Source organism: Pelophylax lessonae, assembly GCF_965119305.1.
Source record: "Pelophylax lessonae genome assembly, chromosome: 3".
NCBI classification, from domain to species: domain Eukaryota; kingdom Metazoa; phylum Chordata; class Amphibia; order Anura; family Ranidae; genus Pelophylax; species Pelophylax lessonae.
The window spans coordinates 382,260,699-382,332,787 of NC_138770.1; the positions used below are offsets into that span (position 1 = coordinate 382,260,699).

The 72,089-nt window shown below is 44.1% G+C and overlaps 1 protein-coding gene across 1 annotated transcript; it reads right to left on the minus strand.

Moving 5' to 3' along the window:
- Positions 1 to 5,893: 5,893 nt before the first annotated feature.
- On the minus strand, positions 5,894 to 31,715 carry LOC309551199 (troponin C, slow skeletal and cardiac muscles-like). The gene is made up of 6 exons (XM_082251698.1): positions 31,565 to 31,715; positions 23,505 to 23,531; positions 22,793 to 22,939; positions 20,543 to 20,657; positions 8,297 to 8,433; positions 5,894 to 6,007 (listed from the first exon to the last, which is right to left on the minus strand). The coding sequence occupies exons 1-6, from the start codon at positions 31,590 to 31,592 to the stop codon at positions 5,976 to 5,978; spliced, it is 486 nt and encodes a 161-aa protein (XP_082107824.1). The 5' UTR covers positions 31,593 to 31,715; the 3' UTR covers positions 5,894 to 5,975.
- Between the last annotated feature and the right edge of the window lie 40,374 nt (positions 31,716 to 72,089).

Consider the following 72,089-nt stretch of genomic DNA (forward strand, 5'->3'; position numbering starts at 1 on the left):
ACTGATCTCTTTTCTCTGGGGTGGGAAGCCGGCGCGGATCTCGTTCAGCACGCTAAAACTCCCCGCTCACGCTGGGGGTCTGGCGGCTCCTGATCTGCAGGCTTACTACTTGGCTGCTCAATTGACACATGTCCATGCGTGGTTCTTCCCGGACCTGCCGAACGCAGCGGTCACCACGTCGGCAGCGGTGATGGGCTCCTATGAGGCACTCCTTAATTCACTATATAGGAATGGTCCTTACCCGAGGGAGGGTGCCGCTATCCTTAGATTATCCTACAAAATTGTGCATATTTGTAATGTTAGAATGGGGGGTTCTTCCTTCAACAGATCCCCTAATGCTCCTATCTGGTTTAACCCGGGACTGCCAGATTTGCATAAGTTGGATTCCTCTAGGAGGTGGGCGGGATTTGACTTAAAATATGCCCACCAACTGTTTGTGAATCAGACCTTTAAGTCCTTTGCTGAGCTGAGGATGGAGCTGGGGATTCCCTTGACGTGCTGGTTTCTGTATCAGCAACTTCGACACGCAGTGGCGGCCCAATTTGGTCTTCGGGGGGTCCACCTGGCTCCGACTCGGTTGGAAAAGGAATTGATGAATCCCGACCACACTAAACTCATCTCTCGACTGTATGGGTTGACTCTTGACCAGGGTGAGGGGAGGATGGGGTCCCTTCGGGCAAAATGGCAGGCCGATATACCTCAATTGGAACTGGCGGACTGGGATGATTTGCTCAGTGCCCAGTTCCATGGATTGATAGCTGCGGGGGACAGGGTTATTCAACTGAATTATTTACATAGAATTTACTATACTCCCTGCCGTCTCTTTGCGATGGGAAGGCTTGCCTCCCCATTGTGTTTCCGCTGCCAGGAAGTTAGGGGGGACTTCTTTCACATGGTCTGGTTATGTCCGCTGATTCAGTCCTTCTGGAAGGGGGTATGTACCTTTATTGCGGAAAAATTGGCACTGCCGAATATTCTCGCGCCGGACAGATGCCTACTTGGCAATCTGGGGGAGGAGGGTATTCGGCAGTCCCAGAGGACTCTGTTGTGTATACTTTTTTTCTATGCCAAGAAATTGATTGCCCTGAGATGGAAACAGGACGCTCCGCCTACGGTGGCAGCCTGGGTGGAACTGGTCAACAATGCTCTTCCTATGTATAAATTAACATATCTGGCTAGGGGTTCCAAGAAAAAATTTGCTAAGGTATGGTCCTCCTGGATGGACTCGGTTCTAGGGTCCAGAGAGGTCTAAACTTCTGAGACGCTATGTGACTGTCTGTCAAACTTATTGCTCCGCCTTGGGGACGTTTTGTTTTTCTTTTTTCACCTATTGGGTGCCCGGGGCTGGGAGGGGGGTGGTGCTTCTTCCATATGGTGGGTTGCATATTTGCTGATGTGATAGGAGTGCATTCTGTGAAGGGTTTTGTTTGTTTAAAAAAAAAAAAAAAAAAAAAAAAAAAAAAAAAAAACTTTTTGAATATCATCCTACGAAGTTTCTGGTTGGTGCGGGAGAGGCGGGGTGGGGGCAGTCAATTGAGGTTGCTATATGTGCGCTACTGTGGTTGATGTTACTTGCCTTACTACCCTGTACTTCTGTCTGTATGATTTTTGGATGTGCATTATTTCTTTCTTGGTTGTACTTTCTGGTTTATATCGGACTGTTGTCTGTGTTTTATGTTTATTAATAAAAATACCTTTAAAAAAAAAAAAAGGGATGGGCCTTGGTGGATGAGAAAAAGGCCTTTTTCTCATCCACCAAGGCCCATCCCTTTGGTCTCACGTCCTGGATTCCACAGAGGTCTTACATATCTGTCTGAGCTCTGGTGTTCTCTGGACTATCGAGAAAGGCAATTGGACCGAAACGCGTCTAGTCCGATCCAGACACCTCAGACCCTCTTGGTTCCAAGACGTATCTATGACCTTGTTTTTATTATATATTTTATGTGTGATTATGTATGTTTCATCTTTGTAATACGTGTAATAAAATTTATATATTTTCATACTCAAGTCCTGGTTCTTGCCGTTGAAAGTCCCAATCCTCAGGGGTTATTTTTTGTTCCATATTCATTAGGGATGTTGGCAAGATTCCAGGTTTAAAACACAGAATCCGAATTTATCTTTTCTGATGTCAGGAATTATGTACCAAAAGCGGTACAATTTTTTTCATGGAAATTTGGCGTTATGTATTATAGGCCTACAATTCTTAGTAATTACTGACTTAAACCTGACCAAAACAAGACTCTAGTAGACATCCCAGATGTGATAAATTTGAAACACAAATGCATGAATTATAATCTAATCAATAATATAATTTTATTATATAATATATAATATATATAATAAAATTATATTATTGATTAGATTATAATTCATGAGTTATATATTATATATATATATATGCGTGTGTGTGTGTGTATATATATATATATATATATATATATATATACATATATATAAATATATATATATATATATATATATATATATATATATACATATATACACATATATACATATATATATATATATATATATATATATATATATATATATATACATATATATATATATATATATGCATATATATATATATATATATATATAAAATATAAAATGTGTTTGTGTTTGTGTTTTGTGCAACGTTTTGAATTTCCCTCCCTAGTTCCGCTCCCATGCAGCATTGCTGCTGCAGGTAACGGAACTAGGAAGTCATCACACCGACGGACGAGCGGCGGGGATCTCGGCTGGCGGTCACAGCAATGAGAGATCATCGCTGGATCGCCAGGAGAAGGTAAGAGACACCGCTGCGCTCTCTGCACATCCACCCCGAGCGTGACTCGGGGATACCGATCCTGGACTAAAAAATCCACCCCGAGTCACGCTCGCGATTACCGCCAGGGAGGCTAACCTCTTTATGCAACATCAGCTTCCATAGGGTCTCTGATGTAGTAATCTGAAAGCGACGTCACTTCTGGTTTACTTGGCAGCCAACGGCGCCAATTTTGAAAAAGGTATTTAAAAATGCTGATTTTGGTGTTTTGAATACTTTGACATGCTGGGAAGGGTTTGGGGTCCTATAGATCCCCGATCCGTTCATAAAGAGTACCTGTCACTACCTATTACTGTCACAAGGGATGTTTACATTTCTTGTAAGAGCAATAAAAGTGATCAGATTAACAGAGTAAAAATAGAAAAAAATGAAATAAGAAAAAAAAAAGTTTTTAAAGCGCCCCTTTACTCGCGTGCTCGCGCATCAAACAAAACGCATACGTAAGTAGCGCCCGCCAATGTAAACAGTGTTTAAATCACACATGTGAGGTATCGCCACGATTGTTAGAGCAAGAGAAATAATTCTAGCAAAAGACCTCCTCTGTAACTTGAAACAGGTAACCGTTAAAAATGTTTAAAACGTTGCCCATGGAGATTTTGAAGTACTGTAGTTTGTCACCATTCCACGAGTGCGTGCAATTTTAAAGCATAACAGGTTAGGTATCTATTTTAGGTATCTATTTCCTCAGCGTAACATCATCTTTAATAATATACAAAAATTGGGCTAACTTTCCTGTTTATTTTTTATTTTTTTTTTAATTCAGTGAAGTGTATCTGTTTACAAAAAAATTGTGTCTAAAAGACCGATGCGCAAATACTGTGTGACATAAAATATTGCAATGCCCACCATTTTATTCTCTAGGGTCTTTGCTAAAAAAATTATATATAATGTTTCAGGGTTCTAAGTAATTTTCTAGTAAAAAATACCCATTTTAACTTGTAAAGAAAAAGTGTCAGAAATAGGCTTGGTCTTGAAGTGGTTAAAGTATAACTTAACCACTTGCCGACTGCTCACAGTATATTTACTGCGGCAGTCAGCCCCTCACAGGCAGAGCGACGTAGGTCTACGTCGCTAGCCTGTGAGGCTCTGGGGAGCGAGCGAGCGCGCGCTGCCAGAGGAGCGCTCCCGCGCGGTTACGGACCCCCCCGCGCGTGTGACCGGCGGACCCGATGTCCGACGGTCACTCGGCGATCGTCGGGGGAGAGGGAGAAAGGCAGGCGGCTAGTGTAAACAAGCCGCCTGTCATTCTCCCCTGTGTAGAAACAATGATCATACGGTTCTACTATGTAGGACCGTTGATCATTGTTCCTACACCTCAAGCCACAGCCAATCACAGTTAGAATCACACCCCTAGGGACACACACCACCCCTCCCTCTCAAATAAGGTTAACCCCTTCACTGCCAGTGTAATTTTACAGTAACAGTGCATATGTATAGCACTGATTACTGTAGAAATGTCACTGGTAACCCCAAAAGTGTCAAAATGTCAGTCAAGGGCCCGATCTGTCCGCCGCAATGTCGAAGTACCGCAAAAAAAACGCAGATCGCCACCATTACGCGTTAAAAAAAAAACAACAAAAATGACAAAAATCTTTCCCTTTGTTAGTAAATGCGATAACTTTTGCGCAAACCAATACGCTTTTTGCGATTTTTTTTACCAAACATAGGTAGCATAAAACAAATTGGCCGAAAATGTTAAAAAATTTTGATTTTTACATTTTTTTGGGGGGGATTTCATATAAAAAATGTGAAAATATTGTTATTTTTGCAAAATTGACGCTCTTTTTTGTTTATAGCGCATGATCAAAAAATCGCGCAGGTGATCAAATACCACCAAAAGAAAGCTCTGTTTGTGGGAAAAAAGGACGTCAAATTTGTTTAGGTACAGTTTCGCACGACCGCGCAATTGTCCGTTAAAGTCACGCAGTGCCGAATCGCAAAATACCCCCTGGTCAGGAAGGGGGTAAAATCTTCCGTGGCTAAGTGGTTAAGGCAAACCTTTTTTTTATGTTTTGGATGGAGGGGAGAGTAATTAGAACACCTGTCAGTTTTTTTTGCTGCCTGTATCCCTGCCATAGAGATTCAACCTCTCTCTTTGTCCTGTATAACATTATCATTGAAAGCAAAAGAAAATCACACATTTTGGGTTGGGGAGGGGAGATCTTCAAAAGGGTACACTAGTTCCAGTGACCTGGGGTCCCCAACAAATTCCCTTAATTTGCAGGGATTTCCTCTCACTTCCTGTTCTGACTATGGGACATGAACTGAAGGTAAATCTCCCCTTTGGGACAAAGAGGGCAAAAATAAACCTTAGAGGGGGTTATAACCCTCTCTTACTCTATCCAAAATGAATAAAGTTTTGCCTTTAGTTTTACTTTAAATGTGCTCAATGTATGATTTCACTTTGGTTATTGACTTAGGCCCCTTTCACATGGGCTTTCCGATCCGGTCCGCCTGTCAGTTTTTCAGGCGGACCTGATTGGATGCTCCATGCACCTCTATGGAGCAGCGGATGTCAGCGGTGACATGTCCGCTGACACCCGCTGCTATCTGTTGCGATCCCGTCCATGAAATCCAGATGGATTAAAACCCTATTTTCCATCCGTCTGGAGGATTGGATAGGATTGGATGAAAATGGACAGGCGGTCAGTTTTCATCTGATCTCCCTTAGAGGAGAGTGGGAATCGGACAGGTCTGTCTCTGCAAAGTAAACAGAGACGGAGCTGTCATCCGCCTGCACATTGGGGATCGGCGGATCGATCCCCGCTGAGCAAAACGGACTCCGCTGGGTGAAAAGCCTGTATGAATAATAACAACAAACTGTACGTTAAAGTAATGTACTTTATTTATGGCACACAGACATCACATTAGTGCTCTGAACAGCATCAAGTCAAAATTACTGTCATGGCGTCCTTTTTGTTCATAATCTCTCATTTTTAAGATATTAGATACTCTGAAAATATTTACAGTGCCAAAAAATGTTGTCCTTGCTTTAAAATGTATATATATCATTTGAAAATATAATATATATTAATTGAAGGTTTATTTGTATTATGTTTGCTATTAGTATGTCTTGCGGTACAGCACAAAATTTAGAAAAACACTGTAGAGGTGGAATTGCGTGGAACTCGTTCTGCCCTTCCATTTATTCAACTCCTTTCATAAACTCCAGGAATTCTGTAAAACATACAAATGCATTAACATTATTAAAAGGTTTAAAAGCATAAATAAAGCACTTAACGTTTAACAACCTTCGGGGGACAGCTTTACATTAAATCCGTAGGTCATAGGAGAGAGGGCGGGAGGGTGGGGGATGTTGCCCTTTTGAGTGATGCAGGTTTTCAGAGAGCAGAGACCTTACACAGGCTGACATTGGGAATAATGAGATATTTTAATGAAATGTGTTTACTTGGTAAAATATATATTTTAGTGAGGAAGGAAGGATATTTCCTAGTTAAAAACCATTTTTGTTGTGCCGCATTCTTTTATTGTAGCATCACAGAGGAAAAACCTTCACTGCATTTATTATGTATGTGTCAAACAAATCATTTTAGTTTATTCTGTCATTTGAACATTTTCTTGATTGTTGACATTCAACATCAATTGTGCCACAACAAAACAGATTGCTCCATCAAGCAAAAAAAACAAAAAACAAACAAAAAAAATAACTAAGAATGTTTCAAGAATTTAAAGGATGGTAATAAATGATATAAGATTTACAATCTGTTACTTCTGTTTGTACATATGTAATTTTCCAGTGGCAAGCTTAGCAAAATGACAAACATTTTAAAGAGTTCTGTAGATTTTTCTTTTGGTATGCAGAACATAAAAAAAAACAACAACATATCATGTATTTGGCCACAGCATCGACAGTTGCTAAGCAACTAAGACCTCCCCTCGTGATTTGGGGAAATTATATATAATTATGATTACATAAAGCGAATATGCAAAAGATGAACGTGTTTGGCTTTTGTACAATTTTATATACTTTTGGGTTACAATTTAAAAAGAAAAAGAAAGTTTCATAGCATTTCCATCATAAGTTTGTATTACTGAAAGTGGTGGTAAAGTCAGAAGGTTTTTTTGATCTTAATGCATTATATGCATTAAGATAAAATCTCTTCTGCGTGCAGCAGCTCCCCCTCAGACCCCCAAATACTTACCTGAGCCCATCTTGATCCAGCGATGTTGCAGGGGTGTCTTGCCTGCCCGGGACTCTCACTGCTCATTGGTTGAGACAGCAGTGTGATGCCATTGTCTCCCGCTGCTGTCAATCAAAGTCAGTGAGCCAATGAGGAGAGAGAGGGGGTGGGGGCGAACCACAGACCTGTGTCTGAATGGACACACGGAGCTGCGGCTCACCTCGGGTGCCCCATAGCATAGTGAACCATAGTGAATAGAGTGAGTTAAAGTGCATTTATTCCTTGTATATGTAAAGCCAAAACCTTATTTGAATTTGGACTGAGTAGTGAAGGTAGTAAATGTCAGATTTCTCTTAATTTCCTCCAAGGTGGAGGGAGTCCTACTATATGCTAACGAAGCCCCCAATCTGCAATAATTTCAGCACACTATAAGACTCCACTTATACTTACATTAGAGTCCTACCTTTCCTTTTTACACTTATAAGCCCTGATGAAGGAGTGTTAAAGCCCACAAAAAAGTATTGCATGTATAATTCTACCATTACCCCAATATGAAGTATTTTTAAATCTTCTTGGACTCTATGATTTGACACTTTTATTACATTTTCTAAATCTGGACACTTTGGGGTTGATATACTAAAACTGGAGAGTGCAAAATCTGGTGCAGCTGCATTTAAATGAATCAGCTTCTAACTCTGGTTGTTCACTTAAGCTTTGACAAAAAAACAAAAAAATCTGGAAGCTGATTCTATGCAGTGCTGCACTAGATTTTGGACTCTCCAGTTTTAGTAAAAAAAAAAAAACCCTATGTGAAGTGGCCTTTTGGGTCCCTTGGGTTGTAAAAGCTACCTAAAGCTGAATACACACTATCCAACTTTTGTGGTTAGATTTCCTTCAGATTTACCTTTTCTATGTAGTGCAAGGGCCTGCCAGATTGCATACAAATTGAAAGTGTTTAGGTTTGACATCATATTATATGGTTTTGGTAAGTCTGAAGGAAAAAGTCTTCAGAAAATCTTATAGTGTGTATGGCCCATAACCAGAGCCATTAAGTTCAGTTTTGAATTTGGTTATATTAGATACCAATAATGGAAGACCCACCACCCCATACCTATACCTCAGCAATAAAAACCTGACAAAGAGTTTTACCCCTTTCATATTTTTTCCCAGACTAAAAGTTTTGGCATTGCATACAATACATACACATTACATTGCATAACCTATTTTCATCTGGACAGTATTGTCTCACAAATGATGCTCCTGGCACAAAAACAAATGAAAATAATAACACTATGCCCATGTTCCAACCTGAAAAACGACTCACCATCGTAGTCAATTCTGTCATCATTATTTTTATCTCCATCTATCATCAGTTCCTCAATGTCATCATCTGTGATGGTCTCTCCGGTTGCTTCCAACATACCCTTCAACTCTTCCAGGTCTATGTAACCATCAGCATTCCTATAAAAGTTGAGGTTTCCATGTTAAAAAGTGTGCATCTAATTTTTTTGATAGATGAATGTTTAATTGACATAAAATATACGGTGAAACATAATTAGTTTTATGGACAAGTAACCTACCTTATATTGATTTGCACAGCCATACAAAAAAAGTTCCTTAGAAGTAACAAGGTTTAGATGTACCATTTCTATGAGCACAAAAAGGGTCTTTCATTTTTGTGCGGGTCAAATGGGAATCGAGAATGTCAGTCCCCCAGGAGCCATCCATTCACACTGCAACCTTCTTTATGTATAATGCTGACTGCTACCCCTAACCAAGTCATTTTCAGTTTGTTACTTTTAATCTATGAAGATGTCACCTGTAAACATTTATAATTTATAGGTAATAAAAACTGTATAATTGCTACAGAAGTTATTTTAATTATAATAAAAATGATGCTTTTCTGTCCATATGAAGCAAGAAGTGATTTGTTAACACATAAACCATTTATGTTTTTACATTTCTTTTTCATAAAGACATTGCATCTATCTTTCTGTTAAAACAGTCTCATCGCATTTCCCAGCTTGCACAGAATTTGAATTCACATTATAGCCATTCCCTGCAATGTACTACAGTCAGTTTTCTTCTCTTTGAGAGATTTATTAGACAAGTCTGCACATGTAAAGGGGTACTGGGGGCTTGTGTATCCTTTTTATTACAAATTAGGCAGTACAATATAGGGCTTGTTCACACCAAAACATTGTGGTGTGGTGCAGTAAATTTAGTGAAGTACCACAACGTATAGTAACTCTAGTATGTATGCATTGATGTGGTGCAGTGCCATTAAAGCTGAAATTTAGTGATTTTGTTACGGGGGGGATACAGCACCATATGCATTAGGTGTATGTAATGCTGCGTATCCTATTACCTGCCGATGGCTGCTTTTGTGTCGCCGGCCAGATTATGCCCTGAGCATCTATCTTTTGGCACTTGGAATGTTAACATTAGTGGTTCCTAATCAGAAAAGTCGCAATGCTTGTCGACCCCTCTTGCCTCCTCCACCAATCGTAGAACTTGTCTTACTACACTCGCATGATGCATCAAGTTCTGTGTGGGGGAGTAGTTAAATGACATTATCTCCTCCACCCATTCATAGAATACTTTGAGAGTGTAATAAGATAGGCTTAATTAATGGCAGAGGAGGCAGGAGGGGGTGGATAAGCAGTGCAGCTTTCCTGATTAGGAGCCACGGCTTTTAACCTTCAAAGCTCCAGAGGACAGCTGCTTAGTGCAGTATCCATTGGCTGTAAAGGGAGCAAATTATGAGGAATTTTTGAGCAGAAGCAGCATCCTACAGGTAATGGGATACACACCACTACACATGCCTAATGTTTACTGCAGCATCCAAAAAGTACGTTTTTACTAAACTTCGGCTTTAATGTATCAATATACCTTTGCACCAAAACACATGTTTAACTTAAAGTGATACAAAAGTATAATTTTTTTTTTGTTATTCATAATCCTCAAATCCCACTCCATTCACAAAAGTTGATTAAAAATAGGCAGATGTGTCCTATAAAAGGTGACATCTCTATTTAGGACTGTATATAAATTGCTGTTAGGAACACAAGGGCACTTTAAATCCTTTGTCAGGTAATAATACATTTAGACTGTTGAACAAGTCCCAATTTCCAGTTATTTCCAAGTGGAATCACATTTCACGTTTATGTGTAGAAAGTGGCTAAAAATTAAATCTTGCTGTTCGACATCATCCTGTTTATATGAAAAGACAGTGAAATGAATATCCAATACTCCATGTGGTTGGTGTACTTCCATATCTCTAACAATAAAGAGATGTTGCAAGGATGACATTCAGTAAGTCCATAAAATATTTTTAGTGTCCCATGTGAGCTCATATGGGACATTGAAAAGAATTTATGGAGACCTGCGCAAAATTGCTTTAGTATTTAAGCATTGTACATGCGAATAAGCCACTGTGGATGGAAGTGTACACTTTACGTAATAAGTGCTTCTTTGGAATCATTTATTAACATCAGGGACATGCCAGCAATGAGTTTATAATATGCATTGTTCAATAACCTATATATATAAAACAACCTGATGAAGGGTTTAAAGGGGTTGATTTACTAAAGGCAAGTAGGCTGTACACTTTACAAGGATCAGTTTGTAAGGGGATTTCTCTTAGTTTAGTAAATGTAGTAGGAATTCAGTTCAAGAACTGTATACCTAATCATGTTTAAGGAAAATTAAGAAAAGTGTTCGGCCGCAGGCCAGTGTTTGTGGGAGGAGCTAGCGGGCTTTATAGCACCGCCCCTCCCCTACACCGGCCTGCTGCTGGGCGCTCGAGTCAGGTGTTCTGTTGTGTCACCTGATCGCCGCCGGAACTTCCGCCTTTGAGGTCCGGACTTCCGGGTAGGATCGTGGACGCTGCAAGCCATCTCCGCCGCCGCCGCCGGATCCTCCACCGCTGCCTACCGTCTCCTCTGCTCCCAGCGCCTCCTCCGCTGCCAGCCGGCCTGCGCCTCTTCCACTGCACCTGCCGCCACCAGCACCTCCACTACCGCCAGCTGCCCGCTGCATCTCCCCGCTGCTCAGCCGGGACCAGGTAAGCTTTGGGGTTGGGGGGGGGCGGCTGCCTACCTGCACACATTGCCTGCCTCTCAGTCAAGGCCACGGCATTCTCACTAGCACCACATTGCCTGCCTCCAGTTAGGTCTCGGCATCTCCTCCACAGGGGGGGGGGGCTTCTGGGCTTCTGGGCTTCCAGGCTCCTGTCCTGCTCATAGGACACTGTGTGATCCAGGGGGGGAAAGGGAAAAAAAAAAAAAAAAAAAAACATGAGGGAGGGCATTTGTTCTTTGCCATGCTTCACCCTCGCTGGGCATGTTATGCTAAGGGGGGGGGGGTTGGTCGGTCAGGCTCACCTGCCCGCCGGCCGTCCTCTCAATCAAGCAACCCCCCCCCCTTAGGGGCCTAGGCACCCCCAGGCACGGCCTGCGGGGGGGGCTCTTGGATTTAGGTCTAGGGTAGGTGGAGGGGCACTACACGCTCATGCACGCTCACATACCTACCCCTTTGGGTCATGAGGGAGGTTGATGGCAGGGTTGGGGGGGGGGGTCTCACATTCCACTAGGTTACATGTTCCCGTGCTGGCTCCCATTACATGCTATCTACACTGGGGGGGGTCGTGTGTCACTACATCTGGTTGACCGATTGCCTTATTCCTCCAGGTTCTCACCATGTCCTTCAACGCCGGCATCAGGTACTACTGCCGGGCTGCAGGTTTCTTCCTATGTGTTTTTCTCACAGCTCCGTATGCTGGTAGTCTTCTCTACGCACTCCAGCGTTGCCCATAGGCACTGCCAGGCCAGTCTCCCATCTCATTGGGCCTCCACACACATCTTAGTCACCGTCGGTATGCTCATACCGTTAGCCTAGGCCGGCCGGGTTCGCTTCGGGCACTCACCACACCTTCGGTATGTACCAGCAGGTGCCACCTGGTTCCTGTTGTTCCATTGCCACCTTCACCACCTCCGTGCCACACCCATGTCATTGTCCTTCGTGGGCACTGCTTCGCTGTCTACACCTCACTGTGTTGTACTTCATCATGTGTTGTCTCCCCTGTCAGCCCCCCCCCTCCCCGTAGGGTGAGCGAACTGGCTGTTAGGGTTCAGGTGATGGCCCTTACTCCCCCTTCATAGCCGGTCCCGCGAGGCCAACTTCCCAATCTCAACACGGAGATTCTTCGCCCCTCGGGCCAATCCATAGTTAGCGCCTCGCTTCACCCACCTCATGGGTTTATAGTTAGGGCCTCACCTGTCACGGCCACACGTTTGATTCTTTACTGTCACCGAGAGACCAACCTTCCCGCCACCACGCTAGTGGCTCATGCCCCACGTCCAAATCATAGGTAGAGTCTCTCACCTGCCGCTTGGCATCTAGCAGGGCCTCACCTGTCACGGGGTAGTTAAGTTTTTCGCCTCAAGGCACTAGCTAGCCAGCCAGTTTTTCTTGGGGCTCTTACGGTTGTTAATTGGACTTTGGTGTTCTATTTTTCTTTCGACAGCGTGCCTCTAGGAGCCATCTTGGATGAAGGATCATCCTCCCCCTCCACGCCGGCCAGACCCGGCACCCCAGTCAGATCTGGTACCCCCAGGGGTCATCGGAATCCGTCCCCGCTGGGCTCTTATGGATCCTGGACCATCCCGAAGATCTCGGCGGTCCTTCGCCAGAGGGGCATTCCGTTCCCAGCCACGGCTAGGAAGGCTGAACTGTTTAGGATCTTGACTGAGCACCCGGAAGATCCTGGACTGGGCACCAGCTCTCAGGGCTGTGGATCGGCCATGCAAGGAACTCTGGACTCCATCCTGTCTTCCCTGCAGTCAATCGGGGACAGACTGACGAAACTAGAGGACGCCAGTCCAGCTCACGGGGTTCCTCCTCCGCCCTTACCGGTGCAGGCTCCTGCCCCCGTTAGCGAACAGGGTAGGCCCCCAGTCCCCCTCTTACCCTCTGCTGCGGTATCTCCCATCATCACCCCGGCACACATGGTCCCCCCAGCCCTCCGTAAGGATATCCTGGAGGGAAAGGATGTTAACCTGGTAGCTCTCCTTATTGCCTCCCAAGATGTGGTAGAGAATAAGGTCTACAACTATGGGGATTTGTCCGTAGTGATGAAGGCCAGAGACCCCAGGCTAAATAAGAAGCTGACCATCCCTGAATTTGTCCTGGCTTTCGGGATTTACAGGGATGTGTTATGCTCTGTCTACCCACATCGTCGGGAGGAACTGGATCTTTATCTCCACAAGGTTGTGGATTTGGGCCATAAGTATGGGGGCTTTACCTTTTTACGACTTTCACAAGTCAGTTTCGGCCAAAGCAGCGGCTACCTTGGCACAATTCAATGTGCGGTTTGATTGGAGCCTTTTGGACACCGAACTTTTCTGCAGGCACTTTGCAGGTTTGGTGCCTCCCTCTTGCGCCACATGCTCATCCACCTCGCACTCTGCCAACCTTTGCCCCATGGAGACTGAGCCCTCCACGTCCGGGGTCCTGGGGGGGGCTGGCAGATCAGAGCAGCGTGGCTTAAGAGACAAACTGGGTCGCCCGATCATTTACTTAGGCAAAGCCCAGGTCTGTAATAATTTCAACGGTGGGGCGTGTAGTTTCAGTGCCTGCAGGCTGTTTCACGTTTGTTCTATCTGCTTCAGGGCTCACACCAAGTCCATGTGTCCATCAAGGCTCAATCCTAAACAATGACTGACCGAGGTCAAGATTGAGGTACTGGCTTTTTTCCTTCAGTCTCACCCATCTCCGCACCTGGTCGAGTATTTGGTGCAGGGGTTGACAGGGGGGTTCCACACGGGGTTGGTGTCTCTTCCCCCAGGGTCACTTGAATGCCCCAATCTACTATCTGCTAGGGAGGACCCGCTGTCAGTGGACCTTCTGATCAGAAAGGAAGTTCAGGCAGGGTTCATGCTAGGCCCCTTTCCCGTCCCCCCCTTCACCTCCTGGCGTACTAAACCCGTTGGCATCTCCACAAGCAAATACTCTAATAAAAAACGGTTAATCATTGACATGTCGGCTCCTCATTCCTCCAATAACCCTAGCCTGAATTCTCTTATCCCTTCTGCTGAGTTCTCTCTCTGCTATACCACCGTGGACAACGCCATCCAAGCCATTTTGGGGGCAGGCAGGGTCTGCATGGCTCAGCAAGACAGATATAGCCAACGCCTTCAAGCTGTTGCCCATTCACCCCTCTTTATGGCATGTTCACGGTGTTAAGTGGAGGGAGGAATATTATTTCGCCATCAGGCTCACATTCGGATCCAAAAGCAGTCCCAGGATTTTTGACACCTTTGCCGAGACGCTCTGCTGGCTTCTTCTGAATATCACCAGGTGCCCTACGGTTTTGCACTACCTGGACGACTTCTTGTTGATCGAACAGGGCAACTGCACGCCTGTCAGCTTGAGGAGCACTGTGGCCTTGTTTTCAACCTTAGGGGTCCCTCTGTCTCCAGGCAAGACGATTGGACCTGTCACCAGGTTAGATTTCTTGGGGATCACCCTGGATTCCAGCTCTATGCAGTCCAGCCTCCCTGGGGATAAGCTGAGGCGCATTCGGGAGGTGGTAGGCAGGTTCCTGGAAGTAGGGTCTTTTACGAGGAAAGATCTGCAGTCGTTGATTGGGTCATTGAATTTTGCCATGCGCATCATTCCCCAAGGCAGGTCATTCATCTCCCGTTTACTGTGTCTATTGCCAGGTCTTCCGGAGGGTGTTGTCACCCACTTGGATCCCCCAGCCAGGGCGGACCTGGCCATGTGGGTGGAGTTCCTGGAAAGGTGGAACGGCATTTCCATGTTTATCCCGCCTATCTCACCCCAGTCCCCTGTGTTTTGGACGGATGCAGCTGCTCACACGGGGTTCGCTGCCATCTTTGGGGATTCGTGGTTCAGGGATCATTGGCCGGCAGAGTCACTTGCCTTACCCGCTTTCCGGGAGACCTCGGCGTTGTTCGAGATATACCCTATAGTGGCAGCTGCTTTCACTTGGGGTAGGTGCTGGTCAGGGATGGCAGTTAAGTGTTTTAGCGACAATAAGGCAGCCTGTGACATCATTAACAAGGGCCGGTCTGCATCCCTGACCATCATGAGGTTGGTTCGCAGGCTGACTTTGTTAGCAGCCACCCACCAGTTTTTCCTCTATTGTGAACATATCCCGGGCCACTCCAACGCAGCTGCTGACGCCCTTTCCCGGTCTAAATTACAGGTGTTCTTCAACCTTCACCCAACGGCCGACAGATGCCCCACTCGGACCCCGAAGTTCGAAGATTTAATCCTGGACTAGCCCGGATTGTGGAGCATGGTCGGGAATTGGCCCGGATGGCGCTGTCATCTAATACCAGGAAGGCTTATGATCGAGCCATGTCCATCTTCCGGAGGTTTTCAGCGGAATTTGGGTTGCACGACCACTCAGTCCAGACGATGGTCGCCTTTGCAGCTTTTTGCCACCTCCAGCTGAAACTTTCTGCCAGCACCATCAAGCTGTACTTGTCGGGGGTTCAACATCACGTCCTGACGTACCAGCCGAATTCGTCTCCCTTTCTCAGGGCATATCCAGTAAAAAACCTTTTGAAGGGCATTGGCAAGGTGGATCGCCATACCCCGGTCAGGCGGTTGCCGATTGACGGGGAGAAATTCCGGGCTCTTTCTGATTTGCTGGACTCGGCCCCTTTTGAGCCCTTCACAAACTTAGTTGTAAAGACCGCCATGTACCTGGCCTTTTACGGCTTTCTCAGGCCCGGGGAGTTCACGGTGGCTTCCCAGTCTGAGGATCGCACCTGCCTCCTCAAACGGGACTTGGTCAAACGGGGAGATCACTACATCTTGACACTTCGGTGTTCTAAGACCAGGCAGGTAGGACACCCTTTGTCCATCCCTTTGTATCCATCGGGGAATGACTGGTGCCCTGTCAAGGTCCTGGACAATTACGCAGCTCGGACTCCGAGCTCGCCCAGCTACTCACCACTTTTCACGTTGCTGGGCATTCCCCTCACCACGTCTAAGTTCATATTTTACATCCGCACCTTATGTATCAGGCTGGGTTGGGACCCTGCAGCACATTCTGGCCACTCCTTTAGGATTGGAGCTGCGTCAGCTGCCTCCGGCAATAACACGCCAGGTCATATCATCAAAAGACTTGGTCGATGGGAATCTGATGCCTTTCAGATATATATTCCTCACCCCGAGAAGGAGTTGAGGTTAGCTTTTAGTAGGCTTTCAACATGAATTTGGGTTGTCAATAAAGTGTGTCATTTGCTTCCTTTTTTGCCCTCTTTATTTACAGGCCTACCCCCTTACGTCGGTTCTGGCACACCACACCGACTTTTCATATCAAGGGTATCCATCTTTTATTTACCGACCACAAGTGTTCGGCCGCAGGCCGGTGTTTGTGGGAGGAGCTAGCGGGCTTTATAGCACCGCCCCTCCCCTACACCGGCCTGCTGCTGGGCGCTCGAGTCACCCCACCCACCTTCACCCTTTTTTCCTGACCTCTAATCTTCGGGGGGCCCTCTTTATTTACAGGCCTACCCCCTTACGTCGGTTCTGGCACACCACACCGACTTTTCATATCAAGGGTATCCATCTTTTATTTACCGACCACAACACAGTATTTTTGCTTGTACATGATTGGATTGTGGAAGTTAACAGAGCTTACCTCTCTCGCTAAGTTCTGGGGAAAATTCTCTTGCAAATTAAACAGGTTTTTTTCCTTTAGTAAATCAACCCTAAAATGCCCTCACATTCCTAGAAGCAATTTCTACACATACATAATTAAAGGGGGGTACCTCTTAAATACAGATCTGTCTATTTTTTATCATTTTTTTTGTGAAAAAGGAAAAGGCTTATGTTTGCATTATTATGTACAGCATTGGCTGTTGAGTATTGGGTTGGGTATTGATAATAATGCTAATAAAAATATTAATTTTACCGATCTTATTATGAATGTTTTTTTTCCAGCACAAAAGTTCCTGCGTAAATACTTGCGTAAAATTGTCCTCTTTTTTGATTTTTTTTGCAAATATCTGCGTCATATATGTATGTCCCCATATGCAGATTTTTGGATTTTGTGTTGTGTATCTGAACTCAGTGCATGTTTATGCCCCTGTGTGAATATCGCCATTGAAAAACAATGTAGCTGTGTTCAGATACATGAATAAAAAACGCTTGTAAGTGTGTTTTCTTTTTATTATGGCAGTGTGAATGAGGCCTAATAAGTATCTGCCTAATGAATGCGGCCTAATGAGTGAATGCAGATAAATGTTTACCTAATTGCTCATTATAATTGTTCTTTAATTCAAATGAGCTTGGATTTGCGGAATTCTAATATTACCTTGTCAAATATGACTCCTACTTTAGAGTGATAAAAAGCACAGAATATTTTAAATACCATTTTCTACAAACAGGGAAGACAAATTTAACAAATTACATTTCATTTTTCAACCAAGTATAATTATCACACTTAATTTCACTTCTGGAAATTGTATCTAAGTTTGACATTTATGAAATTAGACTGATCTATTCAAAAGTAGTTTTTATTAAGGTAGAGTATTTCACTGTGTGCTTTGCACACTTATGATTTGGGATTGTTCAATCTATCTATTTGTAAGAAAAAAAAATGAATACTGTGATTCAACCCTAGATATTCTTTACATGTAAAAGGAAGAATGTCCACCGTTATTAAATTCCACATAAATATGAAAATTTCCTCAGTGCACTGTTGAGTTCTTTCTATTCCCCTGAAGCCAGTTTTCAGAGAGCAACTCTCTGACTTACTGGGCGTTTACTTCCTGAAACCCGTACTGTGCTTCCTGTTTCACTATTCACATCCAGGCTTCAAAGGCAGTTTTGAATCTGATTGGTGATGGTGGAGTAGAGTTACTAAAACTGGACAGTGTAAAATCTGGAGCTGCAGCTGTGCATGGTATCCATTAAGCTTCTAACTTCAGCTTACTCATTTAAGCTTTGACAAAAAAAATAATAAATCTTGAAGGTGATTGGTTTCTTTGCACAGCTGCATCAGATTTTGCACTCTCCAGTTTTAGTAAAATCAACCCCTGTGGGATACGTCCTAATACTGGCATCAGCCCTCCAGCCCTCCAGCAAGGGTTCTCATGCAACCTGATCACCAGTAAAAGGGTGCAACAAACCCTGAATAAAAAACTTAAAGTGAAACCAATATCCTTATTATCCAAAGAAAAGCCATACACATCCACTACTTAATGGCCGAGTAACCTTTTTTGTTTTTCACGAAACTGTTTCTTTCTGTGTTTTCTGTCTCCTTGTTACTTCTTCTTCCCCCACCCTTGCCATTGTGTGAAACAAGCAGTGTGCATTAGCTCCGGTCATGTGCACTATTCTATGCACACTACAAATCACATAGTCCATTGTCTGTAGTCCCTAGTCTATCTCAGGAGGGAGCAAGAGAAGGTGGCTGTGTTTATACATACAGTAGTAAACTAAAATAGTTATCATCTAACAGGAAGTCAAATCAAAAAAGGAATTTGGAGATCTGGAGGCAGCTGAGAGCAAAATAAGGTACCTTTTTTGAACAAGGAATATACAGTATACGTTAATAGAATTTTAAACCAGAGTTTATTGTCACTTTAACCACTTGCCGACCGCCGCACGACTATTCACTGCGGCAGCCAGCCTCTTACAGGCAAAGTGACGTAGGGGTACTTCGCTCGCCCACGAGTCTGTAGGGGGTGAGCGCGCGCCACCGCCGGCATGCTCCCGCCCCTGCTCGTTCCCTGGGGAGCCAGCACATGTGACCGGTGGCTCTGATGGCTGCCGACCACTCGTGATCTCCTGCAGGAGAGGGAGAAGGACAGACGGCTGATGTAAACGCAGCTGTCTGTCATTCTCACTAAAGTAATCACAGAGGCTATGCGATCCTGCTATGTAGCATCGTATGTCTCTGTGATTACATCACAAGCCACGCCCCCACCATTAGAATCACGCCCCTAGGGACATACTTATCCCCTTGATCACCAGTAAAATTAACCCCTTCCCTGCCAGTGTCATTTTTACAGTAACAGTGCATATTTATAGCACTGATTACTGTAGTAATGTCACTGGTACCCCCAAAAGTGTCAAAAATGTCACTCAGGGGTCCGATCTGTCCGCCAAAAAGGCGCAGTCCGGAAAAAAAAATCACAGATCGCCGCCATTACTATGTAAAAAAAAACAAACAATAAAAATGACATAAATCTTTCCCATAGTTAGTAAACGCAATAACTTTTGCACAAACCAATCAAAATACTCTTATTGCATTTTTTTTTACCAAAAATATGTAGCAGAAAACAAATTGGCCTAAAATGTAAAAACATTTTGATTTTGACATTTTTTTAAAAAAAATTTCATATAATAAAATGTGAAAAATATTGTTATTTTTTCAAAATTGTCGCTCTTTTTTTGTTTATAGTGCAAAAAATAAAAATCGCACAGGTGATCAAATACCACCAAAAGAAAGCTCTATTTGTGGGGAAAAAAAGGACGTCAATTTCATTTGGGTACAGCATCGCACGACCGCGCAATAGTCCGATAAAATCACGCAGTGCCGAATCGCAAAATAGGGCCTGGTCTTTGAGCAGCCAAATCCTCCGGGGATTGAAATGAATAGGATTTGTCTTGTTGGGCGTTTTGAGAGCTGATCCTAGAGCAGAAAAACGCCCCCAAAATGTGAACGGAGCCTAAAGTGGTAGTATACTCAAAAAACAAAAAAACCCTGCAAGACAAAGGCATAATGAGCTAGTATGCATCGCATACTAGCTCATTAGGAAATACTTACCTTAAAACAAAGCCCCAACACGGACCCCCAAACACCGCTGTGGGAGCGGACATGATCCCTCGGCATCTCTTCCAGGTTCGGCGGCTCTGGCGCTGTGAGTGGCCGAAGCCATGATGACGTCACTCCCGCGCATGCGTGCGGGGGATTAACTTTCCGGCAACTTCCCGGCAAGGAACACTGCGCCGCTAGCGTCAGCGGCTGCATGCAGTGCAAATATCTCCTAAACAGTGCAGGTTTAGGAGATATTAATTTTTGTAAGTCACAAAAATCGGTATACTACCGCTTTAAGTGGTTAAATACTAAGCAAGCAGGCAGGCTATGTTCTCTGTATGCATATTAAAATTACATTTTTATTTTGACTGGAGTGTAGTTTTTGTAATAACTGAAATTGAAAGATATAATTTGAGTAAGAAATGTCTTACAATCTACTGTAGGTTCAAAGATTTTAACTGGTAACACATATACTCATATGGGCTTTGTTAAAACCACAAAAAAATTAAGAAGACACATTATTGGCTCAAAGCCCCTGTTTGTTTTGTGATCAGTAAGCAATATGCTTCTGAACAATGGTATTTATGAGGTGTGAAACTCGAAGGGAAACACTACAAAGACAAGTTCTGAGACTATATACTGTGGGCCATTTGGAAGACAGTTACTTTTTCTTTCCTAAGCCACTACAGTACTACTTTGGTTGAGCCTGAGATCTCCATACTACCGAAAGGCATGGTGTGCAGTTTTTCTAATGTCATCTCTTACTTGTCAAACATCCGGAAAATTTCTGCTAATTCTTCTTCTGATCTTCCTTTGCTTTCATCCTTCATACATCGGACCATCATAACCAAGAACTCATCAAAGTCTACAGTGCCACTTCCTGAAGTAAAAATAATCAATCAGTTCAATTTTGCAAACACTACACAGACTGTATGTTCTCATAGCTCAAATGATTGAATAACCCAATTACTGAGTTCGAGAACTAGGGAATATTAAAATGCAAAACAAATACAGTACTAATTATTGTTTGTTAGATCATTTCATTTTGACAGCATACAACTGACAGTCTGACAAGAGATTAAAAAAAAAAGTCCATTTGGCCTGACTATTTTTTAACGAAACATAGTTCGCAAATCATTTCTAACAGTTTTGTGATCTCTTATCCTTTCACACTTTATGTCAAATTTCGATGATATGCTTAGCCAGTCTCTGACATATGCCAGCAATTAGGGATGACATCTAATGAAAATAATGACTGAGTAGGTGTTTAATCGTTTAATACTGCAATAACCTCCAAATTTTACTTAAGTAGGGAAAAGACTTAATTATGTGACAATTTATGTCACCAAATTCCATTTATAAAAACAAGAATTGTGTGTGTGAAGGTGTATTTATGTATACACAGTTTGTTTGGGTCGATTTATGTGTAGGTAAATAACTAACTGACATCCACCAATATCAGAGAAGTGTGGTAACATTAACATGTGTAAAAAGACTGTAGAAATAGGTGTAAAAAATATTGCCTGATGATAAATGCACAAACAGATCCCTTTGGTGGGTGCTTTTCAGCTTAAATTGATCTCTTGGGGTATTTACTTAAGGCAAACAGGCTGTTAACTTTGCATGCCAATTTTCCCCAGACTTAGTGAATGTAGTAAAATTTCACTCTGCAAACTATGTCCAATCACCTGCAAGAAAAATGAAAAAAATATATATTTTTTTCCTTGTACATGGTTGGATGATGGAAGTCAGCAGAGCTTCACCTCATTCACTGAGCACTGGGGAAACTTCCATTACAAAGAACAACTTCCACCTGCAAATTGAATATTAGATTTGCCTTAAGTTAATAAAGTGTAGTGAAGTTGGTGAAGGGATTTGACTAAATACGCCTGGAAAAGATTTATAACCTTTGGTTGATAGCTGCTAGTAACACTTTCTTCAAAGTGCATCTTTCTAGTTGCTGTTTTCCTCTACTCTCTGTATTTTCTTACCCACTTGCCGACCAGTCGCCACACTTATACGGCGGAAGGTCGGCTCTGTCCCACGAAACAACGTACCTGTACGTCGTTTCACGGGACTGCTAGTGGAGGGCGCACGCCCCAGCGGTGGCTAATCAGTAGGTCTGGCGGCTGCAATTACCGTTGGGCACTCGTGAGCGCCCCCTGTGGAGACAGAATGGCGATCTGCCGTTGTAAACATGGCAGACCGCTGTTCTGTCAGTAATGAACACAGGGATCCTGTGTTCCTCTTATTTAGGAACACAGGTCTCTGTGTTCATTCAGTAAATACATCCCCCACACAGTTAGAAAGCCCCCCCCCCCCGGGACACATTTAACCCTGCCAGTGTCATTAGTACAGTAACAGTGCATATTTTTAGCACTGATTACTGTAGTAATGTCACTGGTCCCCCCAAAGTGTCAAAAATGTCAATTAGGTGTCCAATCTATCAACTGCAATGTTGAAGTCCCACTAAAAATCGCTGATCACCGCCATTAATAGTAAAAAATAAATATATAAGTAAAAATTACATAAATCATTCCCCTAGTTTATAGATGCGATACCTTTTGCGCAAACCAATCAATACACACTTAGTGGGATTTTTTTTTACCAAAAATATATAGCAGAATACATATTGGCCTAAAATTGTGAAAAAATTTGATTTTTACATTTTTTTTTTTTATTGGGAATGGTTTATAGCAGAAAGTAAAAAATATTATTTTTTTTTTTCAGCATTGTCGCTTTTTTTGTTTTTAGAGAAAAAATTAAAAATCGCAGAGGTGATCAAATACCTCTAAGCTCAGTCAGCCTCCAGTTTTTTTTTTTTGCTAAAGTTTAATTGAACAAGCTGAAGTTAGAAGCTTATTGGCTACAATGCACAGCTGCACCAGATTTTGCACTCTGTAGTTTTAGTAAATCAACTCCAGTGTGCTGTGATAGTCAGCATTACATTCTCCTTACATTAGACTAAACAACACTTCAGAAGAGTTTATGCAGAGCACAATCTGGAGCACTCACCATCTTCATCCACTTCATCTATCATCTCCTGCAGCTCCTCAGGGGTTGGACTTTGTCCAAGCATTCTCATTACCTTGCCCAATTCTTTTGTACTGATGCACCCATCTTCTGCATCTTGCACAAAGATGTCAAAGGCTGCACGGAATTCTGTGAATAGTAGCAACAAGTAAATCAGCTTCATAGATTTTTAGAAAATTGTGGAAATATGTAATAGTTTGAAAAATAAAAATAGATTTGAACCTTATCTGGATACAATTTAGGTTGTTTAGGCATTGCACAACATGCCTGGGCATTATGCTTAAGCACAGCCAATTACAGTGTACTCTGCAAGAGCATGTAACAGAATGACAATGCAATAGACCAATGGGGAAACAAGGACATGCATTGTCACCCTATAACTAGAAGTGCCTGAACAAAAAATCTCATTCCCTTCATGATACAGTGCTGGGTGTCTGAATGTCCAATCATGTGCCCAATCATGCTGCCATGTCATATGGAAGTAGGGTACTTAGCCCCATGAAGGCTCTAACCAGACTAACTTGGAGCTTACATAGGGCTTTTTCACTTGACTACAGTAAGTAACCGGGTTGACTACATGGAACATAGATATCAACATCATAGTGGGTGTGGACTCTTAACTGAATGGGCAAAGTCAACATTTTATTTAGGACCAAGCATGTAAAAATATATACAAAAAAAAGTGAATAGTCACCATTCTTTTGTTCTTCTGTAAGTTGCTCTACCTGTAAATAAGAAAGAACGCAAAAGAGATAAAAATAACTTTAAAAAAATAAAATAACCAATTAAACGTACACTGTGGTGTTCCACTGAAAACCAGAGGGGCATGCACCTCTGCCAGGAATTGATAGAGGCCCAGTACAGTATTACCAACCATCTGTACAATTACAGACAGTTTGTAAAAAATAGTCACTTTTCACCCCGCTAATTGTCTGTGAACAGGAGAAAAGTGCCATAAAGAAGATCTACTTGTCACTGGTTCTGAACTGCTACTACGGCTCATTGACTTGTAGTTTTCAATGGGTTATATATTATATTATATGGTAAGTGCCCTCCTAGTCCATCTGCAGCTTGGAATCTGTCTGCTCATACAGAAGTATGGGCAGAGAGCTGTACTAAGTGTCTGCAAGAGCTTGACATTGCATCCGCGATCCACTGACATGGAGGCTCATGAGAAAAAAATAGGAAATGGCTATTTTTTACTTGCAAAAGCATGCATTGTATTATTTTTTACATAATGGTGAACTTTAAATACTGAGTTTATTTACTAAAATGGGAGAGTGCAAAATATGGTGCAGCTGTGCATGGTAGATAATCAGCTTCTAACATTAGCTTGTTCAATTCAGCTTTGACAAAAAAAAAAAATTTTGATTGGTTTCTATGCAGCGCTGCACTTGATTTTGCACTCTCCAGTTTTAAAAAATCAACCGTACTGAATATCTTTATTTATAATAGGAGTTTGTCATTTTTCAGGTTGTCAGTAAAAGAAAAAAGGCTAGACAAGGATGAGCAGATGTCTCTATTAAATAAGGTAGCCCATCGATGGATACTTTTTTTTTGTTCAAGTAGGTGGTTGAATGAAAAAACTGACCTGAATACCCAATCAGTACACTCAATGTAGATGGGGGGATCCTCCCTGCTGAGCTTTTGTATTCTGACACTGGGGTGATTGAGCAGGGAAAATCTGACAGGGCGCTTGTACAGAACTTTATCTGTAGTTTTGACTTCTGTAAACCTCCTGAACTGGCTACATTTTGATCCATGGATTTCTGGCTTTAAAGGACTCATCTGTCCATTGTTTGGAATGCTAGGACCTACCATTGTTAATCACGAAACTTGCAAACTAAAGTGACCCACAAACAAATAAAGTTCTTCTCTTCCCTCTTTTGTTTAAGATGAGGAACAGATCAGACAGGTTACATTTGGATTATCTAAGTTGGAAATTTTCTTTCAGCCATAAAAAATGCTTCAAACACTGTAAGTGCTAAATATTATCTCATTGGGGCACATGCTAAATGACCCCATATTTGCTCAAGCCAATTTTTGGGCCATCCGATTGTTGGTAGGCTAGGCCTTTTTATGCCAACCTAAATGGCTAATAATGATTTTATATTTGAATCGTATCAGGATGATAATCTATTATTATATTATAGATAGAAATATATATTTATTGTATTTCCAAAGAAAAACTTTATTGCGTAGTATTTTACAAGACTGTATGGACTAAAGCTGGATACACACTATCCAACTTTTGTGGTTAGATTTCCTTCAGATTTACCTTTTATACGTAGTGCAAGGGCCTGCCAGATTGCATACAAATTGAAAGTGTTTAGGTTTGACCTCATATTATATGGTTTTGGTAAGTCTAAAGGAAAAAGTCTTCAGAAAAGCTTATAGTGTGTATGGCCCTTAAATTGGCCTTAAATGCCAATTTTGGTTAGATTGGTCAATTGTCAGTGAATAGCATAACTTAATTTTCTTTTTAGTTCTCCTGTGGGATCACAATAGCATTTGTGGGTGAAATGTGAAACCTATCTGTCAACTCCCTCAAGACAAGAAATATCAGCTGCCAGCAGTCATTTTATTGTCCTGGCCTTGTAGTTTGGTGTCTGGATGCTAAGGCTTTCAGTGAGTTTAGAAGACATGTGCTTGTTACTACTTTTGTACTTGGAGTAACTTAATCCTTATTGCATGTGTCCTATTTCTGTACGATGGCCATACACAAATAGATGAATGTGCTGAGTGTCACCTGGACCCACCATATTATTCTTCCTGATTCAGATGACAGGTAAATATGGTACAGATTTCAGGAATCTCAGATGAAAGGAATGATCATTTTGAGATTTGGATTTAGCTTAACATTTGCACTGTCTTCAAAGGAATAATACAAGTACAACTATTGTGGACCTTCCTGAAAATGCTAGTTACCTAGTTGCTATGCTGATCCTTTAAGGGCCCTTTTACATCTGAATAGGCTTCCTAATGCACCAACATGCACCAAAAATGTATATGCAACATTTTTCGCTGTGCACCAAAATAACGTACTGTAGGTTGAGGTACTGTTTAAAGGGAATGGTGCCACCAATGTACATAAAGTAAGCATTACTGCAACAAAACTATATGAATCAGGTCAAATAGTTTGAGTCACTACATTAGAAGTATGAAGGCTTGGAAATTCATAAAAACATTCATCTGTTCACCTGTTCCTGGCCTGTAATTTAACTTATTAAAGTGAAAAGGCTGGCACAACAGCCAAGTAACTAGCATTTTTAGAGGGAGAAGTCAGCATTTCTGAAGATGAAGGTGCAGAATCTATCTTAGGAAATAAAAAATGTCTAAATGTCTAATCTTATCAGATCTTGCTTAAATTACAAAGCCATTATACATTGTTAAAATACCTATATAACTATTTACAGAGTTTATTTCCAAAGTTCAAACCAGAAAGGCTCAACATGCTTGTTTGCCTGGCTTTCCCTGGCTTCATTCAATACCACTGACCAAGAACAAGAACAATTTCCGTTATGTATCAATTCTGTAGGTCAGTGGCTGAGAAAGCATTGAAGCCAATGGACTGGCGTGACAGGCATCTAATGTTTAAACAGCAAAGCTTAGCAATGGCAGCTACATATTTTTTTCTTAATTCTTATAATGCTAGTTGCCTGACTGCCTTACTGATCCTGTGGCTTGAAGCTTTTACAGTTCTGACACTGGTCAGAACAAGCAGGCAGCTTGACAAGAAGTCAGAATGTGTGGCCTGCATTCTTGTTCCTTATCAGAGACATAGAAAGCAGTAGAGCCAGAAAAAGTACTATAACACTCAGGCAAATAGCATTTTCAGAAGGCTCCCATCACACCTGACTGTTAACACTGCTGTGATCTTTAATGGTGTTTCTTGCTTTGAGATGCATTGTTTAAGATAGCCTATGCATTCAGTTAGGGCTGCATTACATTGTAACTGCATCTGTACTGTGGTACTCTACAGTGCAGGTCTAGCACCACCTTCTATACTGTTGCTTTGGGGTGCCATTTATAGGATAGGTTTTACACTAGCAGCCAGGCCTGGACTGGGACAAAAAATAGGCCTGGGTATTTTAGACTGAGCAGCCCATGACATATTCACTGGCCCCTTCCCCACTCTCCATCCTGATGGAGGTGAGGGGGGCTGGGAAAGACCAAGGGGGGCCAGAGAGCACAGGGGGGCTGGAGAGCATGGACGGGAGAGAGCATGATGGGCAGGGAGCATAGGGGGTCAGGAGAACACAGGGGGGCCAGAGAGAATGGGGGGGTGAAGAGCACAAGGGTGCCGGAGAACAGAGGGGGCAGAAAGCATTGTGCGGGGATGGGAGAGCATGGAGCGTAAAGAGCACAGGGGGGTGGAGAGCACTGGAGGGCTGTAGATAGCATGGGGGGGGGCTGGAGAATGGGGGAGTGGAGAGCACAGGAGGGGCCGCAGAACACAGGGGAGCAGCAGAAAGAAGCTGCATAGGAGGAGCCACGGGAGGCTGCTGCAAATAGAGAAGTCAATCTTTCCATTTTCCTCTGGATGCCTGCAGGAGGTAGAGGAGGAGAAGCAGGCTTTCAGAGGCTGTAGGAAGAAAATAGAGAGATTGATTCTTCTGTATGCAGTCACCCCACTGCTATCCAGGCGCATGGGGAGCCACAGTCACTTTCTCTCTGGCATCTCCTCCAGCTCCACCCTCTTCATGGTCACAGGTCCGCTGACCTTTAGCTTCCAGCCCCCCCCCCGGTCCAATGGCTGAATTGAACTAGTGGCCAGCCAGCCGGCCATGGAGAGGCTTGGTGAATGGGGCAGGCTCAGGGAGCAGCCTAGCTGTCTTGGGCTCCACAAGGACATGCAGCCCTGGCCCACCAGGCAAGTGCCCAGTGTGCCCTTTGACCAGTCCAGGCCTGCTTGTCACCCCTCTGAAAAGTGACCCGTTAAGGATCATTTTTCAAGGGCATTTGACAGGCGATGAGGAGGCAATATGGGCTCACTCCCCTGTAAATGCCACACTAACCCTGTAAATGCCACACCACTGTGCTGCAACTGTGAGCACACAGTTGCAAAACATTTGCATCGCAGCACTATCCACTTTAATGGGTCATGTTCAGTAGCTGTGCTTGTCTGCTGAACATGACAGAGGGGATTATGTTGTGGCTAAGAAACAAAGCATTGCAGCAGAGGCATGTGTATACCTCGGTCCCCTAAAGGGTAGAAGGTAAAAATGCAGCTCAAACGCCTGTTTTACCACCCCCAGCTGCAAATATAAATGAGCCTTAAATGTTAAGATAATGCATGGCAAAACATACATTTTACCACAATGCGTAGGTGTGAAGCCAAAATGAAATACTTTTAGCTACTTTTTGATAGAATATACTGAAGCTAGGCAGCTAGCAGAATCAGCATCAGAGTTGAAGCCTTATATTTATGTTAGTGCTAGTCACTATCTTTGTGAAAGGAATGCACTTTACTGCGCTATCACTGAACTGATAATGAAAAGTTGTAGAAAGCTATTTTTACCTTGTTGGCCATTTTGTGCTAAGTAAACTTTAGCTTTCAAAGCATTTTTTTTTCCTGAAAAAGAATTTATTATACCATGCAAGCAATGAGCTCTTTTGTTCATGACCAGCCCTGTAGGAATGCACGTGCCTATCATCTTGTACAAAACAGCTGTTTTGGAGCTATCCAAATGTTCCATTGTTAAAACTGACATTACTATATATAGGCAGGACAGTAATAGACTTGCAGGCCCAGATATTTGGAATGCGTTATGCCTATCTGGACAGATTAGCCCAACTTAAGATTCATGATTTTTCTTGTTCCTAAAAATGAATCCATACACAAATTGATGTATAAAAATATATAATGCATTCGTAAAAAGAAAAAGCAGCGGTGCTTTTTTACTATCTTTTGCTCCTTGCCAGTACTTCATTCTAACATAATGATAAAACATAGTTTGTTGTGTAATCATAATGCAATAATGTAATTGTGCGTATTAAATATAAATGTAAGTACTGTTATTATATATTTAACCTTAAATAGTTTAATTACTAATGCTATAAAATGTTCCTAACTACAGCTGATGAGTCCAACCACGTGCTACAGACGTATCTTTCCATGTAATAATGTAGATTTGCAGCAATTGCACAAACCCAGTTTCGGGAGGAGGTGACCTTATGCCTTGCTATATTCGACAGTTTATAGTTTTCTGTTAAATAGTTTGGGCATTTTTACACGTTACACAAGACACTGGCAAGGTGTGGGGTTACTGTGCAGCTCTGTCACTGGCGAGGCCTGGACAAGTCACAGGCAGTGACAACATTCAAGGTCAAAAGCTTGCTTGAATGCTTTACATGCCTGTGGCTGTGTGTTTATTATAGGGCTTTTCAGTTTCTGACATTCATGATCTTTCTATGTATAAGCCTTGCAAGTAAACTTAACAGTGCACTTCCTTGTAAATACACAAGAATTCTTATTAATAAGCCATAATGTACTTACTTATGTACTTAGTGTAATTCTGTTAAATGTAAAACGCAAACACAATGCATAACTGCATAATGAAGCAATGCAGATATGCATTTTAGGAATCTAGTGTCAAGTAATAAGTTGTGGAAAATCCACATTTTGACACCTCTTAGTTTATTTCTATACAAAATAGCAGCAAAGTGCTTTTGGGGTTGATTTACTAAAGACAAATAGTCTGTTCACTTTGCCCCAGGGCTGAGTAAATGAGGTGAAGTTCCTCTCAATTCTATCATCCAATCATGTGCATACAAAATGCTTTTTTTTGCATGTGATTTGGACATGCTTTGTACAGTGAAATTTCATTATATTTACTAAGCTCTGGAGCAAATCCCTACCAAAGTGCAGGATGAACAGCCTATTTGCCTTCAATAAAATGTATCCCATTGAGTTGTGTGCAGATGCTAACTGGCAGCCTTACAAAAAAAAATAAATATTCATTTATGTATTTAGTAAATTATTGCATGCACACATTGTCTTATTTTGTGAACATATTCCCTCCAGGCTGGGTTCACACTGATGTGAATTGGATGTTGGTTTCACCGCATCCAATTCGCATGACAGGAGACTGTGCCCGGCTTTCAATGGAGCTGGTTCACACATCTCTGGGGCGGGCACGGAGCGGATTGCACAGGGGTCCTAATGGGCCATACACACTATACAATTGTCTTTAGATTTCTTCCCATAGATTTACCAAAACCATATAATATGAGGTCAGTTTGTATGCAATCAGACAGGCCCCTGCGCTACATAGTTGAAGGTAAATCTAAATAAATTTAACAACAAAAGTTGTATAGTGTGTATCTAGCTTAAGCGTCTTTGGCACCCATTTCAGGTCCGAATTCAGGCAAAAATACGGGCCTGATTCATCCCTGAAATGGAGAACAGGGACGCACCTAACCCCTGCTGTGAGCCACGTCCAAATTAGGTATGAACCCAGGCTTAACATTATACATCAAGATTATCATTAAAAATGTAATTGTATTTTATTCAAACTTTATTTGATAGGCTTTCTAAAACCTAAGCTACAGTAAACGTTATGATCATGTGATTGGACATTCTTTGCACAGTGACATTTCATCATATCTACTAAGCTCTGAAGCAAATCACTTGCAAAGTGCAACACCCCTTGTAAGGTGAACAGCCTATTTGCCTTCAATAAAATGAATCCCATTGAGTTGTGTGTAGATACTAACTGACAGACTTACAAAAAAAAAAAAAAAATCCTTAATATATGTAATTAGTAAAAGATTGCATGCACTAGTTGTATTATTTTGTGAACATATTCCCTTTAGAGGCGGTTCACACTGGGGCGACTTGTCAGGCGACCTGGTCGCCTGACAAGTCGCCGCGGGTCGACTGCCATAGATTAGTACAGGACCCGTTCTAATAGGAACGACACAAGTCGCTCCGACTTAGAAAAAGGGTCCTGAGCTACTTTGGGGCGACCTGGAGCGGCCTGCATTGACTTCAATGATATGAAGTCCGTGCATGCCGCTCCGAGGTTGCGGTGCGAGCTGCGCACCGCGACTTCACAGGTCGCCCGGCAAAGTCGGGTCGCGCCTGTGTGAACCGGCTCTTAACATTATACATCAAGATTATCATTTAAAATGTAATTGTTTTGCATTATTTGAATTAATATTATTTGTATTGTATCATTATTATTGTATTATTATTATTAATATTATTATTAATGTATTATTATTATTGTATTTGTATTGTATTGTATTATTTAGTATTTTTTATTTGTATTATTTGACTTTTGATAGGCTTTCTAAAAACCTAAGCTACTGTAACAGTTATGATCATGCAATTAAATTGTCTGCTAGCAGTCATTCTAGGAAAGATGGCAATAGATTGTTTTGTGATTGTTGAAAGGCTAGAAAAAAAAACCCAGTAGCATAGATATATAAAGTAAAAATGACACCTATAAAGAATACATCTTCTTCAGGTCATTGGAGGTGAGGTAAGTTGGAAAATGTACAGTTTCATCTTTCAGTTGTGGGTCTTGTTTATAAGGTTTTATTTATTTTGATCCACAAAATGACAAAGAAGGAAATAATAAACTAGCCCAGCAACTTTAGCTGCGTTTTCATTCAGCATACACTGAAAAATCATTATTTTTTTTTTTTTAAGTTATGCTGAAATTCCTTATAATTTTAACAATTGCTATAAAACACAAGAGCGAGAGATGAAATATTCCATTAAGAAATAAATAAAAAAAATACCACCTACCGCTGCCTTGTAAATATCATCCATGATGAGTGAGATTCCGTTAGGAGCTTGTTAGAGGTTAAACCATGCAGTTTTGAATGACAAATGTAGGCCAAGCTTATATATAGGACGCACAGATGCTCTTAAAGTGACAATGACTGGTCACTCCTCCTGAAGACAGCATCGCACATATCACTTACTAATTTCCATCCCACCCCTTGAGAACACAAGGCTAGTATGTGCTTCATACTCACAAGTGCATTTATTTATATACTTGACAGACGCTGGGATAGCAAAGATTTTATTCCTTTTTCAGAACTGGAGAGTGCTACAGGAAAAAAAAAAGTAATATAAGAATTAATATACGAATAATTATAATAATAACACTATGGGGTTGATTTACTAAAACTGGAGAGTGCAACATTTGCTGTAGCTGTGCATGGTAGCCAATCAGCTTCTGACTTCAGCTTGTTCAATTAAGCTTTGATAAAAGAAAGAAAAAATCTGGAAGCTCATTTGTGTTAATGGAAGAATCTGTTTGGGCAGATATACATTCATTAATTTCACTAATTAACCACTTCAGCTCCAGAAGATCCCCCCTCCCTCATTACCAGGCCATTTTTTGCGATCTGGCCTTGCTTTACTGTAACTGACAATTGCGCTGTCATGCAACGCTGTACCACAAAAAAAAGTACCGGTATGTCCTTTCCTTTCCCACGAATGGAGCTTTCTTTTGGGGGTGTTTGATCACCTCTGCCTTTTTTTATTTTTTACGCTATAAACAAAAAACAACCGACAATTTTGAAAAAACAATATTTTTTACTTTCTGCTATAAATCATATCCAATAAAAAATATGTAAAAAATCGAATTTCTTCATCCATTTAGGGCTAGGCAAATATGAATTCTACATATTTTTGGTAAAAAAAATCCCAATAAGCGTATATTGATTGGTTTGCACAAAAGTTATAGCGTTTACAAACTATGAGATATATTTATGGAAGTTTTATATACATTTTTTTTTTTTACTAGTAACTAGTAACTAGTAATGGTGGCGATCAGTGACTTACAGAAGGACTGCGATATTGCGGCAGACAAATCAGACACCTAACGGACACTTGTGCTAAAATATACACTGTCACTGTACTAATAACACTGGCTGGGAAGGGGTTAATATCAAGGGCAATCAAAGGGTTAACTGTGTACCTAGATGTTTTAGTTTAGTGGGGAAGGTGCTTTTACTAGTGGAAGGCATGGTTTTGTGTTCCTGCTTTACAGGAAGACAGGATCCATGCCTTCTGTACTGACAGAACAGCAATCTGCCTTGTTTACATAGGCAGATCGCCGTTCTGTCTGTCTACAGAACGATCAGTGGGTGCCCCTGATTAGCTCCCGCTGTATGGAATCACTGCGAGAGCAAGCCGCCGGTGGTGCGCATTTGCGCCCAACACCTCGAAGTGCAGGATCATGCATATATAAATGCGTGATCCTGCGCAACACGCTAGCCCTATATCAGTAAGTGTGCTGTAGGGTGGTCGGCGAGCCGTTAATTGTGTTTATTCAAAATGGTAGATGACATATAGGGGTTGATTTACTAAAACTTAAGAGTGCAAAATCTGGTGCAGCTCTGCACAGAAACCAATCAGCTTCCAGGTTTTTTTTGTCAAAGCTTAATTAAACAAGCTGAAGTTATAACAAAGAATAGGTGGTGGCGCAAGCAGGGAATGCGTTTAGATTAATGAAGTGTCCATAGAGCAGTCTTGAAGACCGCCTGTCCTGTTCATGAGATTAATAGAGCACAGTTTCTGTACTCAGGCACCTGTTCTCTTTGTTTTCAAGCTGAAGTTAGAAGCTGATTGGCTAGAATGTACAATTGCACCAGATTCTGCACTCGCCAATTTTAGTAAATCACCCCCATAGTGACACTAAACAATATCCTTATGCTCAAAAAATAGTTCATACACATCCACAATTTACTGGCCCTAAAACTCATGTTTTTCATTAAGTCGTTTCTTATTGTGTTTTTTTTTTTTGCCTCCTTGCTGAACCTCTCCTTTCCTCCCTTGATTCCATTTGTTTGGAATGAGCAGGGCAATGCACATTAGTTGCAGTCATGTGCACTGCTCAATGCACAATATAAATCCCATAGTTCATAGTCCATAAACATACCTCCCAGTTTTTTTAATTGAGAATGAGGGACACCTATACCCAAAAGAATGTAGGCATAGGACACACCCCTTGTTACGCTCCCTTAAAGGAGAATTATAAAAAGAAAAAAAAAATTAGTTAAACCCACAAGTGCCTTTTTTACTACTACTATTCCTTTATACTGGCTTTTGAAATTTACAAATGCAGCAATTTACAATTTGTTTGAAAGGTTTAGCACCGGTAAAGCACTTTTTGAAAGATAAAAAGTGCTTTTTTTTATACAACTATATAGATCAGCCCAAAATGAGGAGGAAAGTGGGACAGAGGGAATTTGTTCCAAATCAGGGACAGTCCCTTGAAATCAGGGACAGTTGAGAGGTATGCATAAATATACAGTATATACTGTATATTTTAAACCAGAGTTTATTGTCTCTTTAGTGAATACCTCTTGTAGTTACAATGAAGGATTAAATGACAGAAAGTGTACCTTACAGGACCATTATGCTCTGGAAAATCCTTCTGTAACCTGCTGTGTCATATTTTTTATGAAGACTGTCTTCCCATTCTTTTGGTTTAAGGTCAGACCACCCAAGGTCTCCCGATATAACAGTACAATATCTAATTAGAGTCAAATCTTCTTCCCTTGGTAGTTTACACGTACAGTCATAAACCTTTCAAACTTTTAAAAGGCAGCTCCTAGGCAGGGATTGATGGAGCAAAGCTAGAGACCTAGTATATAAATAACACTTCCATTCCATAGTTTCACCTGTGGGATTCATCGGACTGTGTCTGGCTCTGCTTGGCAGTTAAAGATCCCCCGCACAAATCTGTTCAGCCAATGCATAATGTATGTTTGTAGTGGATTTTCATCCAGCAGATCTGTGGAGTGGGAACAACAAGGTTATTTCACACTACACTTGTCTTCTTCTCCACTGCACACCCAATGGAGTTGTCTTTTGACAGCTGAAGTTTGAAGGAGAATCACTGATTCAATACAACATGTTCATTTTATACAAAGAAAATACAGTTGTGTTTTTAGTGCAAAGATCCTGCTCTTTACATTATACAGTAAACCCCCGCTCCATCGCGGTTCCGTTTTTGCGGTCCCGGTATATTGCGTTTTTTTTTTGTAATGTTATTTTACTATATAAATCATTAAAAATGAAATATTTTTGTGTTTTCCATAGCTCTTGCTATGTCTCTCAGTATCTTTTATGTGTTTAAATGAGTTTCTATTGTTTTAAAAGTGTGTTTAAAGAATTTAAAATGCTTTTACACGTACAGTGACAGTAAAAAAACATGCCTACAATGCATTTTAATAGGGTTTCTCTATTTCACGGATTTTCACTTTTCGCGGCTGGGTCCGGAACGTAACCCCTGCAATGGAGGGGGGTTTACTGTATCAGGAATATATTTAGTTTTCTGGTGCTTTGTGAATATTTAATATCTGTATGAAATGAAGCTGGAAATACTGGAATGCGCAATTTTCAGATCTGGGATGGATTTTAACGGGGATTCCATGCAAAAAAAAAAGTGAGGTCACCTTAAAAATCCATATCCAAACCCTTAATTCAAGTATGCAGCCTGGCTGGCCAAGAAAGGGGGGAATGAACCTTTAACTCCCCTTCCTGAACCATACCAGGCCACATGCTCTCAACATGGGGTGGTGCTAAACAAAGGGGGAAGGGGGAACCCCCCTGGAAAAGACCCCTGACCCCATAAATGAAAACAAATGCACACCGCTCCAGGTGATCATCTCCCACTTTAGCATTCGCTGAATAGCTACTCCATGTGACCATATTGTAATGCTACATCCCCTGCCCATTTTCTTATGAGGTTTCCCATCCATGTAAGTGAACGGGAAAAATGACATCAGGGATTGAAAGGATGCAGCAGGTGCAAGCAGCCACTGCTTCTTTACCAACCATTGACAGCTGAGATAGAGGTGACATCATTGCCCGTGTGGCTATATTTAGGCAATGATGTAACACGCTCAATTCCCTGCCCGTTTTCTTACATGGATGGGAATGGATGTCAGTGGTTGGTAAAAACACAGAAGGCACAAGCAGCCGCTGCTTCCTTAGCAACCATTGAAAGCTAGAAGCTGTCACATATCCATGCCAAATTCTTCTAAACATTCCTCCAGAGAGAGAAAGAGATGGAAGAAGACAAAGAAGTCTAAAATTGCTCACCCCAGCATAGGTGCGTGACTTGACCTAGCAAGAGGTCATAAGTCAAGGTGAGCACATCATGTGGTTGGGAATCACTGAAGCACCAGCACTTTTTATTTGGATCCTATTGCTGTGAAGTCAATAAATGCAAGCACTAGCACCTGTCATCTGGATCGCATCATTGAGAACCACTAAATGAACTGTATTATATGGTTTTAAAAGTTTAAGGACTTTTTTGAAGGAAAAATTTGTGTGAGGGAAGTTATACACGCAAAAGCAATTTAATGATATTGTATACAACTCATGGTATAAAGTTTATATGTTGATGGTTTAATAAATATAGTACAGAGGGTATAGGTGCAGCAACATTTGCACTTTTATGTAGCTCTGGGAGACAGTAATCTGCAATATCCGGTGGCTATGAAGTAGTCACTGCAGGGAAGATTTTTACCAGTAGCAGATAATAAGATACACAATATTACTCATAACTTATGTGTTTGATGCTGTATAAAAAAAAATAAAAAAAACAACTAAACTTCAGTTTTAACTCTTACAGGAACTCTCAAAAGAAGAGTTTCTTATCCATTATTATTAGATTGTGCCTAGCAGTTTCTTTAAATTGAAATGGTTTTAAATGTAATTTTTATTATTAAACTAACAAACATGTTATACTCCCTTGCTCTGTGCAATTTTTTGAACATCCTTTTCTGAGGTTCCCGCTGGTGCTCCTGGCTCCTCTTCTTCTGTGTTTGCCCCCATAGCAAGCACTTGCTATGGGGGCAGAGGTGCAGGCTTGATTCCGAGCCAGGCTGTGTGTGTCCATTGACACTTACAGTGCACCTCACCCCCCGCCCCCCACTCTTTGCTCACAGGATTTGTCTGACAGAAGCAGGAGCCAATGGCTCCCATTGCTTTTAGCTGAGCTTGTGAGAGCAGGGAAAGTGGAGAGAATAGCTGCAGATGGGTACAGCACTGGACAGAAAATGCATTAAGGTAAAAAAAAAAAACACTTTAACCACTTCTGGACCGAGCCCATTTCTGACACATGTTGTTCACAAGTTAAAATAGGTATTTTTAGCTAGAAAATTACTTAGAACCCCCAAACAATATATATATATTTTTTAACGAAGACTCTGGAGAATAAAATGGTGGTTGTTGCAATATTTTTTTGCGCAGCGGTCTTTCAAACACCATTTTTTTTTAAAAAATTTGATTTTTGTCTTACTGTAAAAACCTTTTCTCTGAAGTTCATTGACGGACGCAGTCTCTGTTCTTCATAACAGTAGGGTTATACTGCCTCCTACAGAAGTAGGACACTAGGCAAAAAAAAAGTTCTGGCTACGCCTATGGGCAGTCCCAGGGGGTATACCCTCTCTACCTGCTATAGGATGTCCGTTTTGTATCAGAGCAGTGTTAGAGAAAACAATACCATCCCAACTCAAAATAGAGGGGCGGGTATTGCGTCTGTCAATAAACTTCAGAGAAAAGGATTTTACGGTAAGACAAAAATCCAATTTTCTCTATTGTTCTTTGACGGACGCAGTCTCTGTTCTTCATAACAGTAGGGACGTCCCAAAGCTGTGCCATATAACATGAGGGGTGGGAACAGCAGAGAATAATTTCCCAAGGCTGAACCACAACCAACCAGGTAACATAGAGCTCATCAGAACAACAAGATGAGACCCACCTGACAAAAACATTAAACACCCTCAAGGGAGACTGCAAACACCCTTAAACAGCAGCCTGCAAAACTTTGCGGCCAAAGGAAGCATCTGCAGATGCCAGCACATCCACCTTATAAAACTTTGCAAAGGTATGAACAGAAGACCAGGTAGCCACCTTGTAAACCTGAACCACAGATGCCTGATGGCCTGATGGCGAAAGGCCCAGGAAGCACTAAACGCCCAAGTAGAATGTGCCTTAACAGGGAAAGGTGGAACCTGACCCTTAATTGAATAAGCCTGCACAACCGTCTGTCTGATCCATCTGGAAATAGTCGCAGCAAGACGCAGGTAGCCCTTTCTTTGGTCCATCCATGAGTAAAAAGAGCGAATCCGACTTCTAAAAGATTCAGTGGTCGCCAAGTACACCCTGATTGCCCAAACCACATCTAAAGTATGTAGTGCAAATTCCTTGGGATGTTGAGGCTTAGGACACAAGGAGGGCAACACAATGTCCTCATTTAAGTGGAAACTGGAAACCACCTTCGGAAGGAAGGACGGATCCGGACAAAGCACCACTTTATCCCTGTGAACCACCAGATAGGGAGAATGACAGGACAACGCCGCCAGTTCCGACACCCTGCTCGCAGAAGTAATAGCCACCAAGAAGGCCACCTTCTGGGATAAGGTAAGCAAAGGAATCTCCCGAATATTTTCAAGGGGAGGTTTCTGGAGAACTGACAGCACCAAATTAAGGTCCCAAGGTGACAATGGAGGTCACAGCGGCTGTGCCAAGTGTTGCACCCCCTGGATAAAGTGATGCACCAGGGAATGGGTGACCTTTGGAAGAAAATTGCCATGGCCGAAACCTGACCCTTGATAGTACTCAAGGCCAATTTTTGATCAACTCCCCATTGAAGGAAAGCCATGATCCGAGCCACTGAGTAAGAGCGAGGGGGAACCCCAAGAGACTCACACCATGCAATATACGACTTCCATGTACGATGATAGATCTTCCTCGAAGTCGCTTTTCTCGCTTTAAGCAAAGTGGGAATCACTGAAGCAGACAATCCCCTGTCCAACAGCCAAGCCATCAAATCCAGTGACTGTAAAGCAGGATGGAAGACTGGCCCTTGAGACAGTAGATCCTCCCTGAGAGGAAGTCACCAAGGAACGTCTGCGACTAGCCTGACCAGGTCAGCGTACCAAGCTCGGCCAGTCCAGAGCCACAAGGATGACCGGAATCCCTTCCGCCTCGATCCTGCGGAGAAGTATTGGCAGCAACTTGAGAGGGGGAAAGGCATACATCAGCTGATACTGACCCCACGGAGGCACCAGCGGGTCTGTGGCATCTGCCAGAGGGTCCCAAGAGTGGGCCATAAACCTCTGTACTTTCCTGTTGATCTGAGACACCAACAGATCTACTTCTGGAGTGCTCTAATGAAGGCACAACTGCTGGAACACCTCCGGATGTAGAGACCATTCCCCTTGATCCAAAGTCTGTTGACTGAGGTAATCCGCCTGCCAATTTTCTACTCCTGGATTGTGAACAGCGGAGAGAGCTGGAACAAAGCGTTCCACCCATCGAAGGATGCCTGCCACCTCCAAGGCCACAAGGGCACTTCCGGTGCCCCCTTGGTGATTGACATAAGCCACGGCCATGGCATTGTCCTCTTGAATGCAAACTGGACAGCCCTGAAGGTATTCCATCCAGTGGACTAAGCAAAGCCTGATTGCTCTTAGCTCCAGAGCATTGATCTGTAACCTGTATTCTTCCAGGGACCAGACGTCTTGAGCAGAAAGCATGCCGAGAACAACTCAGCCAGACTGGCATCAGTGGTGATCACAGTCCAATATAAGGGGAGGAAGGATTTTCCTTGTTTGAGCATCAGCAACCGAAGCCACTATATTAGGGATCCCCTGGTCACCTGGTTCAGCTGGATCTGGTTGTCCAGGGAATTTGGATCTTTGTTCCATTTGAGAAGAATATCCTTCTGGAGGATTCTCGTGTGGAATTGAGCGAAAGGGACCGCTTCGAAGGACGACACCATCAGTCCCAGAACTCTCATACAAGTCTGAAGGGATGACTGTTTGCTTGACAGCAATAGCTGAATCACAGTCTGGAGCTTTTGAAGTTTTTCTGGAGGAAGAAACACCCTGGCTGAGGACGAATCCAAAGTCAAGCCCAGATAGTCCAGTCTCATGGAAGGAACCAGGGACGACTTTTGAAGGTTCAGAATCCACCCAAACTCCTCCAGAGTTCTCATGGTGATCTCTAAGTTTGTCACCAGCACTGTGGGAGACTCTGCATGGAGAAGCATATCGTCCAGGTAACCCAGGACCGATATCCCCTGCTGGCGTAGCAAAGCCAGGACTGGAGCCAACACCTTTGTGAAGACCAGAGGAGCAGAGGCGAGACCAAAGGGTAACACCACAAACTGATAATGATCCTCTCCCACGGCAAAACTGAGAAACCATTGATGTCCTGCACATATTGAGATGTGAAAGTAGGCCTCTTTGATGTCTATGGAGGCCAAGAAATCCCCCTGGTGTAGGGAAGCCACAACCATGCGAATGGATTCCAGCTTGAATTTTTGAACTCGCACAAAGCAATTCAGTGCCTCTTAGGTCCAGAATTGGACGCACCTTGCCCTCCTTCCTGGGGACCGTAAACAGGTTTGAGTAAAAGCCCTGAAGCATTCTGCATACAGAACTGGAACTATTACTCCTTGTTGTAACAGGTCCTGTACCACCCCAAAGAGAGCCTGTAAGCCATCCGGGTACAGTAGCACATTGGAAGGGAAAAACCTTACCTGAGGGACAGATCGAAACTCAATCTTGTAACTGGACCATATCACTTTGTGAACCCACTTGTCTTGTATCCGGGATAGCCACAGGTGCGGGAACCGGCAAAGACATCCCCCCACCCCAGATACGGGTGAGGGTGCACCTTCAGGCCGAAGGGGTCTTATCCACAGGTCTGGGGAAACCCGATTTCTGTTTGCCAGACCAGGGTTGCTTGGAGCCACCCGAAGAGGCCTTGAAGGACTTTGATCTCTTATCACTTGTCCCAGAGGGATTAAAAAACATTTTATGTGCTGAAAAGGAGGGACCCCGTCTACTACAAGGGTCCTTACTTTTGTTAGCTTGTGGGAGAAAGGTACTCTTACCCCCTGTAAGACCTTTGATAATTTCATCAATGGTAATCCCAAACAGGCGATCCCCTTGAAAAGGTAGATCAGTCAAGGCCTTCTTTGAGGTCTGATCCGCAGACAAGCATTTTAGCCAAAGTATACGCCGGAGGACCACTGCCGAAACCGACAGTCGGCCAATATTGGAGCCGCATCCAGCGAGGCATCGAAAACAAATTGCAGCCCCTGCACCAACTGGTCCGTCAGTTCCACAAAGGCAGGGGGGAGTTGTACCCGCTCAGGTCACAGCATAGTAACTTAGCCCATTCAGTCAAGGTTCGTGACACAAGGGCAATAGTAAACACCGCTCTTAGTGCAGACCCCACCAGGGAGTACATATTGCGGGCCACAGATTCCGCCTTTCTATCCGCCAGATCCTTAAAGGAAGGGGAATCCTCCAGTGGGATCATGGAGCGCTTTATTCAGTGTGGAGACTGGAGGGTCCACCGTAGGGGGCACAGTCCACTTTTTTATAAGGGACTCCTCAAAGGGGTAGCATCTAGCAATCCGCTTAGGCAACCCAGGGGGACATTTTGGGCAGTCCCATTCTTTTTTGACCATGTTGTCAAAATATGCTGGAGATAGTAGACCCGGCAGGGAGACCCACATCTGCGGTGGCTGAATCAGATTCAGAATCTGACCCATCAGTTGAGGCAGGGGTAGGTGGGGGGCGTTTTTTTGGTACTTTGCCCCTTAAAGGCCACCTCCACCCGGGACACAAAGGATTCCAGGACCACCGACAGTGCATCTATGGATAGCTGGGATCCAGAGGGCCCTGTGGCCCTGCTTGAGGGGGTCAAGTTGGGAAAAGTATTCCGCAGGGTCCATGTTGCACCAGGGGAACCCCGCAGAAAAGAGTTGAAAAAAAGCCACCGCGCTTTAGCGCCCCTAAGAGGTCAGGCAGAGAGCACTGAAGACCCCCAGCAGAGAGAGAGAGAGAGAGACCTCCCAGACTCACCATTCGCACCAGAAATGCACCAGGCAGGCCCAGAACGTCTGTACAGCATGTGTCTGCAGCAATCTCAATCAGCAGAGAAAAAAACTCTTGTAGTGTCAGCACTAGGATATAGGGAGGGACTCCACCACCAAAAAAACATCTCTAGGGACTCCAAAAACATGACAGCCATTGAAATTCAATGGGGATCCACCGCAAAATCGCAGCCGGGCTACATAAACATGGCCGCCAATCTTCAATAGCACATAGGCTACAAGAAAATGGTGGCCCCCCGTGGCCTGCGGAGCTTCTGGGGGCCCTCGAGGGGACCCCCCAACCTCCTGGACGGGATCGGCAGGAAAGGGGCCCTGGAAGTGACAGGTGAATCCCCCCCTGCATGATCGATCGTCCAGTCGCGGGCGGCGAACCCCCCAGCCCCCACCGTCGGCCTGACACTCGGTCCCAGCCCCCGGGAGTAGCTTCAAGCATCCCATAGCCCCAGTAGTGAGGGAAGGAGGGGGGACAGGTAAGGGGGGGTGTGTGACAGGACAGAGGGGAACCTGGGGGTGCGAGGGTCCAACCATCCTAAGGAGGGGCCCGGGTCCACCCCAAAACCTGCCAGGGGGAAATATTTACTTACCATACCTGGAACAGGCAGACGCCATCTCCTGACAGAACCCCTCTCCGCCGAAGTTGGGGGGCTGTCGGCCAATAGGAACGTTGCAACTCTGGCCTAGACCCGGTCATATGCAATCTGGCGAGACATTTAACTCGCAGGGCCAGTTCCCATCCGGTGGGACTATGTCGTGGCCGACCTAGCGCGGAGCTGGGGTCTGCGTGCGCTCGCTGGCCGGCTGGGGTGACCACTGGATCTATATATGCAGCCTGTTGCCCAGATCCGGCTTAGTTGCTTGTAGATCTCACAAAAAAAAAACTATCTAGAAAAAAAAAACTATCTAGAAAAAAACTTTTGCCAAGACCAGAGATCCCAGCAAGGGACTAGGTCCTTACCCCTGACTAGGCAGATTAAAAATGACATCCTATAGCAGGGAGAGAGAGTATACCCCCTGGGACTGCCCATAGGCATAGCCAGAACTTTTTTTTCTGCCTAGTGTCCTACTCTTGTATGGGGCAGTATAACCCTACTGTTATGAAGAACAGAGACTGCGTCCATCAATGAACGATAGAGAAAATACATTTCACTGCATTTAAAAAAAACGAAACAAGTTAGTCCATTTTTGTATTTTGTGAAAGATGATGTCACGCTGAGTAAATAGATACCTAACATGTTACGGTTTAAAATTGTACACACCTGCGAAATGGTGACAAACTACTCCCAAGCCGCATCGGCTGTTATTACCTGAAAGCCGACTGACCGCTCAGTCTGCAGGCATCACCCCAGTACAACCACTTATCTGAGCCGACGTAGAGCTACGTCGATTCGTGGAAAGTGGTTAATCTTGCTGACAACAGTCAAATCCCCAAAAATTGGTGTTGGATAAGTGTCCTCCAGTCAATAGTTAATCCACATGTACTCCCCAACAGACTGGTGAGAGGTCATGCAATACTAAGAGGCCCCCCTCTCAAAACTGTAGTGTGTTTCAATATGGATTCCTCATTGCAAGTCCCAGGCAGGATTCATGGGGTTCTCTCCTCTTGCTTGCAGAATTCAGCACAGTCTTGACAGTCTCTCTATGCACTTCACTCTTCAGCCTGCGTCGTTCTTCCAATCTGCACTCTGCAGACTTTTCCAACTCTGTACACTGTAGCGCTCTCTTGAGCAAAAAACATCGGCCCTGTTCTCTTTGTCTTACAGCATCATGGTCCCCTCTTTCCTGCAGCCTGAACTCTCAATCTTAAATGGTTGCCAGAGCTAAGGTGTTCTCTCTGAAAGGCAGCCAATCCCTGACATGCTTCCCTCTGGTCTCCAGCAAAATGGTCACTGCTCTTCCTGTACTTCAGGCATTTTCTCCTTGGGTCTGTTTTGTCTGAAATACCAAATACCAAATATTTTAAGATTCTGCCATCTTCATTTAATGGATGTGGCTGTTGAACTGTGATCAAAAATTAGGATACTGGTCATCTTTGGGTCACCAGCTGGCATGTATCTATTACAATACCCCTAAGAGGTGTTAGAAATGAAAATGAGACCAGGATTTAGAGTTCAAGATTTAATTCTTTACATCAGCCAAAACTCTTCCAGTGTGTTTTATGGTAAAAAAAATAAACTTGTGCACGGCAGAACATTTTGCTTTGTTTAGTTTTCATTCATAAAAGAAGAAAGAAGAAACAGGAGCAATGCTGGAGGCAATTTACAGCACACACTAATTTTGTTAGCATAAATATATGTAGAATGCATGCTTTTTGTTAAAGAACTTTAATTGTTATCGTTTTAACATCTTCTATTATTGATAAATTTCAGACCTAATTGTGCTAAAAAAAAACAGCAGAATATGTGTCAAACACCTAACATGTCCTATATCTGAAGTTCTAGATATCTTATATCCGTTAGCCCAGTTTCTGATTCATTTTTCAATACTGTATTACAATCTTTTTCATAGCATGGTTTGCAGAATGAAAATAACACGCCATAATGGCATGGTATGGATAATCCATCTTCTTTGATATACTCATTAATCATTTCTATGCACTTGATCTTAAAAAGCCAGGTCTTTAACATATGCGTCATTGAATGTATTCTCTTCTTTCTGTAATATGATATTAAGCATAGCATTTTCACTTCCTAAATGACATACTTCATAACATACAGTATTCTGGGCTTCGGAATTTTTCTCTAATTTTCTCAAAATAAATGCCTGGTCTTAGGGTGGCCATATACAGCCTGATCTTTGCAATCAATGCATCAGAATAAAGCATAGCCTGTGAAATGATTGAATGGCGATTATGGCATGTAAGATTCATAGAATGTGCAAATGTCACATCACAGTCTGCAGCTTCAAGAGTTCAATAATCACTGAAAATTCAAAATTAACACTTTTCACACTGCTATGCACCCTCACATATATCTAGCAAACGTTTGCATAAAAACTGGGATTTTTGAATCACATGCAGTATATTGCAATACATGTTAAAGCTCACTATCTTTGACAAAGTAATTATTTTCTTGCAAGTCACCACTCTACCCTGCAAAATGCCAAATACTTACTTGCTTATAGCATACTTTAGTGGGCATATAGTGCCAAAATGGGGAAGATAGACACAGCTGGAGGACAGCTACAGACTTTAGTCTGTTCAGATCTGTGCAGTAGAAATGGAGAGATGTCTGTAAGCAGGTGCAGTTAGCTAGTCGGCCACTAAATGGCTCTGTCTCCCAAAATACTGGAATATTGTAATCAGATGCTAGGTCTCATTTAGCTAGAACACTCCTGTAGTGATGTCATGAGTGAGTCAGTGGACAATGGACATATACAGTATATGCCAGAGTGGGAGGACCCCAGTGCAGACGTGGCATGGGAGCTAGATAACCCACCAGCAAGCAGATGTAGTCAGCTAAAGTGGAAGCCCCGGACAGAATCGGAGGACAGGGTGACAGAAGACAGACAGATCAAGAAGGACAGATAGGACAGAGGAGCCGGCTGTAGTCTTCCTGTCTCTTATGGTTGGTGGATGCTGGAGTGGGTTGCAAAAGACCCTTCAGGCCATGCCAATTGTTCCTTTATGTAAGTGTAGCACCCTCCTAGGTAGGTGCTAGGAAGAAGCATATGGGTGACCCTGTCTGCATATCAGGAGGGCCTGATCATTTTTTAGGCTGTCATGTGCTTCCAAGGGTGTCTGTTGAGTCTGGGGAGTCTCCCCACTGTGTCCAATGAGGGTTCTTATTGGACAGTGGAGGAAACCTGACCAATAGCACACCAGGGCTTGTATCCATCTCAGAGGGCAGAATCTGCCGCAAAGCATCCTGGGATAGGGTATAAGTCTGAGGGAGCACATGATGCAGCGCAGTGTTGCCAACCGCCCGTAAATTTTTGGGCAGCCCGTAAAGTTTAGCCCATATTCAGGCTGCCCGTAAATGCCCGTTACAGGCAGTGGCGCCTGTAAAAAAGATGTCAGAACATCCGCCGCGCAACTGCGCATGCGCAGTTCCGAAGCCTGTCGGGCTCGGGAAAGCTCGCCTATTTACGGCTGGGCAGGCGCATGCGCAGTGACGAACTGGCGACGGTTGGCGCCATTTTTAAAAGAAAGACAGTGACACTGTTCGCTGGCGCTGTGGCTAGAGAAGAGGAGGACACTCGTGTGAGAACTGGGGGCAGAGAAGGACAGTGCTGTGGGGGCTTAAGTAGGGGCAGAAAAGGACAGTGCTGTGGGGGCTAAAGGCAGGGGGCAGAGAAGGACAATGCTCAGTGCTGTGGGGGCTAAAGGCAGGGGGCAGAGAAGGACAGTGCTGTGGGGAGCTGAAGTGGGGGCAGAGAAGGACAGTGCTGTGGGGGGCTAAAGGCAGGGGGAAAAGGAGGATAGTGCTGTGGGGGCTAAAGGCAGGGGGCAGAGAAGGACAGTGCTGTGGGGGCTAAAGGCAGGGGGCAGAGAAGGACAGTGCTGTGGGGGCTGAAGTGGGGGCAGAAAAGGACAGTGCTGTGGGGTCAGAGAAGGACAGTGCTGTGGGGGCTAAAGGCAAGGGGCAGAGAAGGACTGTGCTGTGGGGGGCTAAAGGCAGAGGGCAGAGAAGACCAGTGCTGTGGGGGCTGAAGTGGGGGCAGAGAAGGACAGTGCTGTGGGGACTGAAGTGGGGGCAGAGAAGGACAGTGCTGTGGGGGCTGAAGTGGGGGCAGAGAAGGACAGTGCTGTGGGGGCTAAAGGCAGGGAGCAGAGATGGACAGTGCTGTTGGGGCTTAAGGCAGGGGGCAGAAAAGGACAGTGCTGTGGGGGCTTACGTGGGGGCAGAAAAGGACAGTGCTGTGGGGGCAAAGAAGGACAGTGCTGTGGGGGCAGGGAAGGACAGCGCTGTGGGGGGCTAAAGGCAGGGGGCAGAGAAGGTCAGTGCTGTGGGGAGCTAAAGGCAGGGGGCAGAGAAGGACAGTGCTGTGTGGGCTGAAGGGGGCAGAGAAGGACATTGCTGTGTGGGCTAAAGGGGGCAGAGAAGGACAGTGCTGTGGGGGCTAAAGGAGGCAGAGAAGGACAGTACTGTGGGGGCTGAAAGCAGGGGGCAGAGAAGGACAGTGCTGTGTGGGCTGAAGGGGGCAGAGAAGGACATTGCTGTGGGGGCTGAAGGGGGCAGAGAAGGACAGTGCTGTGGGCGGCTGAAGTGGCAGAGAAGGACAGTGCTGTGGGGGCTGAAGGGGGCAGAAAAAGACAGCACTGTGGGGGCTGAAGGGGGCAGAGAAAGACAGTGCTGTGGGGGCTGAAGGGGACAGGGAAGGACAGTGCTGGCGGGGCTGAAGGGGACAGGGAAGCACAGTGCTGTGGGGGCTGAAGGGGACAGGGAAGGACAGTGGTGTGGGGGCTGAAGGGGACAGGGAAGGACAGTGGTGTGGGGGCTGAAGGGGACAGGGAATGACAGTGCTGTGGGGACTGAAGAGGGCAGAGAAGGACAGTGCTGTAGAGGTGATATGAAGGTGGGCAGAGGAGGACTCTGCTTTGGGAGAGTGATGTAAAGGGTGGCAGAGGTGGACACTGATGTGGAGGGTGAAGGGGGCAGATTAGGACACTACTGTTAGGGGGAATGGGGGTGTCGGCAGCCTCTGACCACCTCCTGTACCATGTCCGCATCCTCTGACCACCTCCTGTAGTATGTCTGCAGTCTCTGACCACCTCCGGTATCATGTCCGCAGCCTCTAACCACCTCCTGTATGATGTCCACAGCCTCTGACCACCCTCAGGTAAGTGTCAGCGCCGCCAGGGGGGGGGGGGTCACTGATGTAAAGGCTAGGTAAAGGTTCCCCCCTTATAGCAGGGAATCCCCCCCTCCTTACCTTAGTGTAATTAATCTGCGGAAGGTGGTCTCTGGTCACCAGAGTCCCCCCTCCCCCCCACATCAGAGTTCCTGATATTCCTCTCTACATCAGAGTCTTCAGGATTCTCCCCTTACAGTGCAAGGGGGAACTCTGCGGACCCTGATGTAAAAGGGAACTCTGATTTAAAGGACAATGCTGCAGACCCTGATGTAAGTGGGAACTCTGATGTAAAGGTGTTATGAGAGACACAGGACTCTGATCTGGAACAATGGTTGTTTATTCAGGACTCACTGTACACTACAACATGCATTACAGGACAGCTCTGTATAACCACACATCTCCTACATGTCTCCAAGATGGCCACTCTGCCCCTTGACCCCTGTCATCACTCCTGGGTGGAGCCAGCCTTAAAGTGACAGTACATGTGAAACCCCTTAGGTATAACACCTTCCATCCATCCCTAAAAAAACAAAACAAAACACAACAAAACGAGAACAGGCATAAACAGTAACTCATAATTGTCCAATACAGTCCTCCAACTCAGGAGATTTACATGGCTTCTTCCGCGTCCGGATGTGGGAACAACTTCCAGGGACGCTACGGGGAGAACATGGAAGCTGATCACTTTCGGCGGGCCCGTCGAAAGTCTCGTAACCGATCTTGCATTTGAAACCGGTCAGGAGGGCGACAGCGTCGTTGAGGATGGGCACCCAGCGACTCGGGACTGGAGGAAGCAGGGCTGGCCGGAATGGACACCAGCGGGGCCAAGAGGGGATCCCCTAGCTCAGAGGGTGAACAGACATCTGGACCAGGGCTGGAGGGCTCTGTTGGAGCTGAGTTCAAAAGTTCAGAGTCCCCCCAAGCATCAGTCTCAATGCCTCCTGATCCGGTAGGAGCAGATCCTTGAGACACTGGAGGTGCAGCCGATGTCAGGGATTCGGGCAGCTGAGAACGAGGACGCAATTGGTCCGCATGCCGTCTGCAAATGGAACCATCTTCCAGGCAGACCCTATACATTTTGGGTCCCAAAGTCTCTGCGACGATAGCAGGAAGCCAACTAGTGTTGGAAGCGCCATAAGATCGGGCCCATACCTTTTGCTGGGCTGTAAACCGGGGAATCTCGTCGTGTTCGACCCTCTTGTCTTGGGACTGCCGTACATGTTCCTGGACCGTTTGAGGGCGGAGCATGTCCAAAACAGTCCATGGCTGCCGACCCAAAAGAAGTTCAGCTGGAGTTTTCCCAGTGGTTGCATGTGGTGTGGTTCTGTAAGCAGAAAGGAAGGAGTCCAGCTGCTGGGGTGACAGGGACTGTTGTTTACTTGTAGCCACAGTAGCTTTGAAATAGCGTTTGAAGGTCTGTACAAACCATTCTGCTTGACCATTTGTAGCCGGGTGGTAAGGTGCGGTCAACTTGTGTTTGATGTTGTGGGCAGTCAGGAAACTCTGAAACTCCTGGCTTGTGAATTGTGCACCGTTGTCTGTGACAATTTCTCTGGGGTATCCAAACGTAGCAGCGAGATGTAACAGTATGGAAATCGTCGCCCTAGTCGTCGGCTGGGTAACAGGAATGATCTCGGGCCACTTTGAATGGGCATCAATAATGATCAAAAAGGTGTGTCCTCTGATCGGGCCTGCAAAGTCCAAGTGTAAGTGAAACCAGGGAACCGTGGGCCAAGTCCAGGGTTGGACGCACTCTCGAGGAGGGTCTCTTGCAGTTTGTGCACATCCAGCACACGCATTCACATATGTCGTGATATCGGAGTCGAGGTTCGGCCACCACACATAGCCTCGGGCCTTTTGTTTCATACGTGTGCCCCCGGGATGACCAGTATGTAGCAAGTCCAGAATGTGTCTCCGGAGGGTCTGTGGAACGATCACTCGGTCTCCCCATAAAACACAGTTCCTAGCCACAGTTAATTCCAGACGCCTATGGAAGTAAGGTTCATAATCCTGTTGCAGGCCAAATGTACCGTACCCAGGAGAGTATTGTCTTAAGGAAGGTATCCTTGGCTGTATGGGCTGCTACTTCCCCGGAAGACAGAAAGGACAGGCTGGTGTAACGACAACTCTTGACAGGTGGAGAAGAGTCTGTTAATGTCCTTGTCAGACGGGACATGGCGTCCGCATTAGCATTGGCATCATGGCTGCGATACTGGATTTTGTAGCTATATGCTCCCAAGAATAGGGCATAGCGTTGAAGACGGGCGGCAGTCGTCTGGGAGATGCCTTTGTCAGAGCTAAAGATCTGAAGGAGAGGTTTATGATCAGTCAGTATGGTGAATTCCCAACCATACAGGTAAAGATGAAACTTCTTAATTGTCCATATGAGTGCCAGAGCCTCTTTGTCAATGTGAGAGTAATTGCTTTCTGCTTTTGTCAAGGACCTGGAGGCAAATGCTTGTTTCTCTGACCCATCTGGTAAAACGTGAGATAGTACAGCCCCTAGACCATAGGGTGAGGCATCACAAGCCAAGGTGAGAGGCCTTTGGAGGTCATAGTGCACGAGCATGCGTGACGCCAACAGCTTTCGCTTAGAAACTTCAAAAGCACGTTGGCATGCAGCCGACCAGTTCCATCTGGAGTGTTTCTCCAAAAGCTTGTTTAATGGAAACAAAGTGTGTGCTAGATCCGGCAGGAATTTGTGGTAATAGTTAAGCAAGCCCAGGTATGATCGCAGCTGTTGGACGTTGGTTGGGGCTGGAGCTTTTACTAAAGCATCAAATTTGGCTTTCGTGGTGTGCATACCCTCTGCATCCACAAGGTAGCCACAAAACTCCAATTTAGGTACCATGAATTGGCATTTCGCCAAGTTCACTTTTAGACCCTGCTCTTGGAGTCTCGCCAACACAAGCTCCATGTTACACTTGTGTTCCTGGTCCGTCAGGCCCGTGATGAGCATGTCATCTAACAGGCACTGTGTGAAAGGAATGTCCGCCAAAATCTCATCCATTTTGCGTTGCCAAATGGCTGGGGCGGAGGCTACCCCAAACACCACCCGATTGTATTCATACAGTCCCTTGTGAGTGTTGATGGTTAGAAACTTGCGGGACGAAGGGTGGACCTCAAACTGTAAATAAGCTTGCCTGAGATCAAGCTTGGTGAACTTTTGACCTCCTGCAAGAGAGGCAAAAATGTCATCTACTCTGGGTAGGGGATACTGGTCTATCTCCAGTTGAGAATTTAGTGCCATGCGGAAATCGCCACAAATGCGCAAGTCCCCATTCGCTTTCTTTACTACAACTGGTGATGCCCACTCGCTGTGCTCTACCTTTGAGATGACACCTTGTTTCTCCAGCCGGCTTAGTTCAGCTTCCACACCTGCTCGGAGTGCGAAAGGTACCGTCCGAGCTTTGAAGAACCTAGGCTGAGTCTCACACAGTCATGCTTTATTTTTCCCAAATGGTGATCAAAGACTTGTGGGAATCGCTGTTTCAGGGATTCCACCCATCTCTCGTTATCTCTTGATGGGATGGTCACGGTGTTGCAGGGGTTTATGGCGATGTCTGGCATGCCAAAGTGAGCAAACCAGTCTCTCCCAAAGAGAGGGGGTCCCCCGTGTTCTAGAATATACAATGGCATTCTCTTTGTCTGACCCTTGTAGGATACCTGTACTTTCACGTACCTCAGTGGGTGGAGTATCTGCTTTGAGTATGTCTGCAGTTTGATTGGTGTTGGACGGACAGTTGTTCGGATCAGAAGTTTTCTCCATTGTTTCTGGGTGATAACTGAAACTGCTGCTCCTGTGTCTACATCCATCTTGAGTTTCTTTCCTTCCACGGTTACCTCTACAGTCATTGCTGAGGGTGCTGAATGCATATGATGTATGTCCAATCTGTGGAGCACTTCCCCATCCTCTGATTCCGATGACGATGTATATCTTCCCACCATATATGCTTTTGTCCTGGGGTTCAGAGGTTGTTTATTTTGCACCTTCTTACTACGGCAGACTCGTTTCAGATGGCCTGCCTTACCACAATTATGACAGAGCTGATCCTTAAACCGGCAGACTTTGTGATCATGGTCTGTATTCCCAAAACGGTAGCAAGCTGACTTCTGGGTTGGTGAGGGTCTATATTTACAGTTAGCTGCAGTTGCCTTGACTGCTGTTCTGAAAACTTCCTTTTTAACCTCTTCCCTTCTGCTCTGGGGGTTCAAAGCGTATGTATCTTTCACAGCCATTTCCATCACTGAAGCTATCTCAATTGCCTTTGTAAGGGTAAGGTCTTTCTCTGTTAACAGTCTCTTTTGGCTAGACTCACTATTTAGTCCCATGACAAATTTATCCCTCAGTGCAGTCTGTAAATACTCCCCAAAAGAACAGGTTGAGGCTAGTCTGCGAAGGGCGAGCACATAAGCCTTAATATCTTCACCCGGGTGCTGCTGCCTCTGACAGAACCGAAATCTTTCTGCAATCTCTAGTGGTTTAGGCTGGAAGTGATTCCCTAACAGTGTCAGGAGCTCTGCCAAGGTCTTAGTTGCTGGTTTTTCAGGGAAAAGGAGATCCCTAAGAGTGTCATATGTCCTAGCACCAACCACTGTCAGAAATACTGCTACTTGCCTGTCGCCTGAGATGGAATTTGCATAAAAATATTGTTCCAGTCTCTCAATCCAGGAACTCCACGATGTCTGTTCTCCATCAAATTCACTTAATGTCCCGATCAATGACATTTTCCTGCTGGGCTCTGTGGGTGTTTGTATCCAGCTGACAATCCAGAGTTTTTTTCCTTCTTTTCTTTTCTCACACGGATAGTAACCTTGTAAATCCCATCCTCGTCGCCACTGTTATATTCTCCGTGTTGTGAGAGACACTGGACTCTGATCTGGAACAATGGTTGTTTATTCAGGACTCACTGTACACTACAACATGCATTACAGGACAGCTCTGTATAACCACACATCTCCTACATGTCTCCAAGATGGCCACTCTGCCCCTTGACCCCTGTCATCACTCCTGGGTGGAGCCAGCCTTAAAGTGACAGTACATGTGAAACCCTTCAGGTATAACAAAAGGGGAATGCAGTGGACTCTGATACAAGGTGGTTTCTGGTCACCAGAGCACCTGCTTACATCAGAGTTCCCCCTTAAATCAAGATCTGCAGCATTCCTCTTTATGTCAGAGTTACACTGTAAGGGGAAATCCTGCACACTCTGATATTTTGGGGAACATTGTGCTGGCTGGATTATATTAATCTGACCTTCATGTTAATGGAGAAATATGTTTTTTTACTTTTGTTTAACTTAAACACATTGCTAATAGCACTAACTACATGTTTATAGTTTAAGTATTGATATTTGTACGGTTTAGCACTGAAAACAGCCATTTTATGTACATTTTTGCAGTGCCAGTAAAAAATGTGTGCCGTTTGTAAATGTTGGCGTTCTGCCAGTAAATTTCACTCCGGGGGTTGGCAACACTGACGCAGTGTCTTTGGCGGGAAGCAGAGTCCCAGGAGGAGGGTGACGGCTGTCTCTCCTCTTGTCAGTGCAAGTGAGAGTGTCTTGGACGGTCGGCCTAGAGGACGAAGGTTGAGCTGGGCTGCAGAGAGGGATCCAGAGTGCTGTGGACCTAGTGGAGCTGCTGGGCAGAAGTTTCAGGGAAAAACAGTGGAGTGAGTACTTGAGACTGCCCAGGGGTCTGCCTAGGAGAGGGGACCACTCCAGAAGGTCAAGTGGATCCAGGAGCCAGCTAACCTGTGGAGAAGGTTTAGAGAAAGGGGGTGCTAGAGTTTAAGCCCTGAAGATAAGTGAGAGAAAGAGGGTGCCGGTGTGGGCCCTGAAGTGTTTAGCAGCGCAGCAGCAGCACAAGAAGCTACCTCAGCAAGGAGTGCTTAAGGGAGCTAAAGGACTTCTTTATGTGAGAAAGCAGTCCAAGGTCAGTTTGAAGTTAACAGGCAGCAATTCAGCGTTAACCAGCGTCAACCGGCGTTGACCAGCATTTAGCCAGCGTCAATTCAGCGCCAAGAAGCGTTTTAAGTTGTCCCTAGCAATTTGTGAATAGTTGAGCCAAAGGTGTATCCCACTCATTCCCTTCTCCCATCCAAGTTCTCAATAAATACAAAAAATCCAAAGATACTGGACTGGTCATTGTCTCAGTGCTCACACTTGGAGGAACATGAACAGGGGTACTTTTGTTGCACCCGGTGGCCCAGGGGGACCCATATCCAGCAAAACGTCTGGGAATCTTGCTACATAAGTATAATTTTATATTCTTTTTTTAAGTGTAAATATATATATATATATATATTGTATATTCCTGATGTGCATTACAAGTACAGGCTGCCCTTTTGCACAATTAAAGGGAGGTCATCAGGACTGACAGAAATGACAGGCTATTCCTAGGTAATTCTAAAAATGTTAGTTGACCAAATGGGCAATTGTTTACTGTCCTGAGTAATTAGAGTTGTAAAAACTACAGCTGGTTTTAACTGGTCTTTTCATCTTGATTAACCACTTGCCGACCGCTTACCGCATATATACTGCGGCAGTGTGGCTTTCCCAGGCAAACCGACGTAGGTAAGCTGATGCAGCGGGCAGGCGGCTCCGATTGCCACCTGACACCCGCGATCATTCCCCGCTGAGAGAGAAGGACGGTCAGCTGTTGTAAACACAGCTGACCATCCTTCTCCCTGGGTTGATCATAGAGCCCATGTGATCCTGCTATATAGGATCACATGTCTCTATGGTCATTTCAGAAGCCACGCCCCCCACAGTTAGACTCACTCCCCTAGGCTCACATTTAACCCCTTGATCACTCACAGGGTTAACCCCTTCCCTGCCAATGGCATTATTACAGTAACAGTGCATATTTTTAGCACTGATTACTGTAGTAATGTCACTGGTATCCCCAAAAGTGTCAAAAATGTCAGTTAGGGGTCCGATCTGTCCGCCGCAATATCGCAGTCCCGCAAAAAAATCGCAGATCACCGCCATTACTAGTATAAAAAATAAATAATAAAAATGACATAAATCTTTCCTGTAGTTAGTAGACACGATAACTTTTGCGCAAACCAATCAAAATACGCTTATTGCAATTTTTTTTTACCAAAAATATATAGCAGAAAACAAATTGGCCTAAAATGTTAAATTTCGATTTTTAAATTTTTTGGGGGGGAATGTCACATAGCAGAATGTGAAAAATATTGTTTTTTTTTTTTTTCAAAATTGTCGCTCTTTTTTTGTTTATAGCGCAAAAAATAAAAATTGTAGAGGTGATATAATACCACCAAAAGAAAGCTCTATTTGTGGGGAAAAAAAGGACGTACATTTCGTTTGGGTACAGCGTCGCACGCCCGTGCAATGGTCCGGTAAATAATGCAGTACCGAATTGCAAAATAGGGCCTGGTCATTAAGAGGGCAAATCCTTCCGGTCTTAAAGTAGTTAACAACAAGATCGAAATTGTTTTGTCAGCCAATTAAAAACAGCTCCAGGGCCAATAACTGATTCATCAGGGGAAGTTTTTTAGCTGTCAAATATCTCATTCCTCATCAATATGGAAGCACAGAGATTAAAACACATATTATTGCATGCATGGAAGCTACCTAGGTGCATATTATATATCAGTTTGCAGCACAAACTTGCTCTGGACTGGACGGACTGAGGGCCAATGGCCTGAACACCTAAACAGGTATAAGATATAACATATCATATGGGGATTCAATTGGTATAGACCCCTTGTGAAATTGATGATCCCCCCCCCCGTTTCACCCACTAGGATCCAGAGATGTATAGTAACGAAGAAGAACTACTTTACTACTGTACTTAAGTACTAAAAGGCGGTATCTGTACTTTACTAGAGTATAATTTTTTTTCTCCTACTTCCACTTTTACTTCAGTACATATTTTCAATGAGTTTAATACTTTTACTCCGATATCTTTTTTATGTGCTGCATCGTTACTCGTTACAATTATAAAAATGTTACGAATCATTCCATTCCAAACCCGCTCCGCCGTTGACTTTTTTTTCTCAAGTCTCACTGTCTCTGAGACTCACAAGTCACGACCAATCCCCGACCCGATACGATGGCTCAGGGGAAGAGCCTCGCCGCCTCTGCCCTCCCTCGGCTCAGCCCGAGTCCCGCTCGGCTCTCAAGTGAAGTGGCGGTGGCGAGAGAGGAGAGACACCTGCCTGTGGAGTGATCTCTCTGGGCCCTGGCTGGAGGAGGGACTGTGAGTTACTTGAGTCTAGACTACTAGACTGTCTCTGGGCACTGTGCAGCGCGGCCGCCCAGCGCGGGAGAACTGGATGGAGGTATGAATATATTCTTTCAGCAGGGGGGACTGGACTGGGGACTTTGGAGAGAGAGGCTGGAGGACTCGAGACAGCCTAAGGTAGGAGAAGTAAGAACTGTCTTGAAGCCAAGTCACTCACTAAGGGGATCGGATCTATTCAATGGAGGGAGGGACCTGCCCTGGCCTGCCCTACTCTAAGGGGGATCTATAATGGGAGGGGGACCCTGGCCTGCTGTAAGGGGGCTCTATAATGGGAGGGGGACCCTGGCCTGCTCTAAGGGGAATCTATAATGGGAGGGGGACACTGGCCTGCTCTAAGGGGAATCTATAATGGGATGGGGACCCTGGCCTGCTCTAAGGGGGATCTATAATGGGAGGGGGACCCTGGCCTGCTCTAAGGGGGATCTATAATGGGAGGGGGACCCTGGCCTGCTCTAAGTGGGATCTATAATGGGAGGGGGGCCCTGGCCTGCTCTAAGGGGGATCTATAATGGGAGGGGGACCCTGGCCTGCTCTAAGGGGGATCTATAATGGGAGGGGGAACCTGGACTACTCTGAGTGGAATCTGTAATGGGGGGGGACCCTGGCCTGCTCTAAGGGGATCAATAATGGGAGGGGGACCCTGGCCTGCTCTAAGGGGGATCTAAAATGGGAAGGGGGCCCTGGACTTTTGACTACTTTCTTTAATAACTACATAACACAATACTTGTACTTTTACTTTCGGTACTTATGTAGTAAATTTTAAAATAAACCACTTGCAATACTTAAGTACAAAAAATGTTGAATACTTTAGTACTTCTGCTTAAGTGTGGTGCTTAAAGAGCACTTCAACTTCTACTTAAGTCACTTTTTTGATAGAGCACTTGTACTTTTACTCAAGTCTGGGTCTCTAGTACTTTATACATCTCTGTTAGGATCAAAAGTAAGTGATTTTAATGTTTGGAGGGCTTAACAAATGTACAGAGTGTATATAATTATATACTTGACACTGTATTATACTATATTACTTTACTCAAGACAGACTGGGTGACAGACGGCCCCCTCTTTCATTGGGACCTCCATGGGCCTCATGGGTTGGCCCTGTCTCGGATGACTCTTGGGTTTTGGGATGTCCACCTATACCTGCAAAGTGCTGAGAATTTACATTATGTTTTATTCGAAGATATTCCCACAGCCTTATGCTCTTTGAACATATTTGGATGGTACGTACAACTCAGATTAACATTGTGCCATATGAACTCTCTAGTATACTGTGTAATGTATCAATATTCCAATAATGGGAACATGTTGTGATTTTTTGTTGTGGTTGGAAAAACACAAATTGTGAATTGGTGCATCTTCTCCTCATCACTCACCCATGAGGAAGGGCGTGGTCCCTTAACGCGTAGGGTGCTCAGGAGTTGTAGTGCATCACATCATACAGTTCCATGGAAAGTTCCATTTTATGGCTGTGACATGTATAGTTTTCTATAAACTCTGTTTTTCAATTTGTATATATAAATTTTTTTTTAATATAAATTAATAAACCAAATATTCTATAATATTCTTTATGTTTTGGTGTTGATGTTACCGTATTTAAAGTCCCAAACTAAGGGGGATCTAGTTGTTGTTTACAAGACTACACAGGGATGATGGTAACCAACACAAGGCTCCAACACTTCTGGGTTATCTAGACATTTTATAATAACCACTCATCATCCTCTATATATCACAACACTGCAGTGATCCTGTCTCTGGAACCACAAGCTGGGAGTCATGAGCAAGATAAATAGAGCCTATGGTAAGTCAGATCCACCTGGGTATTAATAACCCTGGGAAAGAAACTGTGCAAAGGGAAGATGGCTTTAGAGTGTTGTTCTGTCTGCTGCTGTGGATTTTCCACTATATGTGATAGACAAATTACTTTCAAATGACACCAGAAGCATGACTATGCGAAGTGACTTGTACTGCCATCTTCTGAAGAAACATCAGTGAAGTGCAGAAACTGTGTGGACATTCCTTTCTTTTTGAATATAAAGGCTAATGGCCAGGGATGCTGTGGAAGGCTTATGGCATGGAGTTGAGCATAGTATTATTATTATACAGGATTTATATAGCACCAATAGTTTGTGCAGTGCTTTACAATATGGGGGAAGACAATACAGTTACAATACAATTCATTAAAGGAGGAATTGGAGGGCCCTGCTCATTATAGCTTACAATCTAGAAGGGAGGGTCAAGTGAAACAAAAGGCAATAACTGTGGGGGGTGAGCTGATGGAGAAAATGGAAGTATAGTTGTTAGGTGTGGGTAGGATAGGCTTCTCTGAAGAGGAGGGTTTTCAGGGATCATCTAAAAGCTAATCGAGTAGGAGATAATCGGACAGATTGGGAGGGAGCTGGAGAGCAGGAGGTTTTGAGAGGAACAAAGAGAGCGATTAGGTTTGTATTTTGAGACTTGGCTAGTGATGTAGCTGGGGGCTAAATTGTGGATGGCTTTGTAAGAAGATGTTAATTTGGTGGGTGGAAGCCAGTGGATGGATTGACATAGAGGGGTAGCGGACACTGAGCGATTGGTAAGGTGCATGAGTCTGGCAGCAGCATTCATGATGGATTGAAGGGGGGATAGCCTATGTAGAGGTAAGCCAATGAGAAGGGAAGGGAATTGCAGTAGTCGAGGTGCGAGATGACCAGGGAGTGAACTAGGTGCTTTGTTGTGTCATTGGTTTGAAAGGGGTGTATAATGGAGATGTTGGGGAGGTTAAGGTGGCAAGATTTGGACAGTGATTGGATGTGGGGCTTAAAGGAGAGTTCAGAGTCCAGGACAACACCTAGTACCTTGGCATGCGGGGATGGGCTGATAGTTGTGCCATCGATATTGACAGAGAGATCGGGGAAAGGGGCACGTGGTGGAGGAAAAATTATAAGTTCGGTTTTGGATAGATTGAGTTTGAGGAAGTGGTGTGACATCCAGACTGATATATCTGATAGTAAATCAGTGATATGTGAGGAGACTGAGGGAGTGAGCTGAGGGGTGGAAAAATAGATTTGGGTATCGTTAGCGTAGAGATGGTATTGGAAGCCGTGGGAGGCTATCAGCTGACCCAGAGAGGAGGTGTAGATTGAAAATAGGAGAGGTCCAAGAACAGAACCTTGGGTGACCCCAAAAGAGAAAGGAAGAGGAGAGGAGGAAGAAGAATTGTAAGTAACGCTAAAGGTGCAGTTGAATAAGTAGGAAGAGATCCAGTGAAGAGTACAATCATGGAGACCAAAGGCATGGAGTTTTTTGAGGTGGAGGGGGTGGCCAACCGTATCAAAGGCAGCAGAAGGGTCCAGGAGTAGGAGTACAGAATAGTGTCCATTGGTTTTGGCCATTAGTAGATCGTTCGTTAGTTTTAGGAGAGTAGTTTCTGTGAAGTGTTGAGGCCGAAACCCAGACTGAAGGAAATCAAGAAGGCCATTCTCGGCAAGGTGGTCGCTCAGTTGGTTGTAGACCAGACTTTCAAGAAGTTTGGATAAAAAGGGGAGCAAGGAAATAGGGCATAGGTTGGGGGGCGCATGCGCGGCGCGAAGCTGGACAGACGTTAGAGTCACAGCTCCGCCGGAGGGGAGAGAGGAAAATCGCTTCCTCTGGGCCAGATCGCAACCTTTTTGGCAAAAAATACCTATCACCCCCGCAGGAATCCCTCGTGCATGCCTTCGGCCAAAAAAAAGCAACGGGGCCGCCCGCCACAGCACTCCTTAACAACATATCTGCTCCGCACCAAGGAGTGTACAAGGATGACCAAAGATGGCGCCCAGCTCTCACCTTCACCCACACAGCCTGCAGCGTCGGCTCCGCCACCTCCAGCAGACAGCAGCATTCCAAGGGACCATGAGTACCCCCAAACTATTACTAAAGGGGATCTAGAAGCTGGATTTGCAGCGATGTATGAAAAGCTTGCAGATAAAATCCAAACCGAGATCCACAAATCCACACATACCCTGACACAGGAAATAACAGCTCTGGGAGGCGGCACTGACCTGCTTGAAACCAAGCATGATGAGCTCGCTATCGCCCATAATGACCTAAGGAAGGATTTTGAGCTCCTCTCTGATAATTATGTCCTGCTCCAATCCCAGGTGGAAGACTTGGACAATAGAAATCGCAGGAATAACCTGCGTCTTAGGGGGATTCCTGAGTCGGTGGTTGAGCTTTTCCCAGCAGTCTCCAAACTATTTAATGACCTGCTCCCAGATAAACCAGTTTCAGCATTCATTTGTGACAGGATTCACAGAGCCCTGCGTCCTAAGCCTCCCCGGATAAGCCTCCTAGAGACATTATCCTATGTCTTAAGGACTTCCTGGTCAAGGAGGACATACTCCGGGCCTCCAGAAATACCCCAAACATTGTGCTGGACGGCCATAGAATTCAAATCTAACCGGATATCTCTCAAGCTACCCTAGAGAAACGCTGCAAGATGAAAGAGGTTACCACGATGCTGCAGACGGCTAGAATCCGGTACAGATAGGGTTTTCCATTTAAGCTTACGGTCCCTCATAATGGCTCAGTGTATGTCGTATACAACTTAGCAGAAGGCAAAGAGCTGCTTATCAAGCTGGGCCTTATGGAGGCCATGCCACCGGTCCGCCAACAGATCACTCCTAGACGATCACCCGTCTGGTCTACCCCAGCGACAAGGAGAGACCAGCGCAGATGGCGTAACCCCTTCAGAGACGGCTCTGTGTGACACTACTAGATGACCGCTTCTTTCACACTAAATACGTTTTAATAGTTCTTTTTGGGACACCATGCTGCTCGGTTGGAAGTGAGTGGGCGTGGTCGCCCAGTTCAACATATTCAAGCTGCTCTGACTTGTCCTTGGAATCTCTTCATTTTTTGAGCCGCCCTGTTATGAAGCCTAGACATTGTCAAATTGTGGTCTTAAAGATCCAAACCAAATAGGTTTTTTTTTGCCTCCATTTCTTTTTTGGCACTCACCACACCTGTTGACTTTGTGAGACTGGATGGTCATATACCTCAGTAAGGTTACCCCATGTTAGTATAATGTCTATATATACCTATTGCGCCTAATGAATATGAGGTCTGGGGTGTGATAGCTTATAACCTTTTACATGATCTCCAGCCCCTATAACATAATTCTGGATTATTGTTCGTGGTTTTTGATCCAGGGCCTTGTTTTATACCATACGTTTTTTTTTTCCTCTCTCCCCTCCCGCTGGTTTACCCCTACTTGATGTAACGCTCCTGCGTTTCATGTATGGTGTGGATTTTCAGCTGCAGAAATATTCCACTTCAGTAGTCATGTAAGAGAGATGCTGAGATACCATTCCCAACCTCAATGACTCATCATGTGTGGAAGGTCTTAATTCAGCTAGTAAATACACACACTCAACAAGCTGGTTCCTAGAGTGACTTTATGTATGTAGTAACACAGTGATGAAGATTTAAGAGACAGGTTGAGTGGAGGTGGTAGGTGACAGACACTTGAAGGTAAGACAGTAGCAGATGGATGCAGGTAGGTTTAGCAATCATGTATGGTAGCAGATGACAGAGTAGCAGGTGGACATACAAGAGAGATCAACCCAGTGCAGGAATAAGTAGCAGTAGTCTTAAGAGCTAGCAATCTAGATATGCAGATGTGATAAATAGTCTTTACTATGCAGAGCTAGATAGTGTAAGCTTAGTATAAGTTTATAGAGGGTTCCCCTGCGGGGTACTTAGCACTAATAGCAATACAGCCTAAGGTTGGTTCAGGAGGAGCGGATGATCCGGAAGCGGGATACAGGGATCAGCGCAGCGAGGTTCCGTCAGCGAGGTATGCTTGCAAGCACGAAAGCTTCAAGCCAAGTTAGCATCCAGGTAAGGGTGTTTGAACGAACACATGTGAGTGAGAACCGGCGATTTAAATAGCCATCTAGTCCGGCGCTGAGTGATGACAGCTTCAGTCTTAAAGGTGTATGCGCACCTTTCCAAAAGAGAATGGTGGGGCGCATACACTTGTGAAAAGAGTAATTTAGGGTACCAAAGGTACCGGAACATTACAATACCCCCCCCCCCCCCTTAAGGCCGGCTCCTGAAGGCCTCTGGAGCTGGTTTGTCTGGGTATCTAGCATGAAAATTGCGGATTAATCTAGGGGCATGTATTTCAGAGGTGTTTAGCCAGGTGTCGTCTTGGGGCCCATAGTTCTTCCATCTAACCAAGTACTGAAGTCTTCTTCTGTAGATACGAGAATCCAGAATCTCTTTTATCTCGTATTCTTCTCCACCTTCAACTTGTTCAGGAGGCGGAGGTGGAATATTAGGCCTTATTCCTTGGTCCGGAACATGGGGCTTCAGTAGCGACACATGGAAAATGGGATGGATTTTTAGGTCTATTGGCAATGTAAGCTGTACTGCAGCTTTTCCAATAAGTTTTTTGATTGGGAAAGGTCCCAAGAACAGAGGTCCAAGCTTTTTGCTAGGGATCTTCAGTCTTAAATTTTTTGTTGAGAGCCAAACGAGGTCTCCGATAGTGTACTGTGGAGAAGGTCTTCTGCGAAGATCATAGTACTTCTTTTGTTGACTGTGAGCGTGTGCAATGGTAGTATTTAATAAACCCAGAGAATCCTTTATTTGGGTAAGATAGTCTGAGGCTACTGGGTTGTTTGAAGGAAGGATGCGTGGTGGAAGAATAGAGGGATGAAACCCATAGTTCAAGTAGAACGGACTCTGCTTGGTTGTACTGTGGGTTGCGTTGTTGTAGGCAAACTCTGCCAGAGGGAGAAGATCCACCCAATCATCCTGTTGGTAAGAAGTGTAACAACGTAAATACTGCTCGATGCATTGGTTAACTCTTTCAGTCTGTCCGTTGGTCTGCGGATGGTAAGGAGAAGTGAGCTTCCGCTCGATCCGTAGTATGTGACATAGTTCTTGCCAGAACTTAGAAATAAATTGGGATCCACGGTCAGACAGAAGAGTTTTTGGGATACCATGTAATCTAAAGACATGTTTCATCAGGAGTTCTGCCGTTTGTTTGGACGAAGGTAGTCTGCGAATAGCAATGAAATGTGCCATCTTTGTCAGATGGTCCACTGACACCAAGATGGTATTAAATCCTTTGGAAAGAAGGCAATTCTACGATGAAGTCCAAGGACAAAACTTCCCATGGAGTTTGGGGTATTGGTAGACTGCATAGTAGACCGGATGGTCTCGTAGTGTCAATTTTGGACCTGGCACAGACATTGCATGAAGAGACGAATTTTTGTATAGATGTTTTCATGTCAGGCCACCAGAATTGCCGGGAAATCAAATTAAGAGTCTTTGTCATACCCATATGTCCTGCCATAGGCACATCATGAGATAATTCCAAGATCTTGGTGCGTAGGGTAGGTGGTATGTAAAGTTTGTCGTTGTAGTAGAGGAAGCCTTCTGCATCAGTATTTAGTTGTGGTGGGGGTGAATCCAAACTTATACCATGCAACACCTCTTCCTTCAAGGAACGGACAACTCCAATAATGCGTTTGTGAGGTATTATAGGAACGGAAGGGATTTCAAAGTAGTTTTCTTCAGTTAGTCGTGATAGTGCATCCGCCTTTTTGTTCTTATCTGCAGGTGTGTAAGTCACTAGGAAGTTAAACCTTAAAAAGAATAGTGACCATCGTACCTGTCGGTGCGAGAGAGTTTTGCTAGTCTGAAGATATTGGAGGTTTTTATGGTCCGTGTATATAATTATTGGTAATTGGGTGCCTTCGAGTAAATGTCGCCAATTCTCCAGAGCCAATTTTATAGCAAGCAGTTCCTTTTCACCCACGGGGTAATTTATCTCGGGACTGCTTAGGGATTTAGAAAAAAAGGCGACTGGATGAAGTGGTGAAGTGTGGGTTGGTCGTTGGGAGAGTATTGCTCCTACTGCCATGTTTGACGCATCTACCTCCAGAATGTATTGGAGGGATGGGTCTGGATGGCGTAATATGGGAGCGGAAGTAAACCTTGTCTTTAACAAGTGAAAAGCTTTATTTGCTTCTTCTGACCATTTGAATGTTTTTTTTATGCTAGTGAGCTGTGTGAGGGGTCTCACAATAGCAGAAAAGTTTTTAATGAACTTCCTGTAGAAATTTGAAAATCCCAGGAATCGCTGTAGCGCCTTGCGTGTGGTTGGTGTAGGCCAATCCTGAATGCAGGATATTTTACTCATGTCCATCTCGATTCCTGTTTTGGATATGATGTAGCCTAGAAAGAGTACCTCGTCTTTATGAAACAAGCATTTCTTCAGTTTCACATAAAGGTTATGTGCAAGCAATCTCGATAGTACAAGTCTTACATGTCTTATGTATTCAGACAGGGATCGTGAATATATAAGTATATCGTCCAGATATACCACAACACAGACATTTAGTAAGTCTTTAAAAATATTGTTTATAAATCGTTGGAAAACTGCAGGGGCGTTGCATAGCCCGAATGGCATCACAAGATATTCGAACAATCCGTATCTGGTTCTGAATGCAGTCTTCCACTCGTGTCCATCACGGATTCGAATGAGATTGTATGCTCCTTTCAGGTCCAATTTTGAAAAATAGGTAGCTCCACGCACCTGCTCAATGAGCTCAGGGATAAGCGGTAGAGGATAGCGATCTTTTATTGTGATAGCATTCAATTTCCTGTAGTCGATGATAGGTCTGAGACTTGAGTCCTTATTGCGAACAAAAAAGAGTCCTGCTGCTGTGGAAGAAGTGGAAGGTCTAATAAAACCTTTTTCCAAATTCTCATCCAAATAGGTTTTGAGATGGGAAAGTTCATCCTGTGAAAGAGGATAAACATGACCGAACGGCAATTTGCTATTTGGGAGTAGATCAATGCTACAATCATAGTCTCGATGAGGAGGTAATGCTTGAGCATTTTTCTCAAGAAAAACCTCAGAAAGATCCTGATAACATAGTGGTGCAATCTCATCTGTCACCATAGACAGAATCTTCCCGGAAGACGGGAGGTTACACGTATCCTCGCAATAGCAAGAGAGGAAGGCCAAGGACCATTCCTTCCAATCTATGGTTGGTTGGTGTGTGTGTAACCAGGGAAGTCCCAACACAATGGGAAAGTGGGGTGATGGTATTAAATCGAAGGTAGTAGTCTCCCTATGAGACTCGTTAATAGTGACTAGAAGTGCTTGTGTCTGATCGGTGATCGGACCAGAGGATAACGGAACACCGGTAATAAGACTTACTGAGACAGGTTTAAGTTTAGAAATAATAGGAATTTTATTTGAAGCAGCAAAACATATATCAATATAATTTCCACAAGATCCTGTGTCAATCATGGCCTTAGTAGTAATCCTGTTCTGGTCCCACTGTAATGTCAAACAAACAAAAATGTAAGGGTTAGTGAATGAAGTTGTCAATCCCCCTAGGAGGACATGTGAACACTCACCCTTCTTTTTGTTGACTAGGGGACAGACATTTATCTTGTGATCCGGGGATGCACAGTACAAGCAGAGATTTTCATATCGTCTTTTGGCTTTTTCCATAGTTGATAGCGGTGGGCGTATGGTTCCTACCTCCATAGGAACGGGGTTAACGGCCGGAATCCGAGAGGAAACGGATAATAATGGCATTCCCATTTTCTCAGCCTTTCTTTCTCGTAGTCTTCTATCTATGGTAATACTGAGTTGTATTAATGCATCCAGGGTTTTTGGTAGATCCGCTCGGGCGAGCTCGTCCTTAACGGCTTCTGATAGGCCAAGCCTAAATTGGGTTTTCAGAGATGCATCATTCCATTCTGAATCAAGGGTCCATCTCTTGAATTCCGCGACAAAGTCTTCTACAGGCCTCCTTCCTTGTTTCAAGGATCTTAATTGAAGATCGGCAGTACTCTGCCTATTGGGGGTCATCATATAGGCTAGTGAGTTCTGCTAGGAACAAGGCATAGGAGTTGAGAAGCTGGTTGTTTTTCTCAAAAAGAGAGTCTGCCCAGGCTCGAGGATCGCCTGTTAGGTAAGAAATAATAGTACAAACCTTAATGTGATCAGTAAGGTAGGTACGAGGTTTTAGCAAAAAAAGTAACTCACATGCGTTTTTAAATTCGCAAAATTTTTTGCGATCGCCTGTAAATACCAAAGGGGGATTTATCTTGGGTTCAGGGGAGTGAGCAGAGGTAAGTTGTGTCAGTCTAATTACCTGCTGCGACAGAGCCTGATTGTTTTCTTTTAATTCAGCAAGTGCATGTATTAACGCAGTTACTTGCTGTTTTAATTGTGTCACCTGAGTGGTTATTTCTGCTGAATCCATTTGTGGGTTTGTTCAATCTGTAACGCTCCTGCGTTTCATGTATGGTGTGGATTTTCAGCTGCAGAAATATTTCACTTCAGTAGTCATGTAAGAGAGATGCTGAGATACCATTCCCAACCTCAATGACTCATCATGTGTGGAAGGTCTTAATTCAGCTAGTAAATACACACACTCAACAAGCTGGTTCCTAGAGTGACTTTGTGTATGTAGTAACACAGTGATGAAGATTTAAGAGACAGGTTGAGTGGAGGTGGTAGGTGACAGACACTTGAAGGTAAGACAGTAGCAGATGGATGCAGGTAGGTTTAGCAATCATGTATGGTAGCAGATGACAGAGTAGCAGGTGGACATACAAGAGAGATCAACCCAGTGCAGGAATAAGTAGCAGTAGTCTTAAGAGCTAGCAATCTAGATATGCAGCTGTGATAAATAGTCTTTACTATGCAGAGCTAGATAGTGTAAGCTTAGTATAAGTTTATAGAGGGTTCCCCTGCGGGGTACTTAGCACTAATAGCAATACAGCCGAAGGTTGGTTCAGGAGGAGCGGATGATCCGGAAGCGGGATACAGGGATCAGCGCAGCGAGGTTCCGTCAGCGAGGTATGCTTGCAAGCACGAAAGCTTCAAGCCAAGTTAGCATCCAGGTAAGGGTGTTTGAACGAACACATGTGAGTGAGAACCGGCGATTTAAATAGCCATCTAGTCCGGCGCTGAGTGATGACAGCTTCAGTCTTAAAGGTGTATGCGCACCTTTCCAAAAGAGAATGGTGGGGCGCATACACTTGTGAAAAGAGTAATTTAGGGTACCAAAGGTACCGGAACATTACACTTGACCGCCTGCGCTGGTACGTGTCTTGGCCACGCCGATGCACCAATATAGTCGTGCGTGCCTGGACGGGCTGCGGCCCGGCTTGGGCGGTTATTGGACTTTTTTGTCCAAGGGTATTGAAATTTTTTGGATGGGATCTAGGTTTCTGCCCATCCCCCTAGTAGGGCACCCAAGCTGGTGGTACATTTTATATGTTGCATTTTTTTTGTTATTTACTTCTTATTCAAAAGTAAAGTACAGTTTGTGTTTCAGAAAGTCATTTTTACTATTGTATGCGATGCTCATTTACCCAGTGGGGCGGCCTCCGGGGATCCATCTAGTTGGGCCCGGGGCAATCCCACTCGGCCTTCTCACAGATCTAAATTTTGATGTTGCTAATGTGATATATCATTTCCCTCCCCTCACTCCGGCCATTATCACTAAATATAAAGGTTCTCTCTCACTTTTGAACCTTTCATCCTGTAGAGCCCCTTGTTCTATTGTAATTAACTATCGGTATTAAAATTATCTCGCACAATGTACAAGGTTTCAACTCCCCCACAAGAGACATAAGGCATTTAAACAATACAAACAGGTGGGGGCAGATATAATATTGCTACAAGAGACGCATTTTGCCAAAGACAAACACCCCAAGTTTTTTGACAAATCATTCCAGCAATATAGGTGTTCTACGTTTAATAACAAATCTAGAGGTGTTGCAATCTTCATACGCAACAGTATTATGTTTGATATAACATCCCCATTTTGTGACCCAGAGAGACGGTTCCTGATTCTTAAGGGAAGCATAGGTGGTAAGGGGATCACTATTGTCTATCTTTATGCCCCTAACGATGCTCAAGCATCTTTTTTTAGATCTTTTTTTGAGGTGCTGGGTAAGTTCGAGTCCTCCCATATGGTTGTTGGAGGAGACTTCAATCTGACGGCACACCCCCTCCTGGATAGAAGTAGAGTAGTCCCTTCCTCCAGGGCATTTCCTAAAAGCCTGTCTCGTTCCCTCAGTGATATGCAACTAGTTGATACATGGAGAGCACATAATGAGGGGTGCCGGGCATACACGTTTCACTCACACCCTCATAATAGCTCAGCTAGATTGGACTATATCTTTTGTACCCCAGTTCTCCTAGCTAACTCTAGCGACGCTCATATCCGGGTATGCCCCTGGTCAGATCACCAGATAGTCACGATGGAGACAGGCAGTATTGGGATGGATAGATCTTCTTTTAATTGGAGATTTAATGACTCTTTACTAAATAACCTCACACTTACCTCACAAATATCATCCTCGTTAGATGAATATTTTGCAATTAATGAAGCCTTTGACACCCCTGTCTCCACTATCTGGACGGCCCATAAGGCCGTGATCAGAGGTAAGATCATTGCCCTTGCCTCAGCAAAAAATAAAGCTAGATTGGCCAGTATTCAATCTTTGATAAAAGATTTGGACCGTCTGTATTACCTCCTCGGGACCTCCTCCTCACCATCTCTGTTAGAACAAATCTCCTGTAAAAGAAAGTCCCTGGATGAAGTCCTGTCTAAAGATTCAGAGAGGGCCCTCAGATGGTCCAAAGCCAAGATTTTCCTTAGTAGTAATTCAGCATCCACCACGTTTGCTAAAAAACTGTCTCAAAACATTAGACAAACACATGTTTATAAACTCAGGAGACAGGATGGCGGGGTTGTTTCCCACCCCAAAGAGGTTCTAGATATTTTCACTCAATTTTATAAAAATCTACTCACGGACACCCCCCCCCCCCCCACAGAACCCATACCTAACATTACTACATGGTTGGACGGTTTACATCTACCATCGCTCTTGGTGGAACAGAGAGAGTCTATTGACGCCCCATGCACGGAGGAGGAATTGCTGTCCATAATTAAATCTTTAAAAACCTCTACAGCCCCAGGCCCAGATGGGTTTTCTGCCCTATATTATAAATAATTTTCCTCTCTCCTGATTCCCAGACTAACCAAGCTCTTTAACGAAGTCTTGCGTGGGGGTACCTTCCCTGATGAAATGCTCCTTGCCAACATGTCCCTCATCCCCAAACCAGATAAGGATCACTCACTCCCCCAAAACTATAGACCTATTTCGGTCATGAATAATGACCTTAAGCTCTTTGGCCGTCTCCTAGCGAACAGACTAGCCAGTAGTATAACCCATCTAATTAACCCAGACCAAACGGGCTTCACCCCCAGCAAACAACTCACGGATAATATCCGCTTAGCCGCAAATATCATCCAGGACGCCAATTCATCTAAATCCCCAACATGCCTAGTTAGCCTAGATATTCATAAGGCATTTGACAGCGTTAGCTGGTCATACCTTGAAAACATCCTACCTAGATTTGGTCTGGGCACAGGGTTCATTCACGGCTTTAAAGCCCTGTATGATTCCCCACAAACGAGGATACGTTTACCCGGTTGCAATTCAGAATTCTTTCACCTCAAAAGGGGCACTAGACAGGGATGCCCCCTTTCCCCCCTGCTCTTTGCTTTAGCCATAGAATCGCTAGCATGTTCCATTAGAAATAACGAAAAGATCTGTGGGTACTTTAAGGGAGGGAGGGAATATAAACTTAGCTTATATGCGGACGATGTGTTGTTATTCCTGTCCAACCCCCACATATCCTTGCCTCAACTACTTATTGAACTAACTGGAAGTATTCCACTCCATGTCTGGTTTAAGTGTTAATATACCCAAATGTTCACTGATGCCTATTAATCTACCATATTGGATGCAAATCTCAATCAAAGATCGTTTTTCTTTCACATGGTGTACAAAATCATTTAAATACCTGGGAGTATTTCTCACACCATATTACGACTCCCTTTACTTGACTAATTTCCCTCCACTGTTTAAAAAATTGAACTCCCTGCTGCAATCATGGTCAACATATTTCATCTCCTTCCTTGGGAGATGCGTGGCGTTGAAAATTATCATCCTACCTAAGCTGCTTTTTTGTTTTAGAGCCCTTCCCATCAACATACCCAAGTCCCATATATCCTCCTTCCAGAGAGATATTTCCAGGTTTGCCTGGAATGGAAGGAGACCCAGATATAACAAGCAGACAGTCCATACCCCACACCGTAAGGGGGGTCTGGGTCTTCCGGACCTATGGTCCTATTACTTATCAGCGAAACTCTCCCAAATAGCACAATGGCATTCCAAGCAGGAAGTAATTCCGTGGCTAACCTTTGAGGAGGCTTCCATTGCCCCCCTTTTTCTTAAAGCTATCCTGGTAAACTCTGATATCCCCAAGACATTCCCCCCTGCCTAACAAAATAGTTACTCACTTAAATATATTATGGAAAAAATATAGGTCCCCATGTGGCCTCCTATCAGAAGTTTCTCCCTTATTTACATTTTTAGGGGTCTTGGAGTCTCCGGCTCTTCCTCTGAGCCTGGAGGAACTTAATCCTTGGATAACTAGAGGCCTGACCTCCCTACAATCACTATCAATAAGTAATTCTTTTTGCTCCTTTGACCATCTTAAGAGACTTCATAATCTCCCTGAATCAGAAGAACCCCATTATGAGTCCATTAAAAAGTTTTTCCAACTTCACAGTTCCCTGACTCTACATCCCCCTTACACTACATTTGAATCCATCTGTTGCTCCTCACCCAGGGAGAGAGGCCTAATCTCAAGGTTATACGGACACCTCATTTGCTCCTCATTACCAGATAAATTGAAATACATGCTTAAGTGGGAGGAAGAGCTGGGTTGCCCGATCTCAGCTTTAGAATGGGACAGTATGCTTTCTAACATGCGTAAATGCATACGCTCTTCATCAAGTAGAGAATCATCATTTAAACTCTTTACAAGGTGGTACCTAACACCTCCCCTGATTCATTCATTTTACAACTCAGTTTCCCCCCTTTGTTTCAGGGGTTGTGACCAAGAAGGCACTTACCTGCATCTCTTTTGGAACTGCGATCACCTTAAACCCATATGGGACAGAGTAAAGCGGTTCCTATCCAGGCTGATAAACACTGAGGCGACCATTAACCCCAGGATGTGCCTACTGTTTTCTAGGGTCCCGGATGTCCCTGCCCCCACATCCAGGCTATTTCACACCCTCATGTCATCAATTCACTGGATGATCGCTTTAAACTGGAGATCCAATAATCTAGTTTGGTCGTAAGTATTATCTAGAATGGAGACTGTAAGACTCTCCGAAAAAATATTCCACTCCTTAAACAATACTATGAATGCCTTCAGTGGGAAATGGTATCTCTGGGACCCGTCTAATGACTGAATTTTTTCCCTCTTATTTGATTCTCTTGAAAGGTAACATCTTTCATATACGATCTTGATGAAGTTTGATATTCCATTGCTTGCCATAGGTGGTGATGTACATTCCCTGACAGGGATACACATTGTTTACTTTTTTGGATCTGTGATTCCAATGCTGGACGTTTTTTTCCCTTTTTTTTTTGTAATACTCTTATGTATGATATTTCTGGTTATTGATTATATACCTACATTGCATAAGATTTGTTACTGTTTTTTGCTATGACTCTCTAATAAAAACTTTTGTAAAAAAAAAAAAGGAAATAGGGCATAGGTTGTTAAGATTGGTTGGGTCCAGTGAGGGCTTTTTAAGTATGGGGCTGACTAGTGCATGTTTTAGAGAGTTGGGGAAGATGCCAGAAGAGAAGGAGAGATTGAAGATGTGGGTTAGAGAATGTAGAATAGAGCCAGAGGGTGAACGTAGCATTTCCGAAGGAACGGGATCCAGAGGGCAGATGGTTAAGTGGACGTTAGCAAGTAGTTTAGCAATCTCGTCTGAATGAGGGAAGTTGAATGAGGGAAGTAGTGATTGCACCTGTGGGCATGAAGTTTAAAGCATGGAAGGTATCTGAACAGCAGAGATTTCCTCACAAATTGTATCAATCTTCTGTTTGAAATGGTTGGTGATCTCCTGGGCAGTGAGTGAGTTAGTGGGTGGAGGCAGTGGAGGACGAAGTAGAGAATTAAAGGTAGCGAAGAGTTGCTGGAGGCAGGATAATAAGTTGTTAATGAGAGTGATAAAATAGGTCTGCTTGGCAGTGTGAAGACTGGAATTGTATTTTTGGAGGGCAGATTTGTATTGGTTGAAATCTTTCTGAGACCTAGTCTTACGCCATAGGCACTCAAGAGCACAGCTACATTTTTCAGACTTTTAGTGTTATCTGTTTGCCAAGGTTGAAGGGGTCGGGGCCTGATTCGATGTGTAGTGAGGGGGGCCAG

Excerpts from the sequence above, each read along its gene's own strand:
- LOC309551199 (XM_082251698.1), bottom strand. The coding sequence starts at position 31,592 with ATGGATGATATTTACAAGGCAGCGGTAG. Across the intron at positions 22,940-23,504 it reads TACAGAAGAACAAAAGAATG|AATTCCGTGCAGCCTTTGAC; the intron begins GTGACTATTCAC and ends TACTATTCACAG. Across the intron at positions 20,658-22,792 it reads AGATGAAGTGGATGAAGATG|GAAGTGGCACTGTAGACTTT; the intron begins GTGAGTGCTCCA and ends TTTTTACTTCAG.